The following is a 72,089-nucleotide window of genomic DNA, read 5'->3' as shown; positions in this document are numbered from 1 at the left end:
ATTTTGACTCTCAATTGAATAAACGTCGCAATATATATAAACGTTATTATATAACAATAGTAGATAAGGATTATGATATAGATATAGTTTTTGAAATTTTAGTATGCGATATAGTATAATATAAGGATTTTGAAAAAATTTTTATTGCGGGACGTAACACCTCCCCCCTTAAAGAATCAAAATCCGATAGTTTTCAGAGGATTTTGATTTAGGGAGATTGAGTGGAGTTATCTAAAGTATTTATATGCTCTCTCAAGTGAGAGTAGGTTATAGGCATATTTACTTGGTTGGCGTTTCCCTCGTGTTGTGACTTCTTTCTGGGAGGCTTAACGGGAATTGGCTCCTGGGTGACTACGTCTGGTAGTGCTGTGGCTTCCATATTTATAGTCTGGTTGGCCGGTCTCTCAGGGGATGATGTTCCTCCAGAGTTGTTATTTCGTTGTTTTCCAGAGTCCCGAGCCAAATGAAGCAACAAATTTGCGAGTGAGCTCCATAATGCTCCAAACAGGTGAATACTACATCCATAGACAGTATGTAGGGCATATCCGTGGATGATAGTGTCGATTGCAAGTTTCACTAGTCGGACGATCATAAATATGCCGACTATTCCGGCTGTTACAGAACCGAAATTTATAAATCCTTTCCATATTCTTGAGGCAGTACTTTCCACTATTTTATTCAAGGAATTTTCGTCTAACAAGTTGTAAACTGATATTCCTTCAGTATTCATAGAGTGTCCAGTCAATCCTCTGGCTATCGCATTAAGCAGCGCTGGTTTCTCTGCAGGAAACATAATATGACTCCGTAATTTTTCAAGATCTTCATCTGAGTATATTCCGCTCACTGCAAGGGGTCCGGGAGTTAGATATCTCCACGTTAGAGCGGCCATAGGCTTCAATTGGTCTGGAGGTAATTGCCTGATTTGGATTTCAGGTGTAATTTGGATCCAAGTATCCTCGATGCGGTACAAGTTGGGTAATTCGATACTACATTCGCGCTCATTGCCGATTTTAGTAACAATCCTTGAGGATTGATTTCGGTGAGATAAATAAAGATTCGTTACGTACGGTCACGGGTAATTCTATATAACATTTTCCCGTCTTTCTCACCTTTACCTCAACAGGTATGCATTTAATTATCTGTACGGCTTCTCCAGTGGTCACAGCCATGTATCCTGGTCCTTTCATAAGCCGATAGGCAAATTCGTCAGGTTGAAGTGTAGCGAACGACAGCGCGTTCATTATTACTTGCCTTTCCAATTCACATTTTTGTAAAATGACATTATTATACAGGGATGTCATTTGGTGTCTAACATGTTTCTCGATATACACGAATTTAGAATTCATGTAAGTGAATATATCGAGATTGTTCACAGGTATTGTTCCTCGAGTGGCAAATGTATTTCCCGGTTTCGCTTCCAGGATAAATAATTTTGGATGTTCGGTTCGTAAAAGAGTATAACCACACAGCGGCATCTCTGTGGTTGTCATGAGAGCGAAGGTGATTTCCTGGGTGACCAAACTATAGATAACAGGGGCTTCAGAAGTTTCCTCTGTAATTTTATTGGCGGGTCCTTCATACAGGACATCGTATTGATGGAAATTGCAGGTGGTAGTTGGTATAGATTTCCAGAAGGTATATCCATCATCCGCATCTAGGCAAAAGCCATCGATGAGGTCACAAGTTGTACCGGATTTTAGTTTAATTTTTCCGGTATTTAATTGAATAGGAACGAAGGAGGATTTTACAGAAATTTTCACAGCTGCTTGGACGACAACGTCATCCCATGTTCCGTATGGATCGTTATATTGAGCTCCTTTACAGTATCCGTCAACTTGCACACGACCAGCTATGGTAATACTTCGGTATGTCGTGTGGTTAGCCTTTATACCGGTGACAAGATTGCCATTGCCAAAAGAAAGTGTTCCATCTTGGAGCATTCTCAGGCATTGAGAGTATCCAGTTTCATGCACATAGTCGGCTCTCCCATTATGAACTGCAGAAATATGCGAATGCATGCCGCAATGGTAGATATTTCTGGATATTTCGACTTTACACTGTATGACTTCGGTGTAGCTATAATCGGATAGTTGGAGTAGTTGGATATGGACATCTATGGTATTAGGTTTTCGTATGTTTAAGTCACATTCGCCAACATCAAGTAAGGAGACAGCTGTTATATTAAGGTGTCGTCCACCGCAATCAAATCCAATTAATGCGACGGTTTCGCCTAAGAGGATTAGTAGGATTAGAGGCTTCATGGTAGTCTGAAATTATTACAGTTCCAATTTAATGAGTATGTAAATAGATATATTAACTTTTGCGTACATAATGTCGGATACAATTATAGATGAGCGCATGTGGTTAACAGATTTGGTAATCTTACAACTAAATGAGTACATATTCATAATAACAGGATATAGTTTGTAATTAAATATTTATATATACAGGGTCTACCAAAAGTGTGGAAACCCCTTAATATCTCGGAAAATATACGTTTTACAGAAAAGTGTTTCCAACAAAAGTTGTAGGGTTTAAGAAGATCTATATACTGATTCTATCAGTTTGACCTTGGATGGCGTCGTCAAGGTCAGGTCAAGGTCACATTGACTTTTTTAAATGACACCCCCTACATTTGATTGCATATTCTTATAGCTTAATTCAAGAGCTTTCCAAAACACTATAATAATGTTCATTTTTATTAAGTACTTTGCGAGTTATGAGGGTTGAATGATAGAGTAGCGCCGGTATTAACATTATCCAAGGTATACTACATGGAGGTTACTCGCTCGGATTTGCATCTGTTGTGTGTGTGATCCAGCTAACTAAGGCAAGATCGATTCCTCAACATATCCTCATATTTCGCTGAAGTCAAATTGCCAAAAAATTGCTCCATAAAACGTGTATGAAACGTCTCGTTAGTTCCTTCATTTACCGCTATGTAACGCACTACATGCAGTCTAACTCGCATTTAAAATTCAACTAAGAATGTATAAAGCTATCAAAGAACGAGCACCTTCTAACTTCAGCTTTGAGCAAGCAGAAATTAATTGTTATCGTCCAAATACAACGTACGATTAATTAAAATTAAACGTTTTAAAAATGGCTGGCGACTTGTCGGAACGTGAAAGAATCACTATCCTCATGATGCGTGGATGGGGTGATAACGAAAGATCGTTCTCTGATGTCGTTCGATTATTTAATGACACGTATCCGAACCGTCGAATTAATAAGTCCACTGTGTTAAAAACAATAGAACGTTTTAGACAAACTGGTAGCGTAAGAAATCGCTCTAAGTCAGGAAGACCATTGTCTGCAACCAACGAAGAAAAACAACTTGATGTTCTGCAGACATTTATTGAAGATCCCAATTCTAGTGTTCAGAGAGTCGCTCAAACTCACGATATTGCTCCCATGTCGGTTTGGAGAATTTTAAAGAAGAACAAGTTCCATCCATATAAATTGCAATACGTTCAAGAATTGCAAAACGGAGATGAGGAGCGTCGTATACATTTCTGTGAAAGAATGATGGCACTAATAGATGTCCGGCCCATCTTCCCTTATCAAATTGTTTTCACAGACGAGGCAACTTTTACCTTAACGGGAGAAGTTAATAATCAAAATTTTCGTTTCTGGTCAGATGAGAATCCGAATTGGGTGCGGGAAACTCACACACAACATCCACAAAAAATAAATGTATGGTGCGGAATAATAGATGGCTATTTAATAGGGCCGTTTTTTTTTGAAGAATATTTGAACGCTCAAAGGTATGAGAGATTACTTGTTGATCAAATAATTCCAGCCATACAGAATACTTTTCCAAATAATTTCCAAGAAATATGGTTTCAGCATGATGGAGCTCCTGCTCATTTTGGTGCAAGACCACGTCGTATTTTAAATGAGACTTTTCCGCTACGGTGGATAGGAAGAAGGAACGGAAATGAGGGAGGAGAGGATTGGCCACCTCGGTCACCAGATCTAACTCCTCTTGATTATTATCTATGGGGATATCTGAAGAGTAAGGTTTACAGAACAAAACCTAAAACCATTCACGAATTGATACAGCGAATAAGGGATGAAATGGCTTTGATACCTTTTGAAACGAATCGTAAAGTCATTTCTACATTCTACCAAAGATTAGCATATTGTCAGGAAGTAAATGGCAGCCACTTTCAGCATTTACTTTAACACATTGAAACACATTTGCAATCGTTTGGTGCAACCTAACCTGATCTCTGTATACACGCACCGCACGCACGCACACGCACACATTTCGAACAATTATTATGATAAATGAGCATCCACAAATTTATTTACTGTTTACTATGTCGATTGCTTTCCAGGTCTTTAAATGCTCGATTGTAATTTGGTTGGGTCTTTGCTTTTGCTGACTGGATCCACGACCGATCTTGCCTTAGTTAGCTGGATCACACACACAACAGATGCAAATCCGAGCGAGTAACCTCCATGTAGTACACCTTGGATAATGTTAATACCGGCGCTACTCTATCATTCAACCCTCATAACTCGCAAAGTACTTAATAAAAATAAACATTATTATAGTGTTTTGGAAAGCTCTTGAATTAAGCTATAAGAATATGCAATCAAATGTAGGGGGTGTCATTTAAAAAAGTCAATGTGACCTTGACCTGACCTTGACGACGCCATCCAAGGTCAAACTGATAGAATCAGTATATAGATCTTCTTAAACCCTACAACTTTTGTTGGAAACACTTTTCTGTAAAACGTATATTTTCCGAGATATTTAGGGGTTTCCACACTTTTGGTAGACCCTGTATGTATGTGTATATAAGGATTTTCGATTCTAATAAGAAAATCATATAGATATATATGTATATATATATTTTTTTTTATAATTAAGATTTTTTGTATTATATATATATTTTCCTTTTTTTTCTGAATATATTTATGCGTATATATGTGTATTTTTATGATTTTTAAATCATACATGTATATATATATTTATGTTTTCTTAACATAGTATATAAGCATGGATTATTTTGTTACGATATTGATTTATATAACTTATAATGGTTGAGTATAGATTTACGTCGGCAGGACAGTGAAATGAGGAGTGCATTTTAAAATTTTAATTTGACAAAGATTCTGCCAAAGTCTCTAAGTCATTGGGGTCACTCCTCCTTTCTGCTATTCCATATTCTAAATCTAAAGTACCAGAATTGACGGACAGTCCCACTAATCGTTTATAAGTGTCCTTCTGATTTGCTCTAATTACTTTTTCTACGAATATGTGGTAGGCTCGGAGGCACTTTGCGCACTCTTGGAGAGGGCGACTCTCGCGACACAGTTTTCGACAAAGTTTACATTCCTCAGGCGGTACTGTTCCGTACTGGAACGTGTGCGAATAACGAGTTAAGACTCTATTGTAGACCTCGGGTTTATAACAATTGGTACATATAATATACGTATTATTTGAATTTAACACATCATGTGTCATAATAGAGACGCATTTTACATATAGGCTGTTAAAGAACGAATCATCCAGTAGAGGATGTGTTGGTGTTTTTATTTTCAATAGTGGGCACATTTTGCACCTTGTCCTTTTTAAGCCCGTAAGCCCTGCCTGTGCGTTCTGCAAAAAGCGAAAGCTTCCAATGAGTTTATATTTCCTCCATGGTCTCTTTCATATAAAGCTCGTTCGAGATAGGAGAAAATACACTCGGTGCAGTGCAGGATGGGACGGACAGTTTCCAAGGTGGATTTACAGTATTCGCAGGTAGGAAAGTTTAGGTTACCGTAAGTTACCCAATGGCAGATTACTAAATCGGGTTTGATTCTAAGTTGTCTAAGTCTATAGCAAGGACAACACATGCGGGTAGGGGTGCGGGTTTTACCGACATATCTTCTATAGAATATGATCTTTCGACAATGCGCCTTATGAAAGTTTGGAAAGTGTGACGAAAATTGATGAATGGGGTGGTTACAAGAAGGATCGCCGGCATTACTCATTATGAACCGAGCTGTCAACAGTTTCGGTTCGTTATAAATTCTTGCATATGTTCTCCTTGTGAGTAATGCAGGGTACACCTTCTGCAGTCCCACAATGATGTGCACAAGGCTACTGGTTGAGCACATACGTAACATCTAAAGAGGGAGTAATACGCTGGGGAGAAAACGGATACATAATGGTAGCTAAGATATAAAAATTCTTCGATTTCGAAAGGGGCGCACGAGTAGCAATAAAGTTGGTCGGTGGAAAGGTTTCTATAAGCATTTAATTCCTCGTGTACCAACCGGGATAAGATACTATAGTCTTCGTCAGATATCAATTCCAATAGTAGATCCATCTAATTGGTTCCCCCAGAATGTTTCCCGTGTGCTAATTCTCTTTCTCTTTCTCCTTGTAAATAGCGCAAGAAACACCTTCGGCAATTGGTTATTGGTGTGATAGTTGATACATTATCATTGCACCGGCTGCATTTAGTCGTCTCTACGTGGGGGAAATTTTCGGTTAGGCTATGGTAGTTGATGCGATGTAGTGGAAAGTCAATATACTGTTGACATCTGTTACAGTAATGGTTTCCCGTTTCGCTACAGTAACCGTCAAATTCTTCGTGTATTACTAGATAAGGGGTGTCTGAAGATGAGTGAGACAACATGTTTATGAGGTGGACGAGGAAGATCCTTGCTCAATGGATGAGAGGTTGTTGGGGGCGGTGTCCCGAAGGATATGTATAAGGTTTCTGATACAGATGAGACAGGTGGAGAGGGGTCTTGCTATGGAGATTGGGCGTTGGCAATATATACACAGGGTTCGGTAGGGATGAGGGGCGAAGGAAATGATGTGCGAATCGATAGGAAGAAAGAATCGTTGGTTAGAAGGAGTATGTAAGAGGCAATAACATGCACAGCAATAATGATGTAAATTACTTAGATTTAGATAGCCGTGTAATTTAATGCATACAACACTAGAAAGTGATTGAGTCATTATAAAGAATCAATTGCGTACGGTGCGGACAGCGCAAGGATATTGTAGATACAATAGAGACATTGATTTAATGCTCTCAGAGTGACAAGTGAATGGAGGCAGAGGCTACAGTAAAGATTAATGTGGAGTGGTCCCAGAGAGATGAGATGGATAAGTACTAAAGGAAATTGTGTCGTAGGATGAGGGATTTGGGAGTAGCAAGATTCACATATAAGGATATTTAGAGCGGGGGCGCGGTATCCTTTTACTTTTAGGCAACACGCAGTGCCGGTGAGGGGCATACTCTAAGGCATAGGGGTTCGGTTATGGGTATCTAGGACGAGAGGGTAATCGTAATCGTCAAGCGAAAGTGTTTCGGCGTGAAGCGCGTCGAGAAACTCACGGCCGACCGTTACGCAGGACACGCACTCGTTAATTGGACTGATTTTTGTTACGACGGCACCGCACGAAGAGCAGTATTCGTTTGTGGCTGTATGACCATTGACGAAGAAGTTTCTGCATATATCGGTACGTCTGTATGATTATGGTCGTGCGAAGTCTAGAGTAGCACTTTGTGCATAAATTGGTCTCGTCGTCTAGGTTGAGTGCCCCTACGACATGTATGCAATGGGCATACAGGAAGGCCTGTTGCACACGCCTCAAGGAAGCGGCATCCGGCCTCGGCTGAATAGGCCGTCTATGCCAAAGCATCTGTAAGAATGAGAAGGTTAAATTATTATTTCACCCAGGTTGAAGATTTGACAACTTTATTTTGTTTACGTGAACTAGTCGGACTTGTCTACCGACTTTGAGTTTGACATTAGGGGGTAAAATTTCAAGCACTTCATGGGGGCCCGTGTATTGGTCGGAAAATTTCCCTTTCTGTGGTTCCTTTAATAAAAATACATACATTCCTCTTTCTAATTGTTGTGGGTTTTGATTACGATCGTAATACCTTTTACTTTTTTCCTTAGCTTGTATGAGGTTCAATCTGGCTTGCCTTTGTAAATCGTTGATTTTATTAAAGAGGTTGGTTATATATTCATGATACGTAGGTTCGATATTCTCTTCAATAATAGGATGAGCTGAGGGTAATCGGGCTATTCGTCCGAAAATTAACTCGTAAGGTGAGTATCTTGTGCCTTCGTGAACGCTGGTGTTATAAGAAAACATAGCAAGTCTGATATACTCATCCCAATTTGTTTCCTTGTCTATCTGGGTTTTTAGATATTCAGTCAGCACATGATGAGATCTCTCCAAGGATCCATTAGACTGTGGATAGTATGCGGTAGTTTTAAAATGTTGGATATGAAATCTCTTAGTTAATTGTCGTATTAAAGCAGACAGGAAGTTCGTCCCCTGATCGGTTAATATGGCACGGGGTGTACCATAAATACAGATAAAATCTTTCGTGAAAGCATCTGCAATTGTTAGAGATGTAGCTTCCTTTAATGGTACGGCGACGGAATATTTAGTTAATAAATCTTGCATCGTTAGTATGTATTGGTTACTTTTCGTGGTTATGGGTAGGGGTCCCATAATGTCTAAGGATAATTTGTCGAAAGCAGAACCGGGAGTATCCGTGATAACCATAGGTTGTTTAGTTTTTACTCTGGTTAACTTCTTTAGTTGGCAATCGCGGCAATTTCTAATAAATTCTTGAATGTCCTTTTTCATTGTTTTCCAATAATACTGAGGTCTAAGACGATTGTAAGTTTTTGTCACGCCTTTATGTCCACCAACAGCAGAGGCATGATTTTCTGAAATTAGGGATTGTCGATTGCTTATTTCGGGTGTTTGGATTAAATCCAAACATATCGTTATGTAAATTGGTAATTCTTGTAGATGTCTTTTAAGTTGGTTTAAGATGTATGACCATGGAAGGTCATCGAAACGTTCAGTCTTATTAATACTCAAGGAAGGAAGTTCGATTTCGGTAATGACGTCTACTAAAGAGCGCAAGCAATTTTTAAGGTTTTGAGCTTCTATGAGGGTTCGGTCGTTGTGCTTGATAGGGAGGGCAATCAGAGTGTTTCCCTTTACGGTACATACCTTTGCCCTTTCAAAGGTTAATCCCTCACATTTGGGAAGTAAATTAGCTTTTTGGTAGGCTTTCGCACCTTTGTCATAAGGGGCTCCATTTAAATAAATGAAAATAACGTGATTGTCTTTTTGCTGTAATAGGTTTCCTCTGGTCTCTCGTGCTAAAGCTCGGCTCCATGGCGGAGGGACTGGTGGAGCTGGTCGGTGTGGTACAATGTTAGAGTCTAGTATTTCTTCATAATTTTCGTCATCGCTTCCAGTGGAGTCGGTCACTTCTTCAATGCTGAGGGCGTAGTTATCATTATCTTCTTGTTCGGCGGGGTGATTTTGAAGATCTTCTGGGGTTGGAATTCTGGGAGAAAGGGGGTTTCGAGTAGGTGGTTGTGGGGGTTTTGATTTTTGTTGGCTAATTTCTTTGTTTTGTTTTTCAGGTTCATTGGGATTTCCTCGAGATTTTTGAGGTTTATACGAGAATATGGATTCATCAGAAGAATACTCAGCATCATCGATAAGGAACAACGGAGCAGCTGGATTAACAGGTGGGTTTCTAGATAGCGCATCAGCATTATTATTTAACGTTCCCTTCTTATATTGTATCTCATATTGATATTCTGATATTTTCGTTCTCCACTTCCATAATCTGGATGAAGGATCCTTAACAGAATGCAACCAAACTAATGGTTTATGATCGGTTACTATGGTGAATAATCTTCCGTACAGGTATGGTCGAAAGTGAGTTACACAGTAAATAATGGCTAAACATTCTTTTTCTATTGTTGAATAATTTTGCTCTGCAGGATTCAGAATGCGGGAAGTGTAGGCGACGGGGAGATCTTTCCCGATCAGCCCTTGGCTAAGGACCCCTCCTACTGCATATCCGGATGCGTCAGTGACCAATATAAATGGTTTGGTAAAGTCAGGATATTGTAAAATAGGTTCAGAACAAAGCGAATTCCTTAGGATGTCGAAGGCTTCTTCCTGTTTTATAGTCCATTCAAATTTTCGGTCTTTTTTCAAAAGATCCGTTAAATGTTTCGCGACCTTTGAAAAATTAGGTATAAATCTCCTGTAATATCCGGCTAATCCTAAAAATTGTTTGATGTTTTTTGGATTCTTTGGGGTCGGAAAATTCATAATTGCTTTTACTTTAGCGGGATCGGGTTTAACTCCACCTGATCCGATTATATGTCCCAGATACATCACTTCACGTCTTAAGAATTCGCACTTGTCTGGTTGTAATTTTAAATTTGCGGCTTTTAATCTTTGCATTAATCTTTCAAATTTAATTTCATGTTCTTTCAGGGATCTCGCATATATGACGATGTCATCCATATAGACGAACAACTCGTTTCCTTGGAGTCCAGAGAGGACATTATCCATCAACCTTTGAAAGGTCGCGGGAGCATTTTTCAATCCGAATGGCATTCTTTTAAACTGATAATGCCCGTATGGTGTAGAAAAAGCGGTTTTATGAGCGTCTTTAACTGCCATAGGTATTTGATGAAAACCAGAGGCTAAATCCAATATGGAAAAATATTTGGCGGATCCAAGTTGGTCTAATATATCAGTTATATTAGGTAAAGGATAAGCATCTCCTATTGTTTTTTCATTAAGATTTCGGTAGTCAATTACCATTCGCCATCTTTTATTTCCCAGTGAGTCTGGTTTCTTCGGAACTATCCACAATGGTGAGTTATAAGGAGATGTTGAGGGTTCGATTAAGCTTGAAGACAATAATTCGTTCACTTGTCTATTAATTTCTTCCTTATGTACGGGGGGAAATCTGTACTGTTTTGTGTGAACGGGTATGTCGTTAAGAGTAGGAATGAAATGTTGAGCAGCATTAGTTGCTTGAGGAATTTCACTAGGAAGGTGAAATCTCTCGGAATGTTTAAGGACTAATAATCGAATATTCTCTGATTCCTCGGAATTCAGATGCTCGAGGCGAAGGAGTTGTAAAATATCTGATGCTCTATCAGTATGTAAAAATTGTATTTGATTGAAATATAGAGGATTATCTATATTTTTAGGAGGATCCCCTAAGGGCTGACATAGAGAAGTAGAATTACTGAGATTAGGAGTTTGAATAAATCCTTCCGAAGGCCCTAAGGTTCCGGAGAAATTGTTATTTGTGTTGTAGATATCAAAATCTTGTAGTTCTACAGATGGAATGTTGAGAATTATTTCTTCCTCAGAAGTGTTAAAAACAGGCATATAAGCCTTTCCATTGTTATTAGTGACGATAGCTTCGCCAAAATATATGCCCTTGGCGGGGTCATGTCGGGGTACGTATCCATTTTGTTTTTCAGGATTTGAGATACAGAAGGAACAGGGGGTAACTGTTCTTTTCTTTAAGCATATGGTATTTATGTTGGAGAAAGGAACTCTTGCTTCTTCGTATTGTAGGTAATTGTCTTTATAATTCAATATAACAGATCGTTCCCTCAGGAATCTGTTACCTAAGATTCCATCCTGAGCAAATCCGATTAAATCGGATATGACATAAAATTCAGTTAGTTCTCCGAATATAATTATTGAAACTGCTCCCAGAGTAATAATGGTTTCAGATGCTATTCCTTGTAGGGCCAGAGAGTTGGTTTTATCAAGAATAACGTGCGGTCCCAAACATTTTTGTTTAATGAGATTAAGCCCTGATCCAGAGTCAACCATAAATTTACAATAATTCATTAGATCTGGAGAAGTTAAAGTGATTGTAGGTAATTCCATGGTTTGTCTTGTATCATTTATTTGGCAGATTCTGAGGTTTGTTCGGGTTCTTCCGGGGGAGTCGTTGTATTGATCTTTTTTTGAATAAGGTAGGCAGGACGTCCTTGTTGTAGGTCGTTCCGGCGGACGTCGATTTTCATCGGAACGCCCCGTTCGTTTCCCGATGTGCTAGGTTGATTCATTTCTTGAGCTCGTCTATAAGCAAGTTTGCGACATTCTTCTATAAGATGTCGGGGAGTTTTACAATATCGACAAATCTTAGTTTGATAATTATGTTGAGGTTGTGCAGTGACTATTGCCTTATTTGGTGTGGCGGGGTACGGGGGTTGGGAATTTGGTTGGCCGTTATTAGGACGATATGAGGATCGATATCCGCTGTTATTATTATTATTAATATTATTGTTTACAGGATTTCGTCGGGCAAGATTACTGGTATTGTTAGGAAGATCAGCGCGTGGTTGGAAGTTTGGACGGAAGAGGGTTCGTTTACGAATATTCTCCGCTTCGATAGTCTTAGATAATTGTATGGCTGTACTAATTCCTTCTTCGAAAGTTCTTGGGCGCTCTAGTTTTACTCGCACTAATATCTCGGAGGGAAGCCCGTTAATAAAACTGTTCATTGTTGTTGCTTCTATAGCGTCTTTATTTCGTTCGCCGATATTTCCGGATAGATCGGATTCTCCGTCTATAATAGCGGTGCGTAACTCCTGTACTCTCGCAATATAATCGAAAACATTTTCATTCTGTTTCATATAAATGTTAGCTAATTCTCCTCTATATTGGTCGACCGATTTGTTAGGTCCAAAAATGAGTTTTAATCGCTTGGTCAATTCTAGTACAGTGTAACATTCTACTCCTTCTATGGCGGAATAAGCGTGTCCCTGTAGTTTATTGATAATAAGTTGCACGAGATGGTATTCATGATATACCGGTATCAAGTCGAGGGCGCGTTCGCAAATTTTGCTAAAATGGAAAACTGACATTTTATGTCCGTCGAATTTTGGTACAGTGTCGATAGCGTCTTTGAGGCGTATCGGGGAGGGTTGGTCTACAGGGTCATGATGTTGGGAAGTTTGCTGAGAAAATGGTCGTTCTTCACGTGAGGTATATCTCTCTTCCCTTTGAGCAAGTTCTAAGTTTGCAAGCCTTGAATTAATTCTTTCGACACAGCTAGTTATTGTTTGCATTTGTTCGAAATTAAAATCAATCATTTCGAGTTCAGAAATCGCATAGCGGAACTCGCATATTCTCGCTAATAAATATTCGAATATTTATTATATTTAAAATTAACGAGCGTCGAGAAAGTTCTCGAAATCTTTGTTTATCGAGAAAAAACTCGAACACTCGAGCTAGCTCATTTTTTTTCCGCCAGAAAAAGACGCTCGTTATTGCCGCGGACAATAACATTGTCAACCGCCGTTAAGATTTGCGCCGCTCATGGGCATGCGCGCCCATGCGTCACGATCAGCTGATCACCAATCAGCTGATCTTAAAAGATTGCGCGCATGGAAAATAAAATGTTTATGACATGAGACGTCATTATCGGCCAATGACACACATCGCAATCGTGTCACCGCTAAAATCTTAAATTAATTGGTCCACGTCGACGCGGGCCAAAAATTCCGAGCGCCTTATAATGGGCGCCGCGCGTGGACCAGCCAAGTCTCGTACTTATCGCTGCTCGCAGTACTTTAACCGCTTTGAAAACCGCTTGTAAAACCACTAACATATCGACCGCTTTCTCATTTGGACTTTCTCTTTATCTCATCGGCTTCTGCAATTTTTGTTAATATATTTTATTGTATTAATCTGTTATATCGTGTGGTGTTTAAAATAAAAAGTCAAAATCAAAAAAAGGAATTACGTGTCGTGTGGAGTTTTTTGTGTCAAATACTCTGTTCGCGGCTATCCGTCTGCCGCGTCTTCAAACCTCGCGCTGTCGCAGCAATCCGCGCTCACTCGCGATCAGCATTGAAGCCATTAGTTGCTCTATGGCGGGTTGTTCGTGAGCTTCAGTTCTTTCTTTACGATTCATTTCTTCTTGCATCTTGGTTAAATGTTCGTTTCTGAGCTTGCAGAGATTCAGCTTGTTCTCTCATTTGTCTTTCTTTTTCATTTAATTTTTGCATTAAAATTTCGGTTTCTTCTGCCGTGTATTGTTTTCTAGTAACACCGGCGGCTACGGAGCTTGCTGAGCTTGATCGGGTCTGCATGACGTCTTCAAAATGCTTTAATTTATTTCTATTTGTCAACAACTCTCCACGAAGCTTAGATTCTTTAGGCAAATCCCATCGCTGCCACCAAAATTTTGTTACGTTTGAATTAGTTGTTACGTCTCGATCGTAACTTCTCACGTATTTATTTGTTACGCAATCGTAACTTCTCTCTATTTCTTTTTCAGGGCAACCTGCTAGGCCGGCTCTACCCTGGGACGCCGAGAGATTAAGAATCTTTTACGCTTCTTTTAGGAGTAGGATTGATGACGGAAATAAATTGTAGGTCCATAGAACCTGACCCAATTTGTCTTTTTGATCTGTTCTCTTTTATTATATCACCTCTGTTCAAAATGCATAAAGTCACGGAAACCGCATAATTAAAGCCGCATTTCCCACCTCATAATTTCGAGGATTTTGGAAAGTCAACGGCGGTCGAGAATCTTCTCGAGACCTCTATTCTTTAACAAAAACCCGACCGTTCGAGCAATCTCTGTTTGCGCCGCGTATAAAAAAACGCTCGATAACAACATTGTCAACTGCCGCCGGAATCCACGAGGCGAACGGGCATGCGCGCCCGTGCGTCACGATCAGCTGATGGCCAATCAGCTGATCCAAAGAGTTGCGCGCATGTCAACAGTGAAGAATATTAATTCTGACCTCATCGGCGGCCAATCATGTGCGGCGCCGTGGGGTCACCGCCACACTTTAAAATTAATTGGGCCACGTCGCAACGGAGCCCAAAATCCGCCCCAGTATATAACGGGCCCAGCGCGCGGGCCCGACCAAGTCTCGCACTTTACGCCTTTTCGCTCACCTATTTCTATTTCGACGCACCGCTAAAACATTACACGACCGCTCTTTTCTCACGGATCACCGCTTTCGATTTTCGGAAAATTCTCGAACCTAAACGCACGACGACAAAATTCTCGAACCTAAACGCACGACGACCGCTATCTCTTTGGACTTCGCTAAACCGCTCGCTCGCTTCACCGCACGCGATATCGCGCACGATAATCGCACCGCTTCACCGCACCGCTCGTTTCATTACAAATTACCGCGCACTGGACACTTGTAATTCTTTCACCCTTTTCTTTTACTGTGCACTGACTACATTAAACTTCTGTTATTTTTATTGAAAGTTCAAAGTTACTCTTTCACTACACGAATCCACTATCCACGATTCACTGCCGGACTTCCTCGCGAACATTTCTGGTCCTTCGAGCCGGATCCCAACATCCTCCGCGTCCGCTGTCTCGTGAGCGATCCTCCCAGTGCTGTGCAGTTTGTGGCGTGTAGTTACCTCTGAAACAGAAGGACAATGAGTGTTAGTTCCGAGACAAAGGTGCTGCTGGAGGCCCAGTATGACATCCACGGTCGGATCTCCCGCACCGTAGACAATCTGAGGAAGATGGGCGTGAGCAACATCACTCGTGATGCCATCCAAGCTCGTACCGGCATCCTGGACAGCCTCTGGCAAAAGATGGAGACTCAGCATGAGCTCATTCGAACAGCGCTGAAAGACAGATACAAGGAGAGTGAGTACGCTGTATCTAATTTCATTGAAGTCGCGGAGAATACGTACGTGACGCAACGTAGCACGTTGACTGGCTACGCTGAAAAGCTCAAGGGCGAGCCGTCCGCCGCGCCCAAAAGCGAGCCTAGCCAGGATCAGGCTCCTAGGACCTCGTTGCCGCGCATCAAACTCCCGATGTTTTCGGGATCCTACGAAGAGTGGCCCTCGTTCCGCGACCTCTTCCTGTCGGTCATCGGGGAGAATTCGTCCGTCTCCGACATCGAGCGCTTCCATTATCTCCGGTCTTGCGTCAAAGGGTCCGCTGAAAAATTAATCAAATCGTTGACTGTGACCGGCGACAATTATCAGCGCGCGTGGGTGATTCTGTGCAGACACTTTGAAAACAAGAGAGAGCTCATTCGCTCGAATTTCTTCGCGTTTACCTCGGTTTCCAAAATGAAGTGCGAGTCCGCGGAGGAACTCGGTCGCATTCACAACGCCGTTACGACCGCCGTAAACGCGCAGGAAAGTATAGGAAGGCCCATCGACACTCACGGTATGGACCTCCTTAACTTCCTGACGATCGAGCTCTTCGATTCGCGCACCCGGATGGAGTGAGAGTCCTCGATTAGCGACTCCACCGATCCGCCCGAGCACGACACTCTCACTAACTTCATCGCCAAGCGTATTCTCACGCTGAATGCCGCCAAGCCGAGAGTACCGACAAAGAGCTTTGAAAGTGCGTCGCGAACCGCGAAAGCTCAGCACGCAAGGACCGGTTCCGAACACTTAAAGTGCGCGCTGTGCCAAGGGAAGCACACGCTTATGCTGTGTGGTGACTTCAAGGCGAAGACCGCGAGCGACCGTAAGTCCTTCGTAGAACAGAACAGACTGTGCTACAACTGCCTCGGGAATCACTTGGTCTCAAAGTGTCAGTCTGTCAAAACCTGCCTAACGTGCAAAAACAAGCACCACACTACACTACACGACGCGTACACCCTGGCCACTTCCAACGAGGTTAGTGCCCTGTCTGCGACGCACTCCTCGTCCGAGCGCAAGGCGATCCTCCTCGCGACAGCCCGCCTGCACATAGCGGATCGCGCCGGGGATCTTCATCCCGTTCGAGCGATGCTCGATCAGGGCTCCGAAGTGTCCATCGTCTCCGAAGCACTGGTCCAACGTTTAAGGCTTCCCCGCACAAGCTCCTCGGTGTCCATCATCGGCATCGGCGGGGCTCGATCCGGGTCAACCCGCGGCAGAGTGGCGCTCAGCCTCTCCTCGACGACTACGGGGACCAAGCTCAAGGCCGTCGCTTTCGTGCTACCACGCCTGTCGGCGTATCAGGGGTCGTCTGTGAGGACCCTCGCCCCCTGGCCTCACATCCGCGGCCTCGAGCTCGCCGATCCGCAATACCAGGAGCACGATCCGGTCGAGCTGCTGTTGGGTGCGGAGGTCTGCGCCCACATCCTGGAGGCCGGCCTTCGAAAAGGTGGACCTCACGAGCCGGTCGCCCAGAAAACGGTCCTAGGATGGATCCTGTCGGGAGGATCCAGCTCGGCGCCCTTCCAAGGTCCCCGGAACTCCTTGCAGTGCTCTGTGGACAAAGAGTTGGATCAGCTCGTACACCGTTTTTGGGAGCAGGAAAGGGAGTCGCCAGCCCCCGTGGCGCTCACGCCGGAGGAAGAGGAGTGCGAGACTCTCTTCACAACCACTCACCGGCGAACGGCGTCCGGACGATACATCGTTCGTCTCCCCTTCTCGTCCTCGCCAACGCCGCTCAGCGATACCCGGAAGCCTGCCGAACGCCTCTTAGCCGCCATGGACCTCCGGGGCAGAAGAGACCCTGAGTTCGGTGCTCGATATCGGAAGTTTATGCAGGAGTACGAGAACCTGGAACACATGAGTCCTGTGGAAACAGTCAGCACGGCTGGCTGTTACCTACCTCACCACGGAGTCCTCCGTCAGACTAACTCCGGTACCAAGCTCCGCGTTGTATTCAACGGGTCGCAACGCACCGCCTCCGGGGACTCTCTCAACCAGCGCTTGATGGTCGGCGCCAACTTGTTATCGGCCTTAGCTGACGTCCTCCTTCGCTGGCGTCGGCACCGCTTCGTGTTCGTCACGGACATCGAAAAGATGTTCAGACAAATCCTCGTCCACCCAGAGGATCGCCGCTTCCAGCGGATACTCTGGCGCACCGAAGCATCTGAAAATACAAGAGAATACGAGCTTAATACTGTCACGTATGGGCTCGCCTGCGCTCCGTTCCTCGCCGTCCGCACGCTCCGCCAACTCGCCGTCGACGAGAAGGCACGGGGTCCGAGGGGAGCGCCCGCTCTACTCCATGACTGTTACATGGATGACATAATTACCGGGGCTGACTCGTTGCACCACGCCGTTGCACTGCAAACGGAGCTTCGAGAGCTTTGCACGGCGGGCGGGTTTCCACTTCGCAAGTGGGCCGCCAACTTTGAGGCCGTCCTAGAGGGTGTTCCCTCCGACCACCGGCTCCAGCAGGCGCACCACTCCTGGGAGAATGAAGTACACTCCACGTTGGGCCTGCGCTGGCATACCGCCTCCGACAACTTCTCTTTCGCGATCCAGCCCCCGGTCGCTAGCGAGTTCACCAAGAGGCGAGTATTGGCCGAGACAGCGCGGTTGTTCGACCCCTTAGGATGGCTCGCCCCTGTCGTTATCCGCGCCAAGATCCTCATCCAGTCGGCGTGGCTGAAGAGACTAGGTTGGGACACTCCGCTCCCAACCGAGGACGCTAAGTCTTGGCAGCGCCTCCTCTCCGAACTCCCTTTGCTGGAGAACCTCCGGATTAAGCGTTGGCTGGGCGTGGACCACCCGGCCCCGCGGATCGAGATCCACGGGTTCGCGGACGCGTCTGAGCGCGGTTTTGCGGCCGTCGTCTATCTCCGCGTAACCAGTGGCGACGAGACGGCCATCCACCTCCTAGCTGCAAAAAGCAAAGTTGCGCCTATTAAACCAGTGTCTCTGCCGCGCTTAGAATTGTGCGCCGCAGCCCTACTCACCAATCTGACGTTTCACCTTCGCAAGACCTTAGAATTGGTTTCAGCCCCGATAACTCTGTGGTCAGACTCCCGGGTGACGCTCCAGTGGATCCAGGGACACGCTTCCAGATGGAAGACCTTCGTCGCTAATAGGGTGTCCCACATCCAGGAGAAGCTTCCGGAAGCGCGATGGCGACACATCCCGGGACGAGACAACCCCGCCGACTGCGCGTCTCGGGGAGTAGAGCCCCGGGACCTGATCAGCCACTCCCTCTGGTGGACAGGACCGTCATGGCTCCCCAAGGACCCATTGCTCTGGCCACAGAGCGACCACGCCGAGCACGAGGTCGACGTGCCGGAGACGAGAGCCGTCGTCTCCAACCTGACGACCCAGGAGAAGACCGAACCTGAGATGCTTCTCAGGTTCTCCGACCTCCATCGCCTCCTAAGAGTTACTGCGTGGTGTTGCCGATGGCGAGGCAACCCACCGAGCTCCAGGGAGCACCTCCCCCTCGCGCCTGACGAGCTAGAGGCAGCCCTGCTCCGTTGGATCCGCCTGGTGCAGGCACATCACTTCCCCAAGGAGATCGCCGCTCTGAAAAGGGGCAACGCGTCAGTCAAGGGTCAACTGTCGAAACTGACCCCCTTCCTCGACAATCATGGCATTATTCGAGTCGGGGGCCGGCTGAAGCACGCTGTGCTCTCACCTGATGAGCGCCATCCGATCATCATGCCTCCAGAGTCATGGTTGACTCAGCTCCTCGTCCGGGCACACCACCGGCGAACGCTCCACGGCGGGGTCCAGCTCACTCTTGGACTGCTCCGCCTACGCTTCTGGATTCCTCGAGGCCGCTCCCTCGTCAAGGGCATAATCCACCGGTGTGTGACGTGCGCGAGATGGAAGGCTGCAGCACCGCAGCCTATAATGGGCAATCTCCCGACGGCACGAGTCACTCCAGCACGCCCGTTTCTGCGCACCGGGATCGATTACGCCGGACCGATCTTGATACGAACCGCAAAGGGGAGAGGTCACAAGGCGCACAAGGGGTTTATCGCCGTTTTCGTCTGTCTCGCTACCAAGGCCGTGCACCTGGAGGTCGCGTCAGACTACTCCACCGAAGCCTTTCTCGCTGCGTTCCGGCGATTCACTTCCCGTCGGGGCCTCTGCGAGGAAGTCTATTCGGATTGCGGCACAAATTTTGTCGGCGCCAATCGGGAGCTGCGCCTTTTGTTCCAGGCGTCGTCATCCGACGGCCGGCGCATCGCTCACAGTGCCGCATCCGACGGGATACAGTGGAAGTTCAATCCGCCGGCGGCACCTCACTTCGGCGGGCTTTGGGAGGCAGCGGTGAAATCAACCAAACACCATCTGCGGAGAGTCCTCGGAGACACGACCCTCACCTTCGAGGAAATGTCTACCTTCCTCGCGCAAGTGGAGGCGTGTCTCAACTCCCGTCCTCTTCAAGCCTTGTCCGACGACCACGACGACATCACGGCACTCACTCCCGGTCACCTTTTGATCGGGGCCCCGCTGCTGGCCGTGCCCGAGCCCTCGCTGTCAGACTGCAATCCAAACCTCTTGGCCCGCTGGAAACTCCTCCAACGGATGCGCGACCACTTTTGGGAGAGATGGTCTCGAGAATTCATTAACTCACTGGCTTCCCGGCCAAAGTGGCTGAAGGACACCGTCAGCCCCTCCGTAGGCGACCTGTGCCTACTGCGGTCGGACGTCACACCGCCGACCAGATGGCCACTCGCCCGGATCGTCCAGCTGCACCCTGGGGGTGACGGCGTGACACGAGTGGTGACAGTGCGCACCGCGTCCTCGGAACTCCTCCGGCCGCTTGCCAAAATCGTCCTCCTGCCCGGAGCCAACACCACAGCACCAACAACCCCGGTCTCGTGAGCGTGAAAGATCGCATTTTTTTTTTCATCCTCCTTTTTTTTCTATTCATTATAATCACTGGTACTTACCGCGACATCACCGATAAGAGTACCGCGCGTAATCACCGCTTTCTCACATGCGATAATCACACGCGAACCGCGCTACCACTCTTCATTCTTTTCTCACCGACACTTCACCTCACTTGAATCGTTCATCACCCGCTGTCACTCAAGCATCACTGCACTCGCGAGATCATCCGCTAAAACCCCTTGCAATCAGCTCACCGCATTCACTGTATATTCTTCATTACCGCACCACTTCATATTACGGAGGATTCTATCCGACTGCACAACACGTGCTCTCGCGTGACGTCACACATTCCATTGATTGATCGCGATCAATGGCTCGCCGATAGTATCAGTGCGACATCTGTCCGTACCCGCGCCCACCCAGGAATTTCGTCACGCACTGACGAGGCGGGCGGGATGTTCAAAATGCATAAAGTCACGGAAACCGCATAATTAAAGCCGCATTTCCCACCTCATAATTTCGAGGATTTTGGAAAGTCAACGGCGGTCGAGAATCTTCTCGAGACCTCTATTCTTTAACAAAAACCCGACCGTTCGAGCAATCTCTGTTTGCGCCGCGTATAAAAAAACGCTCGATAACAACATTGTCAACTGCCGCCGGAATCCACGAGGCGAACGGGCATGCGCGCCCGTGATGGCCAATCAGCTGATCCAAAGAGTTGCGCGCATGTCAACAGTGAAGAATATTAATTCTGACCTCATCGGCGGCCAATCATGTGCGGCGCCGTGGGGTCACCGCCACACTTTAAAATTAATTGGGCCACGTCGCAACGGAGCCCAAAATCCGCCCCAGTATATAACGGGCCCAGCGCGCGGGCCCGACCAAGTCTCGCACTTTACGCCTTTTCGCTCACCTATTTCTATTTCGACGCACCGCTAAAACATTACACGACCGCTCTTTTCTCACGGATCACCGCTTTCGATTTTCGGAAAATTCTCGAACCTAAACGCACGACGACAAAATTCTCGAACCTAAACGCACGACGACCGCTATCTCTTTGGACTTCGCTAAACCGCTCGCTCGCTTCACCGCACGCGATATCGCGCACGATAATCGCACCGCTTCACCGCACCGCTCGTTTCATTACAAATTACCGCGCACTGGACACTTGTAATTCTTTCACCTTTTCTTTTACTGTGCACTGACTACATTAAACTTCTGTTATTTTTATTGAAAGTTCAAAGTTACTCTTTCACTACACGAATCCACTATCCACGATTCACTGCCGGACTTCCTCGCGAACAACCTCCTTAAGGCTTTACAAATTTTTATTATAATAGGTATAGGTATATTTCAAAAGGGATATTTAAATGTGGCTTTTATTTGTTATAACATCGCAATATTGGTTCTTTCAGTGATTATTGAAGAAATTATCCCGCTGCAAGTATTCGTAAATTTCGATAAAATCTTCATCTGTTAATCCTGCGAGGGGTTGGACGTTGCTTGGTAAGACCAGGTCCTCTGGCTCTCTATCCGGGTAGAAATTTGGTTCAGGATGATCTTGAATTTGGCCCTGGTTGGATGGACCAACCTCCGGTTCTGTTCTTCGTTCTACGTGTGCTTGTTCCTCCGGTATGGGGGGCAGATCTTCCTGTGTCCGGACTGGCGAGTAACTAGGATTGGATGAATCCTGGATGGGAGAGTAGTTGGGCGATGCCGTCCTGGCTCTGGGCAGTTGTTCCTCGTGAATAACGCTGGAGGATTTCGGGGAGGACGATAAGGGTATGCGCGGGGGGCAGCGAAACTATGTACTGCTGAGTACCTAGTTACTCTGCTCACTAAATTGTTCTCGTCGGCAAACAATTGACGAGCTATAGGGAGCCTAGGTATAGACCGTGAGGCTCGACGGCGGCGTATACCCGCGGCGCGGAGGGGAATGTCACGTCTGACGGGAGAATTTCGGCGGGGGTTAACCATCTACCGAGGGAATATGACCATTTAGTATGTTTAATACGATTAATTTAACACTAAGAGGGGGTTTACTTACGATGATGCGTAGAAAGACACCTGTTAAAATGAATGGTTATATGAAGTAAATGTAATTACCACAAAGTGATTCATGGAATTAGGATCAATATTGCGGATTAATGGATTACTGTGAGATAAACGAATGTTGGTAATGATAGTATATCTCTACTTTGCACATATAATGACCGAAATGTTCAGCGAGATACAAGTCATTAGGGTACAACAAATAACAATTTATTTGATGTATTTTGAATTTCCAGGAGCATGCGGCTGCACCGAGAGGACTGGAGATTCAGGGATACAGACAAGGATACGAATAAGAGCGGCTGGCTTACTTAGGATAAGTATAAAATTCATGAAATGTTTTGGTAGTTAGCTTGTAAGTCAGTGCATAAATTTTATTATTTCGAGGTCTTCTAGGAGCGAGTCTTAGATTCTGGTCCTCTAGGAGCGAGTCTTAGATTCTGAGTCTAGTATCGATGTGCAAGACGTCACGTCACAGCGGCACAGGATCCACGGAGAAATTCTTCCAGAGAAGCTCTCCGTGAAAGCGGCAGAGGAGTAGAATTTGCTACCCAATGCACATCGAGTGACTAACTCGAACGACGCTACACTCTAGGATACGCTTAGAGCGTTCTCAGAGGATCGGTTGAAATTTAAATTATTCAACTCAAAAGAAAAAAATTTAGAGTCTGTATACGGACAGGTAAGATTCAAGGAAAATTGTCATACAACGAATGATAATTTATTTAGCATATTTTGAATTTCCAGGAGCATGTGGCTGCACCGAGAGGTCTGGAGATTCAAGGATACAGACAAGGGTACGAGTAAGAGCGGCTGGCTTACTTCAGATAAGTATAAAATTCATAAAATGTTTTGATAATTAACTTGTAAGCCAGTGCATAAATTCTATTATTTCGACAGATCCTCTAGGAGCGAGTCTTAAATTCTGAGTCTAGTATCGATGTGCAAGACGTCACGTCACAGTGGCACAGGATCCACGGAGAAATTCTTAAAGAGAAGCTCTCCGTGAAAGCGGCAGAGGAGTAGAATTTGCTACCCAATGCACATCGAGTGACTGACTCGAACGACGCTACACTCTAGGATACGCTTTGAGCGTTCTCAGAGGACCGGTTGAAATTTAAATTATTCAACTCAAAGAAAATTTAAAGTCTGTATACGGGCAAGTAAGATTCTGGGAAAATTGTCGATTTATCTAGAATAAATCGAACTAATATACAAAGTTATTATCAAGGTTGATTAAGAATGATTATTATTTTATTATTTCCTTACCGGATGACGGGATTCGTGGATGAATAAAGGCACCGCTGCTCCTTCCCTAGATTGCTCGACCTCGGTGAGAACCTGAAGAAGTGGCAAGGCAGCGCAGAGAATGGCCAAAGACTCAGAGGTTGCTGGATGATAGCACTTTATTAAAGTGTTGGTGTCGATACAGCTCTCTTAATAGAAATTGAGACTAAGTCTCGAAAGAAAAAAATCAAAATCGCGACTAAGTTATTTTTCGAATATGCTAAGGTGTCCGGTAGGCTTCTAGGTTTTTCTTCTTCGAGAGCTGGAGATCTAAGAGCTAAGAGCCGAGAGGACCGAGAGTTGGAGTTTTTATAGCGTAGAGGGGCGGAGACTTGACGATTGAATGGTGTAGAGGAGCGAGACTTGACGCCCGAGGTGCCTTAAGTCCCTTCCTCTGGTTCGATGATTAATGGTAGGGAGAAGAGGTGGGCCTCTTCGGTGATTGGTGGGTCGGCTGCTGGAGCTATCCCTTCCTGCTATGAGTTTGCGATGTGGTGGGTGAGAGTTTTGTGGTAGGGATTGCAAGTCTTGAGTCTTAGATTTACTAAATAATTTTAGAATAATTTTTAATAATGATTTTTAACAATCAGAATTTTTTTTACAATATCTTGTTTATGCTATTAGAAAATTTGAGTTTGATTTATAGCAGTTGTTTAAATTTTAAGTGATATTTTGGTAAATTCTGATGTATTAAACCATTATTATTACAATGATTTTTACAATGGTGCATATATAGTTAAAATTAATAATTAATAATTAATTAATAATTAGTAACTTAATAATTAGTAATAATTAGTAAAGAGAGGTTTAGCATTTGGATTGCTATAAGAGGTTTTTCTTTGCAAGTTCTAACGCAACGGATGCGAAGATGGCTTATCTCTTTTTCTAAAAATAGATATGCTGGGTGTCCTTCGAAGAATGCTCACCACATTCTTTCTCTTTATAAGACACGTTAGTAACAGTAATATTTTTTAAACGAATTACCTTTTAAAATTCGTTTACGTGGCTTAAACTGGCATATTACACGTAATATTCCCAGGTTTACTAATTATTGAGATTTATCATTTACAAGATATTTTTTTATTTATTTAATAAAGGCTTCAACAATTAGAATTTTTTTGTGGTTTTATATGTACATATTTTAAAATTTTCAAAGTCTACTTTTAGTGATTGCTCAAGTCTATGAATAATATTTTAATAAATTCTAATGCGTTAAGCCATTATTATTACAATAAATTTTACAAAGGAAATTAATTATCGCTTCGCTTAATAATTATTATGTCGCTAAAAGAAATTTTATTCTTACAATTCTCGGAACAACGTATGAAAAAGCGGCTCGTTTTACTTGTAAGAATGATCACGACGGATGTGCTCGAAGAATTCATTGCACGCTCTACCGTGATCTTTTATTCAAGAGGTCTTTTGATTTTGACAATATTTTATTCTTTGAAGATTTTCGTTTGGGCGACTTTTATATTAGCATATGTATATATATATATGTATATGTATTCGCATATTGCTTATGAAAATTGGTTTTGGCAAATTTTTACTGAATCGTATTTAATAATCATTGTATAAGATTAATAATTATTGTATAAGATCATGGGTTTATTAATATTAATTATTTGTTAACATTCGTAATATATATATATATATATTTTCTTGCGTGCTAATATATGTTAATTTGTCGCGGCGGCAGTCTATCATGTCTTTACTTTCGTTTTATTGCTAAATTTGTTACAAAAATATATGCATATAGTATGCATATATGTATGGGGATATTCTTGGACAAGTTAATATATATATGGGTAAATTTCTATCGCGACACTCATTTACTGTATTTATACCTTTATTTTATTGAGCTTCGTTATAAAGTATATATGCGTATATGCAAATTTATTCAATTTATATGTTACATATAGTATGCATATATATGGGGATATTGTTGGACAAGTTAATATATATTTGTTAATTTTTATCGCGACGCGTATTTATTGTATTTATACCTTTATTTTATTGAGTTTTGTTATAAGGTATATATGCGTATATGCAAATTTATTCAATTTATAGATTATATATAGTATGTATATATATATATAAAGGTGTATATTTTTATATATTAATACATGTTAATTTTTCGTCCTGACGATTGTTTATTACGTTTCTACTTTTATTTTATTGGATTTTGTTATAAAATATATATGTATATATGCGTACATGTAGTCAGTTCACATGTTACATATAGTATGCATACATATGTATATAGAGGTATATGGTACTGGATAATAGTGTAATATTAATAGAAAATGCTTTGTTAATGCTTAATTATAAAAGAGAAGTCGATGTATTAATTTGGTTTGCACTCATGCGAGCGTGAATTTAGATCTTCCCTCTGCCTTTAGGTCGGGCGAGGATGTTTAAAAATTCCAATGGAGATAACGCGACGTGCTGGACTTGGCCTTGCACGTTTGTTCGACTCGTAGAGTTATACGCATAATATTCTTCGTACGATATTATTCGTAAGTACACATATTATTTCTCTATTCTTCTCGTGTTTTCACGTTTTATTTTTCTTGACTTAATGATATATGTATATTATGCATGGTAGAGCTTGCTGCTATTATATTCATTATTATAAAATTTTTTATTTTTATTTAGTAAAGTTTTGAGTTTTGATTCTATGTTTTGAGTGTCATTTCACACGTTATGCAGCTGGGCCTTATTCATTTCTTGGAAGATTTTAGTCTTACATTATTAAATTTTGCATATGTTCATATGCACGTATGTGTATATATATATATATATATATATATATATATATATATATATATTTATGTAGAAAGGCAGGTTTCAGGACGTGTTTTAAAAACGTGATTTTTGTGTATAATGATGAAGTAAATTATGTTTGGAAGACTTTTTTGTTGATATAAATCAATATTTTTCGAAATATTTTGAAATATGTATGGATTGGCAGTTATCAGGTCAGTTATATTTTTAATTAAAACAGCAAGTATCTTTTTATTTAACGATTATATTCTATATATTTGATACCAATTAGTAGATTTTGATCAATTTTGTATAGTAAAATAAAAAAATTAATAAATTATATATGATTTTTTCATAAGTCCTTAAATCTGCCATTTTACCGAATTATTCTTTAGAGAAAAGGCAGTTTTCAGACCGTTCATTTTTTCAATAAAAAAAGCAAATAATTTATTTTATTTGAGTTTTTTGCAATTGAATATAACAAATTACATTAATTGATAATGTAATAAATTACTAAAATGCAATATTAAGTAAAAATTTCGTATAAAAGTGCAAGTTCTGAAATGTACCATTTTGTTAAAAATAAATTGTACGTTAGGGTAGTTTTCAGGTCTTATAATATAATACCTAATATAACATTTTACTCAAAATTTCGATGAATTTAACAACTGCCGTTTGAATACAGAAAAATAAATGATTAAAGGAAAATTACAGTTTTGGTTTATCTTACTTTAAACATTTTCCAATATTGAACAAAATAATCTGAAAATTGCCATTCCACTGCTATAAATAGACCTAAAAACTGCCATTTTGCTGCTACATACAGACCTGAAAACTGCATTCCATTATATGTAGACATAAATACTGCCAATTTGCTACTAAATGTATATAGATCTGAAAACTGCCAATTCGCTACTAAATATGTATAGATTTGAAAACTGCTATTTCGATACTACATATGGACCCGAAAACTGTCATTTCGCTACTACATATGGACCCAAAAACTGCCATTTCGCCATTACATATGGACCCGAAAACTGCCATTTGAGCAAGAACTTTTATACTTTCGATCTTCTACACATAATTTAAATATCTCATGGAGTTCTTTTTAAATATTTTGCATTAAATTTAATTATCGACATGTCGCACTATGAGTTTGACATGATCCACGACTTTAACTTTGAACATCAGTTTTTGGCAATCTGTGTAACGAAATCGGTTGTTTGAAGAAAAGGAATTTATTGAAACTGAATTTTATATCCAAATCCAGTTATAGAAAATAACGGAAATCATTGTTCGTCCTAAAGGATCAAATCTCATCATTTAAGAAGTATTAATAATTTTAGTCTTTTCTTGTCGAAAATTAGCGATCTGAAAATTGCCATTTCGCTGCAACATATGGTCCCGAAAGCTGCCATTTCGCTACAACATATGGACCCGAAAACTGCCATTTCGCTACTATGTATAAACCCGAAAACTGCCACTTGAGCAAGAACTTTTATACTTTCGATCTTCCACACATGATTTAAGTGTCTTATGGAGTCCTTTTTAAATGTTTTGCTCTATAGTGTATTATCAGCATGAAGCATTTTTAATTTAACATGATCCACTTTAACTTTGAATATCAGTGGTTGGCAATGTGGGTAACGAAATCGGTTGTTTGAATAAAAAGAATTTATGGAAACTGAATTTTATATCTAAATCCAGTTTTAGAGAATAACGGAAATCATTGTTCGTCCTATATGATCAAATCTCATCATTTAAGAAGCATTAATAATTTTAGTCTTTTCTTGTCGAAAATTAACGATCCGAAAATTGCCATTTCGCTGCAACATATGGACCCGAAAGCTGCCATTTCGCTACAACATATGGACCCGAAAACTGCCATTTCGCTACTATGTATAAACCCGAAAACTGCCACTTGAGCAAGAATTTTTATACTTTCGATCTTCTACACATGATTTAAGTGTCTTATGGAGTCCTTTTTAAATGTTTTGCTCTATAGTGTATTATCAGCATGAAGCATTTTTAATTTAACATGATCCACTTTAACTTTGAATATCAGTGGTTGGCAATCTGTATAACGAAATCGGTTGTTTGAATAAAAAGAATTTATGGAAACTGAATTTTATATCCAAATCCAGTTTTAGAGAACAACGGAAATCATTGTTCGTCCTAAATGATCAAATCTCATCATTTAAGAAGCATTAATAATTTTAGTCTTTTCTTGTCGAAAATTAACGATCCGAAAATTGCCATTTCGCTGCAACATATGGACCCGAAAGCTGCCATTTTACTACAACATATGGACCCGAAAACTGCTATTTCGCTACTATATATAAACCCGAAAACTGCCACTTGAGCAAGAACTTTTATACTTTCGATCTTCTACATATGATTTAAGTGTCTTATGGAGTCCTTTTTAAATGTTTTGCTCTATAGTGTATTATCAGCATGAAGCATTTTTGATTTAACATGATCCACTTTAACTTTGAATATCAGTGGTTGGCAATCTGTGTAACGAAATCGGTTGTTTGAATAAAAAGAATTTATGGAAACTGAATTTTATATCCAAATCCAGTTTTAGAGAACAACGGAAATCATTGTTCGTCCTAAATGATCAAATCTCATCATTTAAGAAGCATTAATAATTTTAGTCTTTTTTTGTCGAAAATTAACGATCCGAAAATTGCAATTTCGCTGCAACATATGGACCCGAAAGCTGCCATTTTGCTACAACATATGGACCCGAAAACTGCCATTTCGCTACTATATATAAACCCGAAAACTGCCACTTGAGCAAGAACTTTTATACTTTCGATCTTCTACATATGATTTAAGTGTCTTATGGAGTCCTTTTTAAATGTTTTGCTCTATAGTGTATTATCAGCATGACGCATTTTTAATTTAACATGATCCACTTTAACTTTGAATATCAGTGGTTGGCAATCTGTGTAACGAAATCGGTTGTTTGAAAAAAAGAATTTATGGAAACTGAATTTTATATCCAAATCCAGTTTTAGAGAATAACGGAAATCATTGTTCGTCCTAAATGATCAAATCTCATCATTTAAGAAGCATTAATAATTTTAGTCTTTTCTTGTCGAAAATTAACGATCCGAAAATTGCCATTTCGCTGCAACATATGGACCCGAAAGCTGCCATTTCGCTACAATATATGGACCCGAAAACTGCCATTTCGCTACTATATATAAACCCGAAAACTGCCACTTGAGCAAGAACTTTTATACTTTCGATCTTCTACACATGATTTAAGTGTCTTATGGAGTCTTCTTTAAATGTTTTGGTCTATACTGTATATCAGCATGACGCATTTTTAATTTAACATGATCCACTTTAACTTTGAATATCAGTGGTTGGCAATCTGGGTAACGAAATCGGTTGTTTGAACAAAAAGAATTTATGGAAACTGAATTTTATATCCAAATCCAGTTTTAGAGAATAACGGAAATCATTGTTCGTCCTAAATGATCAAATCTCATCATTTAAGAAGCATTAATAATTTTAGTCTTTTCTTGTCGAAAATTAACGATCCGAAAATTGCCATTTCGCTGCAACATATGGACCCGAAAGCTGCCATTTCGCTACAACATATGGACCCGAAAACTGCCATTTCGCTACTATATATAAACCCGAAAACTGCCACTTGAGCAAGAACTTTTATACTTTCGATCCTCTACACATGATTTAAGTGTCTTTTGGAGTCCTTTTTAAATGTTTTGCTCTATAGTGTATTATCAGCATGACCATTTTTAATTTAACATGATCCACTTTAACTTTGAATATCAGTGGTTGGCAATCTGTGTAACGAAATCGGTTGTTTGAACAAAAAGAATTTATGGAAACTGAATTTTATATCTAAATCCAGTTTTAGAGAATAACGGAAATCATTGTTCGTCCTATATGATCAAATCTCATCATTTAAGAAGTATTAATAATTTTAGTCTTTTCTTGTCGAAAATTAACGATCCGAAAATTGCCATTTCGCTGCAACATATGGTCCCGAAAGCTGCCATTTCGCTACAACATATGGACCCGAAAACTGTCATTTCGCTACTATATATAAACCCGAAAACTGCCACTTGAGCAAGAATTTTTATACTTTCGATCTTCCACACATGATTTAAGTGTCTTATGGAGTCCTTTTTAAATGTTTTGCTCTATAGTGTATTATCAGCATGACGCATTTTTAATTTAACATGATCCACTTTAACTTTGAATATCAGTGGTTGGCAATGTGGGTAACGAAATCGGTTGTTTGAATAAAAAGAATTTATGGAAACTGAATTTTATATCTAAATCCAGTTTTAGAGAATAACGGAAATCATTGTTCGTCCTATATGATCAAATCTCATCATTTAAGAAGCATTAATAATTTTAGTCTTTTCTTGTCGAAAATTAACGATCCGAAAATTGCCATTTCGCTGCAACATATGGACCCGAAAGCTGCCATTTCGCTACAACATATGGACCCGAAAACTGCCATTTCGCTACTATGTATAAACCCGAAAACTGCCACTTGAGCAAGAATTTTTATACTTTCGATCTTCTACACATGATTTAATTGTCTTATGGAGTCCTTTTTAAATGTTTTGCTCTATAGTGTATTATCAGCATGAGCATTTTTAATTTAACATGATCCACTTTAACTTTGAATATCAGTGGTTGGCAATCTGTGTAACGAAATCGGTTGTTTGAACAAAAAGAATTTATGGAAACTGAATTTTATATCCAAATCCAGTTTTAGAGAAAACGGAAATCATTGTTCGTCCTAAATGATCAAATCTCATCATTTAAGAAGCATTAATAATTTTAGTCTTTTCTTGTCGAAAATTAACGATCCGAAAATTGCCATTTCGCTGCAACATATGGACCCGAAAGCTGCCATTTCTACAACATATGGACCCGAAAACTGCATTTCGCTACTATATATAAACCCGAAAACTGCCACTTGAGCAAGAACTTTTATACTTTCGATCTTCTACACATGATTTAAGTGTCTTATGGAGTCCTTTTTAAATGTTTTGCTCTATAGTGTATTATCAGCATGACGCATTTTTAATTTAACATGATCCACTTTAACTATGAATATCAGTGGTTGGCAATCTGTGTAACGAAATCGGTTGTTTGAATAAAAAGAATTTATGGAAACTGAATTTTATATCCAAATTCAGTTTTAGAGAATAACGGAAATCATTGTTCGTCCTAAATGATCAAATCTCATCATTTAAGAAGCATTAATAATTTTAGTCTTTTCTTGTCGAAAATTAACGATCCGAAAATTGCCATTTCGCTGCAACATATGGACCCGAAAGCTGCCATTTGCTACAACATATGGACCCGAAAACTGCCATTTGCTACTATATATAAACCCGAAAACTGCCACTTGAGCAAGAACTTTTATACTTTCGATTTTCTACACATGATTTAAGTGTCTTATGGAGTCCTTTTTAAATGTTTTGCTCTATAGTGTATTATCAGCATGACGCATTTTTAATTTAACATGATCCACTTTAACTTTGAATATCAGTGGTTGGCAATCTGGGTAACGAAATCGGTTGTTTGAAAAAAAGAATTTATGGAAACTGAATTTTATATCCAAATCCAGTTTTAGAGAATAACGGAAATCATTGTTCGTCCTAAATGATCAAATCTCATCATTTAAGAAGCATTAATAATTTTAGTCTTTTCTTGTCGAAAATTAACGATCCGAAAATTGCCATTTCGCTGCAACATATGGACCCGAAAGCTGCCATTTTGCTACAACATATGGACCCGAAAACTGCCATTTCGCTACTATATATAAACCCGAAAACTGCCACTTGAGCAAGAACTTTTATACTTTCGATCTTCTACACATGATTTAAGTGTCTTATGGAGTCCTTTTTAAATGTTTTGCTCTATAGTGTATTATCAGCATGAAGCATTTTTAATTTAACATGATCCACTTTAACTTTGAATATCAGTGGTTGGCAATCTGTGTAACGAAATCGGTTGTTTGAAAAAAAGAATTTATGGAAACTGAATTTTATATCCAAATCCAGTTTTAGAGAATAACGGAAATCATTGTTCGTCCTAAATGATCAAATCTCATCATTTAAGAAGCATTAATAATTTTAGTCTTTTCTTGTCGAAAATTAACGATCCGAAAATTGCCATTTCGCTGCAACATATGGACCCGAAAGCTGCCATTTCGCTACAACATATGGACCCGAAAACTGCCATTTCGCTACTATATATAAACCCGAAAACTGCCACTTGAGCAAGAACTTTTATACTTTCGATCTTCTACACATGATTTAAGTGTCTTATGGAGTCCTTTTTAAATGTTTTGCTCTATAGTGTATTATCAGCATGACGCATTTTTAATTTAACATGATCCACTTTAACTTTGAATATCAGTGGTTGGCAATCTGGGTAACGAAATCGGTTGTTTGAACAAAAAGAATTTATGGAAACTGAATTTTATATCCAAATCCAGTTTTAGAGAATAACGGAAATCATTGTTCGTCCTAAATGATCAAATCTCATCATTTAAGAAGCATTAATAATTTTAGTCTTTTCTTGTCGAAAATTAACGATCCGAAAATTGCCATTTCGCTGCAACATATGGACCCGAAACTGCCATTCGCTACAACATATGGACCCGAAAACTGCCATTTCGCTACTATATATAAACCCGAAAACTGCCACTTGAGCAAGAATTTTTATACTTTCGATCTTCTACACATGATTTAAGTGTCTTATGGAGTCCTTTTTAAATGTTTTGCTCTATAGTGTATTATCAGCATGACGCATTTTTAATTTAACATGATCCACTTTAACTTTGAATATCAGTGGTTGGCAATCTGGGTAACGAAATCGGTTGTTTGAACAAAAAGAATTTATGGAAACTGAATTTTATATCCAAATCCAGTTTTAGAGAATAACGGAAATCATTGTTCGTCCTAAATGATCAAATCTCATCATTTAAGAAGCATTAATAATTTTAGTCTTTTCTTGTCGAAAATTAGCGATCCGAAAATTGCCATTTCGCTGCAACATATGACCCGAAAGCTGCCATTTGCTACAACATATGGACCCGAAAACTGCCATTTCGCTACTATATATAAACCCGAAAACTGCCACTTGAGCAAGAACTTTTATACTTTCGATCTTCTACACATGATTTAAGTGTCTTTGGAGTCCTTTTTAAATGTTTTGCTCTATAGTGTATTATCAGCATGACGCATTTTTAATTTAACATGATCCACTTTAACTTTGAATATCAGTGGTTGGCAATCTGGGTAACGAAATCGGTTGTTTGAACAAAAAGAATTTATGGAAACTGAATTTTATATCCAAATCCAGTTTTAGAGAATAACGGAAATCATTGTTCGTCCTAAATGATCAAATCTCATCATTTAAGAAGCATTAATAATTTTAGTCTTTTCTTATCGAAAATTAACGATCCGAAAATTGCCATTTCGCTGCAACATATGGACCCGAAGCTGCCATTTCGCTACAACATATGGACCCGAAAACTGCCATTTCGCTACTATATATAAACCCGAAAACTGCCACTTGAGCAAGAACTTTTATACTTTCGATCTTCTACACATGATTTAAGTGTCTTATGGAGTCCTTTTTAAATGTTTTGCTCTATAGTGTATTATCAGGATGACGCATTTTTAATTTAACATGATCCACTTTAACTTTGAATATCAGTGGTTGGCAATCTGGGTAACAAATCGGTTGTTTGAACAAAAAGAATTTATGGAAACTGAATTTTATATCCAAATCCAGTTTTAGAGAATAACGGAAATCATTGTTCTTATAACTTTGAGTTAAAAAACAATTATCAATTAGAAAAAGATAATAGCATTTAAATACATTTATTTACAAATTTTATGTCAAGTTATAAGTTTCTATTCTTTTTATATTAATATCTTGAGCTATAATTATTTTTTAAGAAAATAATTCTTTGCAGTATTTGTGAAATTGCAAAGAATTTTATAATAGAAGAGATTTTTTTTATTGTAATAGATTTGTATAAGATTGCAAAATATATTGTAGTTAATAGATCCAGAAAAAATATTTATACCGGATAAGATTTACTTTTTTAAAATTTTATTTTTTATTATATTAAATACAATATAATTTTTTCTGTCAGATCTACGAATTTACTGTTCTGCGAAACAAACTGTAAAATTTAAAAAAGATTTTTTTGTGATATATATAAGACTATGATAATATGATATGCAATAAGACTGTGCAAAGTATTACATATAATTGATTGATTCAGAAAAAATATGTAATGTATGTGATAAATAAATTTGGTTTGACATAAAGTATTAATATAAAACATTTTTTACAACATCTCTGTAATATATCCTGAAAAAAAGTAAAATGATATTTCTTTTATATTTCCTGAAAAAATAAAATTCTATCAATAATAATAACTTTTATGAAAAATATAATTATCATTAAATGATTATTTTTTTATTGTGACATGTAATAAGATGTAATATGTTACTTTATTAATATTTTTATTAAATTTATTGTATAAAATTTTAAAATCTCTAAAATATTTTCAAATCTGTAAGATTCATGTCCTTCATGGGATTTTAAATCAAGTTTTATATATTTCTTTGTATTTTCTATTGTCAAAAAAAATAAATAAATAAAAATATAAATACTAAAACAAGTAAATTCTATAAAAGTGCATAAAATAATAAAATTAATGTATAACAAAAAATCAATAAACCTTATATTATGCTGGCATCAGTGCATTGTGAAAAACCGGACACGAAAATAGAAGAGATAGTAGCAAGTTTTCTTCTTTATTCTATCTTATTTTTAATTAGTTATATATAACATGCTATATATAATACGCTTACGCTGTGTTAGAGAAAGATATAAATAGTTTTTTTTCTCTCTCTTAGTTTATATTTTTCTATTTAAAAATGAACATTCCAGTATAATATAGAATTTGCTGTAAAAAACTGATGCACCAAGGAGATACATAATTAAATTTTAAAAATATTTATTACTTTTATATGTATATTACACCATCTCAATATTATTAAAGTTTTTCATACAAATAGCAGTTTCCAGGTCTATATATAGTAACGGAATGGCAGTTTTCAGGTCTATATATAGTAACGGAATGGCAGTTTTCAGGTCTATATAGTAACGGAATGGCACTTTTCAGATCGTTTAGTTTTCGACAAGAAAAAACCAAAATTATTAATATTTCTTAAATGATCACTTTGACAGAGATCTGACCATTTTAGACAAATAGTGATTTGTTATTCTCAAGTTCTGAATTTAAATTCAGTTTCCTTCAGTAAATCCTTCAGTAAATCCTTCTTCTTCATTTAAATAACCGATTTCGTTCTACAGATTGCTAAAAACTGATATTTAAAGCTAAAGTTGTCACTAATATTAAACTGATAGTGCGTCATATTAATAATCATATATAAAGCAAAACATGTAATATAAGCTCATAATCAGTGGCATTTAATTAAATCACGTGTAGAAGATCGATAGTATTGAACTTGCACAAATGGCAATTTTCGGGTCTATATATAATAGCGGAATGGTAGTTTTCAGAATTATATATAATAGCAGAATGGCAGTTTTCAGATCATTTAATTTCTAACATAGGAATAATTACATGTCCTATATTAATCCCAATTTGGAGCATTCTTAATCATTTTCCTTCGAAAAAATGTAAACCAAAATTGTAATTTTACCTTAACCATTTATTTATATATTATATATATTGTAACGGTAGTTATAAGGACTTGATCAATGTTATGTATTAAGAGACTGTATATTTACTTTATATATGATTTTCTAAGTAGTTAGTATTGTAATTAAACTGTTCATAAATATATATAACTTATATAAAGCTTACCTTGTAAATAATAACAATTATTACATTTATAATATAAAAATTTTGTATGTTACGGTGGTTTTAAGGACTTTATATAAAAAACTGACTTAACGGTAGTTTTAAGGACAGTCCCCAAAACTGCCGATCAACATATATAGCTTTCAGGACCGACCTGAAAAGTGCCAAAAGACCTCAAAACTACCGATTCGTGACAGAAATCGTCCCGAAAACTGCCTCCCTACATAAATATATATATATATATATATATATATATATATAATATATATATATAAGAGTGCTCATATGTAAATGTTCGTGCATTTTGCAATTGTGTATATATATTTTATATTCATAGTAGCTATAGGTGTCCCATCCTTAATATTATTAATATTATTATTTTATTAATTCAGGTGATACTTTTGCCAGGGGGGTACCCGGTGAGTAGGAACACGAATATAGGGTGTCCATATATTTCCGTCATATGAAAACTTACTGGTAAGTAAATTCTGACATAATATATTTATAAGGTTTGATACTGTGAATTTTTGTTATTAAAGTACTTGAAAAAGGGGGGATTATTATAAATGAAAATTTTTTATTATGAAGTGTCAATGTTTTATAAGGCTTGGTACATGCATTTATATATAGAAGAGCATGATTGTAAATGTTCATGGTTGATTTTTGATGGTGTTCATTGGCCTTATTCTGGTTTTTAAATTATTTTAATCTAAATTGTTATGTTATTTTGGTTCATTTATGCTAGTTGGTTTTTCTTTCTTTCCATTGGCTCATGTGTATATGCCTTAAGCATATAGATGCTATCCATTTTTGTTGTACTTAATTGCTTTGCAATTTTTATAAAAATATTGGCAGTTTCCTGCTAGAATTTATTATTCTTATGACCAAATATTATTTTATATTACTTTTTCAGGCATTCAGGGGGGGATCACGTGACTTTGTCATATAAGGTATCCTTATATGATTTTCAAGTAAGATCGATTTAAATTATTATTCGTGTCATGGGCCATGGGTATTTGGTTAAATTTCGTTATTAGCTTATTATAAGTGAATGTTTTATTTGTTAAGGTTTTATTATTCATTTATTATTGGTTATATAAGAGTGATATATATATTAATATATACATATATATATATATATATATATATGTATAATTTATTTGGATTATTTTGTAGAATTGACGCTAGATTTTATTATTCAAAATTTTTTCTGAAATTTTTTATCATTAATATTTTATTAATTTCATGGTCTAAAAATATATTCATTTTTATTTGTTTTCAGGTGTTAGGTTGAATCTAACAAGAAGGACAAGCAATCTGAGATCTAAAATGTTGATGCATAACGAATTATTTATTAAAATGCTTTATGCGAATGACTATCTATATATTATTTATTATTGTATTAGTATTATTATTATTATTTATAGCACAATTTGCAAATTTTAAATCATAGTGAATTATTGGTGTCTCATATAATTTATTAGTTTTATCAATTGTTAAGTATTTTCTTATTATCTTACGCTTTAGTCTATACATTCTTATAGTTTGTCTTTATAAGTTTCATAGGATCATTTATTAAATATTCATTGTTAGTTGGGAATTAATATATATTTATTTCTTGTAGTTATTCAGTGGCACTTAAATTTATTATTGTGAAATATTTTTAACATTTATTATTTTCTTGTATAGGTTAGGTTTGTCCTTTGACGATATTAAGTCAGATACTAGTAATTTTGATTTTAGTTAATATTATTTTAGAGGAGAGAGTTCGTTTGATATATTATACGCATTTTGATTTTGTAATTTCGATTAATTAGTATCGTGCATTAAATTTTTACGCGATATTATTTTAATGCGTAGCTATTATTTTTGGTTTTATGATTTGCAGGTTACACTGGGAGCAGTATATCGACCAGTCAATGAAAAAAAATATTATTCGGTCGTGAGGGGTTAAAAACCANAATTTTCCACTTTTCTCTTCTTATGTATATATTTAAATCGAATATTATCTACGTTGTAAAATTTATAAGTGTACTTCTATTTTATATGTTCCATCAGTTAATGAGCCGTATCCAATAATTTTATTTAATTATTATTATACATTTCAAGCGAAATTAGATTTATATATGCTTTCAATACTGTAAGATAAAGTATAAAATTATCAAATTAATATTAGAAATATTATACATATATTACATATATATATATATAATATATATATATATATATATTATATAATGATATTGATATGTATAATATTGCCTTGTATATATATACATATATATATACAATATACAGGGTGAGGCATCTAAAAACAGGCCACCTGAATAACTCCGTTGGTAAGCCGAATACAAAAAAAATTGTTCAGACAAAAGTTGTATGTTTCAAGGGGGACATATGATGGTGTCATTAGTTTAATCTTGAAGAGCCCCAGCCGTAGGTCACGTGAAGGTCAGCTCCAACTTTTTAAATGGGACACCTATATGCTTTTGCATATTCTTGTAGCTCATCTCAAGAGCTTTCCAAAACACTACAATTATGTTAGTTTTCATTGAGTACTTTCCAAGTTATGAGGCTTGAAATCATTTTTAATTTTACATAAACCGTAAAATATCTTATAAAATATTCATTTTTCGATTATTTACCTTAATACTTTTATGTATCAAAATAATGAGAGGAATCAATTCGCGTGTAAAGAAAACATACAGTTGTTTTTAACAAAAAATATGGAATTGTTAATTGCAAATTCCATATTTTTTCTTAGAAACAACTATGTGTTTTCTTTACACCAATTGATTTCTCTCATTATTTTGTTACATAAAAGTATCAAGGTAAGATAATCGAAAAATGATATTTTACAAGATAATTTTTACGGTTTATGTAAAATTAAAAAATGATTTCAAGCCTCATAACTTGGAAAGTACTTAATGAAAACTAACTTAATTATAGTGTTTTGGAAAGCTCTTGAGATGAGCTACAAGAATATGCAAAAGCATATAAGGTGTCCCATTTAAAAAGTTGGAGCTGATCTTCACGTGACCTTCGGGTGGCTCTTCAAGATTAAACTAATGACACCATCTTATGTCCCCTTGAAACCATACAACTTTGTCTGAACAATTTTTTTGTATTCCGGCTTACCAACGGAGTTATTACAGGTGGCCTGTTTTAGATGCCTCACCCTGTATATATATATATATATATATATGTATATATATATATATATATATATTTATGTAGAAAGGCAGGTTTCAGACGTGTTTTAAAAACGTGATTTTTGTGTATAATAATGAAGTAAATTATGTTTGGAAGACTTTTTTGTTGATATAAATCAATATTTTTCGAAATATTTTGAAATATGTATGGATTGGCAGTTATCAGGTCAGTTATATTTTTAATTAAAACAGCAAGTATCTTTTTATTTAACGATTATATTCTATATATTTGATACTAATTAGTAGATTTTGATCAATTTTGTATAGTAAAATAAAAAAATTAATAAATTATATATGATTTTTTCATAAGTCCTTAAATCTGCCATTTTACCGAATTATTCTTTAGAGAAAAGGCAGTTTTCAGACCGTCCATTTTTTCAATAAAAAAAGCAAATAATTTTATTTTATTGAGTTTTTTTGCAATTGAATATAACAAATTACATTAATTGATAATGTAATAAATTACTAAAATGCAATATTAAGTAAAAATTTCGTATTAAAGTTGCAAGTCTGGGAAATGGTACCAATAATGTACCATTTTGTTAAAAATAAATTGTACGTTAGGGTAGTTTTCAGGTCTTATAATATAATACCTAATATAACATTTTACTCAAAATTTCGATGACTTTAACAACTGCCGTTTGAATACAGAAAAATAAATGATTAAAGGAAAATTACAGTTTTGGTTTATCTTACTTTAAACATTTTCCAATATTGAACAAAATAATCTGAAAATTACCATTCCACTGCTATAAATAGACCTAAAAACTGCCATTTTGCTGCTACATACAGACCTGAAAACTGCATCCCATTATATGTAGACATGAATACTGCCAATTTGCTACTAAATGTGTATAGATCTGAAAACTGCCAATTCGCTACTAAATATGTATAGATTTGAAAACTGCTATTTCGATACTACATATGGACCCGAAAACTGCCATTTCGCCATTACATATGGACCCGAAAACTGCCATTTGAGCAAGAACTTTTATACTTTCGATCTTCTACACATAATTTAAATATCTCATGGAGTTCTTTTTAAATATTTTGCATTAAATTTAATTATCGACATGTCGCACTATGAGTTAGACATGATCCACGACTTTAACTTTGAACATCAGTTTTTGGCAATCTGTGTAACGAAATCGGTTGTTTGGAGAAAAAGAATTTATTGAAACTGAATTTTATATCCAAATCCAGTTTTAGAAAATAACGGAAATCATTATTCGTCCTAAATGATCAAATCTCATCATTTAAGAAGCATTAATAATTTTAATCTTTTCCTATCGAAAATTAACGATCCGAAAATTGCCATTTCGCTAGAACATATGGACCTGAAAGCTGCCATTTCGCTACAAAATATGGACCCGAAAACTGCCATTCCGCTACTACATATAAACCCGAAAACTGCCACTTGAGCAAGAACTTTTATACTTTCGATCTTCTACACATGATTTACGTGTCTTATGGAGTCTTCTTTAAATGTTTTGCTCTATACTGTATATCAACATGACGCATTTTTAATTTAACATGATCCACTTTAACTTTGAATATCAGTGGTTGGCAATCTGGGTAACGAAATCGGTTGTTTGAACAAAAAGAATTTATGGAAACTGAATTTTATATCCAAATCCAGTTTTAGAGAATAACGGAAATCATTGTTCGTCCTAAATGATCAAATCTCATCATTTAAGAAGTATTAATAATTTTAGTATTTTCTTGTCGAAAATTAACGATCCGAAAATTGCCATTTCGCTGCAACATATGGACCCGAAAGCTGCCATTTCGCTACAACATATGGACCCGAAAACTGCCATTTCGCTACTATATATAAACCCGAAAACTGCCACTTGAGCAAGAACTTTTATACTTTTGATCTTCTACACATGATTTAAGTGTCTTATGGAGTCCTTTTTAAATGTTTTGCTCTATAGTGTATTATCAGCATGACGCATTTTTAATTTAACATGATCCACTTTAACTTTGAATATCAGTGGTTGGCAATCTATGTAACGAAATCGGTTGTTTGAAGAAAAAGAATTTATTGAAACTGAATTTTATATCCAAATCCAGTTTTAGAGAATAACGGAAATCATTGTTCGTTCTAAATGATCAAATCTCATCATTTAAGAAGTATTAATAATTTTAGTATTTTCTTGTCGAAAATTAACGATCCGAAAATTGCCATTTCGCTGCAACATATGGACCCGAAAGCTGCCATTTCGCTACAACATATGGACCCGAAAACTGCCATTTCGCTACTATATATAAACCCGAAAACTGCCACTTGAGCAAGAACTTTTATACTTTTGATCTTCTACACATGATTTAAGTGTCTTATGGAGTCCTTTTTAAATGTTTTGCTCTATAGTGTATTATCAGCATGACGCATTTTTAATTTAACATGATCCACTTTAACTTTGAATATCAGTGGTTGGCAATCTGTGTAACGAAATCGGTTGTTTGAACAAAAAGAATTTATGGAAACTGAATTTTATATCCAAATCCAGTTTTAGAGAATAACGGAAATCATTGTTCTTATAATTTTGAGTTAAAAAACAATTATCAATTAGAAAAAGATAATAGAATTTAAATACATTTATTTACAAATTTTATGTCAAGTTATAAATTTCTATTCTTTTTATATTAATATCTTGAGCAATAATTATTTTTTAAGAAAATAATTCTTTGCAGTATTTGTGAAATTGCAAAGAAGTTTATAATAGAAGAGATTTTTTTTCTTGTAATAGATTTGTATAAGATTGCAAAATATATTGTAGTTAATAGATCCAGAAAAAATATGTATACCGGATAAGATTTACTTTTTTAAAATTTTATTTTTTATTATATTAAATACAATATAATTTTTTTCTGTCAGATCTATGAATTAACTGTTCTGCGAAACAAACTGTAAAATTTAAAAAAGATTTTTTTTGTGATATATATAAGACTATGATAATATGATATGCAATAAGATTGTGCAAAGTATTACATATAATTGATTGATTCAGAAAAAATATGTAATGTATGTGATAAATAAACTTGGTTTGACATAAAGTATTAATATAAAACATTTTTGACATCTCTATAATATATCCTGAAAAAAAGTAAAATGATATTTCTTTTATATTTCCTGAAAAAAATAAAATTCTATCAATAATAATAACTTTTATGAAAAATATAATTATCATTAAATGATTATTTTTTTATTGTGACATGTAATAAGATGTAATATGTTACTTTATTAATATTTTTATTAAATTTATTGTATAAAATTTTAAAATCTCTAAAATATTTTCAAATCTGTAAGATTCATGTTCTTTATGGGATTTTAAATCAAGTTTTAAATATTTCTTTGTATTTTCTATTGTCAAAAAAAAATAAATAAATAAAAATGTAAATACTAAAACAAGTAAAAATTCTATAAAAGTGCATAAAATAATAAAATTAATGTATAACAAAAAATCAATAAACCTTATATTATGTTGGCATCAGTGCATTATGAAAAACCGGACACGAAAATAGAAGAGATAGTAGCAAGTTTTCTTTTTTATTCTATCTTATTTTTAATTAGTTATATATAACATGCTATATATAATACGCTTACGCTGTGTTAGAGAAAGATAGAAATAGTTTTTTTTCTCTCTCTTAGTTTATATTTTTCTATTTAAAAATGAACATTCCAGTATAATATAGAATTCGCTGTAAAAAACTGATGCACCAAGGAGATACATAATTAAATTTTAAAAATATTTAAATAAATTGGTATATAATTCGGCTCTATGTATTTTAAACAACATAATAATTTAGTATCGAGCACTAAGAGCCCATAAACGCGGTTGGCAATGCGTAAATTTTTACGAACATTAATTGTTGGCGAAAAATTTTATAAGACATATGCACATATGCCAGGTTATAACCTGGCATATGTGCATATGTCTTATAAAATTTTTCGCCAACAATTAATGTTCGTAAAAATTTACGCATTGCCAACCGCGTTTATGGGCTCTTAGTGCTCGATACTAAATTATTATGTTGTTTAAAAATATTTATTACTTTTATATGTATATTACACCATCTCAATATTATTAAAGTTTTTCATACAAGCAGTTTCCAGGTCTATATATAGTAACGGAATGGCAGTTTTCAGGTCTATATATAGTAACGGAATGGCAGTTTTCAGGTCTATATAGTAACGGAATGGCACTTTTCAGATCGTTTAGTTTTCGACAAGAAAAAACCAAAATTATTAATATTTCTTAAATGATCACTTTGACAGAGATCTGACCATTTTAGACAAATAGTGATTTGTTATTCTCAAGTTCTGAATTTAAATTCAGTTTCCTTCAGTAAATCCTTCAGTAAATCCTTCTTTTTCATTTAAATAACCGATTTCGTTCCACAGATTGCTAAAAACTGATATTTAAAGCTAAAGTTGTCACTAATATTAAACTGATAGTGCGACATATTAATAATCATATATAAAGCAAAACATGTAATATAAGCTCATAATCAGTGGCATTTAATTAAATCACGTGTAGAAGATCGATAGTATTGAACTTGCACAAATGGGAATTTTCGGGTCTATATATAATAGCGGAATGACAGTTTTCAGAATTATATATAGTAGCAGAATGGCAGTTTTCAGATCATTTAATTTCTAACATAGGAATAATTACATGTCCTATATTAATCCCAATTTGGAGCATTCTTAATCATTTTCCTTCGAAAAAATGTAAACCAAAATTGTAATTTTACCTTAACCATTTATTTATATATTATATATATTGTAACGGTAGTTATAAGGACTTGATCAATGTTATGTATTAAGAGACTGTATATTTACTTTATATATGATTTTCTAAGTAGTTAGTATTGTAATTAAACTGTTCATAAATATATATAACTTATATAAAGCTTACCTTGTAAATAATAACAATTATTACATTTATAGTATAAAAATTATATATGTTACGGTGGTTTTAAGGACTTTATATAAAAAATTTACTTAACGGTAGTTTCAAGGACAGTCCCCAAAACTGCCGATCAACATATATAGCTTTCAGGACCGACCTGAAAAGTGCCAAAAGACCTCAAAACTACCGATTCGTGACAGAAATCGTCCCGAAAACTGCCTCCCTACATAAATATATATATATATATATATACATATATATACATATACAGGGTGTTTCAGCTATCAATGTCTATTGTGCCAAAGAAAAATCATAAGTAGATCTCGCTGAACTGAACTAAATAGTCTTATATCATTTCACGAACAACCACGTAAACCGATTTATCATGATTTACAGATTTTAAAAACTTAGATCTTGAATTATATAGATTTGAAAGCCTTTCAAATTTGAACAGCTTTTCAATTTGAAGTTAGTTTCCAAATCTTGATTGCATAGATAGAGTAGAGAGTATAATAATTTTAAAATTTTAAATGAGAATTTCGACTTGCTATATATGAAAAAGTTGTGACTTAGCTATATATGAAAAAGTTGTGAATAATCACACGAAAGTCAAATTACAAGACTCTTCTATGATTTATTTAATTTAATAAATGATCAAAGTATCCATCATAAATTTGTAAACATTTATTTATTAGAATTAACAAATTATTTATAACGTTTGATAACATTTTCTAATTTTCAAAAGATTCCACTCAAATTTGAAAAACTCTTCAGATTCCATACAATTTAAAACCTAAACTTTAAAATCGATAACATAGATTCCAAGATATCAAGCAAATAGTGATTGCCTTATGTAAGATGTATCTTATATAATATTTATTATTGTTAAAATAGTAATGTAAAATAATAATGTAAAATTATATAATATTAAATGAGAAAAGTATATAGTAATCAATTATTATAATAATTTTATTATGTTTTTATTATTATTTAATTTTTATTATTATTTAATAGTAATGTAAAATTATCATATTGTAAAAATGTATAAATAATAACCCAGGCAACAGAAAGATGTCGAATAATATCTTAATAATATTTTAATAGCAATTAAGACATTTTAAACATCATCTTGCTACCTGTAAATGTAAATAATATAATAATTTTGTTATATAGGAAATTATAGAACTTACTTATAGTTTTTTGTGGGATATTTAAAATTTCAATCAAATCAATATATTCCGGATTAATATTTGATGTGTTTATAGGCTCATATCTCCCTAAGGTAGAAATTATGCTGTTGCTTTTTATATGCAGTTCAAACGGTACATTACCATTATTGAAAGCAGCAATTTTTGGTGCTCTTGCTTGCACACCATCTAGATGTATTATCTATTAAAATTATATATTTTTTTAATAAAATAATAATTATATATATTTATTTGGCATATTTATTTGTTAGATTTATATTTATATTTATATTAACATAAGAGGATATTTATATACATAGAGGATATCACATTTTAATTATCGTATTTAAATTCCTTCAAAAACATTCGAGATATTGAAATTCTGTTTTTACTGTTATGTAATATAAAAAGAGATATATTTTGATAAAGAAATTTGACTTTGATTATTGACGGTTAAATTTTTAAAAGATGTCTCATTTGTTTCAATATAACCTTGTGATATTATTGCATATTGCATTTGTAATAGCAAATATAATTTATACATTATATGTTACAAAAGAAAATATGAAAATAAAATAAAATATAAGATATTAGAAAAAAATAAAATAAATAACATAATAAAATAATCAGAAATAGAAAATAGAAAAAATAATAAAATAAAATAATGAATTAATAATAAAAAATACTAATAAAATTAATAAAATTAGGAAAATAATAAGAGTAAATTTTTTTTAATTCATGTACACATATATAAATTGTGCATATACTCATATATATGAACACATCAATTACAATATGTACATATCTTATAAATGAATGTAATATAATATATTTTAGTTAATATTAATAAATTATGTTTAGTATATTATTAATAAATGATATATTTATAAATAATGGCACTTACGCAATTAGTGCTTATTAGATGTTCTACATTTTCAATGTCGTCATTCCATGCCATAATTTGTACACGTCGTCCACTTCCGTTATTTATATAAAATTTAAATATTTTATATTGATTATTATTACCTACGTAACGCGATGAATCGATTCCATCGACATATCCGATTATTTCACTATAATGCATTTAATAAAAATAATTAAGAATTATGTATTAAATAAACAATATTATATTTTGAAAAAAATGAAGTTTAAATTTTGTGATAAATTTATTTTTAAAATAATTTCTAACAATTAAGACTTCTAAACTTTGAAAAATTTGACTTCGAAATTAGACTTCGAAACTGACATATAATATTAATTATACATAAATTATTATGTGTAAAAATGTCAGTAAATGCATTGCAAGAATATTATAAAGACATTAATGATTTTATTTCGAATGTCAAGATCAAGAACGTAATAAATTTAAATTTTAAATTAATTTTAAGTTAATTAATTTAAATAGACAATTGAGTTATTAGAAAAAATAAGAAAAAATAAGAAAAAAGAAATAAAATTTTAAAAAAGAATCAATAGAACAGATTATTTAATTATAATGCATTTAATAAAAATAAACAATGATTATATATCATATAAACAATATTATATTTTATGGAAAGTGTAATATAAATTTTCTCAGAAAATTAATTTTTAATATAATTTTTAATTTTTAATTAATAATTTCAAACTTTGCAAAGGTCGATTTTGACATTAAAACTACAAAAATGATACATAATATTAGTTTTTACATATAATATTATATTAATTATAAAAAATAATTATAAAAAATTTTTAGAAAAATCGAAAAATATTAAACTAAAACAGAAAAAATATTAAATACATGTCTATGAAAAGAAAATTAGAAGAGAATTTTATTATATATTATATATTATATTTTATTATAGTATATTTTATTATATTATATTTTATTATATATTTTATTATATATTATTTATTTATATAGTTTCTTATTTTTAAATTATTCATGATTTTATTTGAATTTAGTTTTTCGAAAAATACGAATAATGTATAATAATTTTTAAAATTGAAAATTAATTTCACAGTTATAAAAAATAAATATAAAAATTGTATTTTTTACAAATAACAAATTTAAAATGAAATTTAAAGAAAAGTTAAACTAGAAAACATAAATATAAAAAGGATTTGAAAATATTTCAGGAAAGGATTGTAAAAATATTTCAGACAACTAGACAATATACTCTAAAATATATTTGATAAATTGAAAATAATATATTCTTTTAATAAAATAGAAAAACTGTTTCTAAATCTGTTAAAAAGGTTATGATTTGTTAAATCTATATTTTATTTAAGTTATAATCTCTATATTATTGAAATTATTATGCATAAAAATGTCACTAAATGCAATGTAAAAATATTATAAAGACATTAATAATTTTCTTAAATTAATTTATTTAAATATTCAATTTATTTCTTAGAAAAGATAATAAGAAAAAGAAAAAAGAATTAAAATAAAATCTAAAAAAAAACCAATTATAGAGACATAACCGATTATTTCACTATACGTCTAATAAAATAATCAATGATTATGTATCAAATGAACAATATTATATATTAAAGAAAAATGAAATTTAAATTTTATCATAAATTTATTTTTAAAATAATTTTTTTAAATTATTAAAAAAATAATTTTGCCGGGAAGATTAAGATTTCGAAATGAAGACTGTAAAACTGACATATATTATGAAGTTTTACGTATAACTTTATATAATTTTTATTATAAAAATCGAAAAATATTAAACTAAAAAAACAAAAAATAATAAATAAATGCATATGAAAGTAAGAAAATTAAAAGATAATTTTACCATATATTTTAGTAAATTTTATTTTATTTATACAGGGTCTACCAAAAGTGTGGAAACCCCTAAATATCTCGGAAAATATACGTTTTACAGAAAAGTGTTTCCAACAAAAGTTGTAGGGTTTAAGAAGATCTATATACTGATTCTATCAGTTTGACCTTGGATGGCGTCGTCAAGGTCAGGTCAAGGTCACATTGACTTTTTTAAATGACACCCCCTACATTTGATTGCATATTCTTATAGCTTAATTCAAGAGCTTTCCAAAACACTATAATAATGTTCATTTTTATTAAGTACTTTGCGAGTTATGAGGGTTGAATGATAGAGTAGCGCCGGTATTAACATTATCCAAGGTGTACTACATGGAGGTTACTCGCTCGGATTTGCATCTGTTGTGTGTGTGATCCAGCTAACTAAGGCAAGATCGGTCGTGGATCCAGTCAGCAAAAGCAAAGACCCAACCAAATTACAATCGAGCATTTAAAGACCTGGAAAGCAATCGACATAGTAAACAGTAAATAAATTTGTGGATGCTCATTTATCATAATAATTGTTCGAAATGTGTGCGTGTGCGTGCGTGCGGTGCGTGTATACAGAGATCAGGTTAGGTTGCACCAAACGATTGCAAATGTGTTTCAATGTGTTAAAGTAAATGCTGAAAGTGGCTGCCATTTACTTCCTGACAATATGCTAATCTTTGGTAGAATGTAGAAATGACTTTACGATTCGTTTCAAAAGGTATCAAAGCCATTTCATCCCTTATTCGCTGTATCAATTCGTGAATGGTTTTAGGTTTTGTTCTGTAAACCTTACTCTTCAGATATCCCCATAGATAATAATCAAGAGGAGTTAGATCTGGTGACCGAGGTGGCCAATCCTCTCCTCCCTCATTTCCGTTCCTTCTTCCTATCCACCGTAGCGGAAAAGTCTCATTTAAAATACGACGTGGTCCTGCACCAAAATGAGCAGGAGCTCCATCATGCTGAAACCATATTTCTTGGAAATTATTTGGAAAAGTATTCTGTATGGCTGGAATTATTTGATCAACAAGTAATCTCTCATACCTTTGAGCGTTCAAATATTCTTCAAAAAAAAACGGCCCTATTAAATAGCCATCTATTATTCCGCACCATACATTTATTTTTTGTGGATGTTGTGTGTGAGTTTCCCGCACCCAATTCGGATTCTCATCTGACCAGAAACGAAAATTTTGATTATTAACTTCTCCCGTTAAGGTAAAAGTTGCCTCGTCTGTGAAAACAATTTGATAAGGGAAGATGGGCCGGACATCTATTAGTGCCATCATTCTTTCACAGAAATGTATACGACGCTCCTCATCTCCGTTTTGCAATTCTTGAACGTATTGCAATTTATATGGATGGAACTTGTTCTTCTTTAAAATTCTCCAAACCGACATGGGAGCAATATCGTGAGTTTGAGCGACTCTCTGAACACTAGAATTGGGATCTTCAATAAATGTCTGCAGAACATCAAGTTGTTTTTCTTCGTTGGTTGCAGACAATGGTCTTCCTGACTTAGAGCGATTTCTTACGCTACCAGTTTGTCTAAAACGTTCTATTGTTTTTAACACAGTGGACTTATTAATTCGACGGTTCGGATACGTGTCATTAAATAATCGAACGACATCAGAGAACGATCTTTCGTTATCACCCCATCCACGCATCATGAGGATAGTGATTCTTTCACGTTCCGACAAGTCGCCAGCCATTTTTAAAACGTTTAATTTTAATTAATCGTTCGTTGTATTTGGACGATAACAATTAATTTCTGCTTGCTCAAAGCTGAAGTTAGAAGGTGCTCGTTCTTTGATAGCTTTATACATTCTTAGTTGAATTTTAAATGCGAGTTAGACTGCATGTAGTGCGTCACATAGCGGTAAATGAAGGAACTAACGAGACGTTTCATACACGTTTTATGGAGCAATTTTTTGGCAATTTGACTTCAGCGAAATATGAGGATATGTTGAGGAATCGATCATGCCTTAGTTAGCTGGATCACACACACAACAGATGCAAATCCGAGCGAGTAACCTCCATGTAGTACACCTTGGATAATGTTAATACCGGCGCTACTCTATCATTCAACCCTCATAACTCGCAAAGTACTTAATAAAAATGAACATTATTATAGTGTTTTGGAAAGCTCTTGAATTAAGCTATAAGAATATGCAATCAAATGTAGGGGGTGTCATTTAAAAAAGTCAATGTGACCTTGACCTGACCTTGACGACGCCATCCAAGGTCAAACTGATAGAATCAGTATATAGATCTTCTTAAACCCTACAACTTTTGTTGGAAACACTTTTCTGTAAAACGTATATTTTCCGAGATATTTAGGGGTTTCCACACTTTTGGTAGACCCTGTATATACCGGGTGTTTCAGACCACCCGTACACCCCATTTTAAAGCAAAGGAAGTGGTTATTTTGAAAAATGTTTCAGACAAAAGTTGTTGAAGATAAAGTAATGCATTACATGGGTAAATTTGATTGACCTTGGGTGGCGTCGTGAAGGTCATGTCAAGGTCGACTTGAATTTTTTAAATGGGAACCCCTATTTTTCATTGCATATTCTTGTAGCTTATCTCGAGAGCTTTCCAAAACACTATAATTAAGTACCTTTTTATTAAGTACTTTTTGAGTTATAAGGCTTGAAATAATTTCTTAATTTTATATAAACCATAAAATATCTAGTAAACCATTCATTTTTCGATTATCTTACTTTCATACTTTTATGTACAAAATAATGAGAGGAATCAATTGGTGTAAAGAAAACACATAGTTGTTTCTAAGAAAAAATATGGAATTGTTAATTGCAAATTACATATTTTTTCTTAGAAACAACTATGTGTTTTCTTTACACCAATTGATTCCTCTCATTATTTTGTACATAAAAGTATGAAGGTAAGATAATCGAAAAATGAATGGTTTACTAGATATTTTATGGTTTATGTAAAATTAAGAAATTATTTCAAGCCTTATAACTCAAAAAGTACTTAATAAAAAGGTACTTAATTATAGTGTTTTGGAAAGCTCTCGAGATAAGCTACAAGAATATGCAATGAAAAATAGGGGTTCCCATTTAAAAAATTCAAGTCGACCTTGACATGACCTTCACGACGCCACCCAAGGTCAATCAAATTTACCCATGTAATGCATTACTTTATCTTCAACAACTTTTGTCTGAAACATTTTTCAAAATAACCACTTCCTTTGCTTTAAAATGGGGTGTACGGGTGGTCTGAAACACCCGGTATAATATATGTATACAGGGTGACCCATTTTAACTTAGGCAGCCAAATAACTCGAAAAATAAGCACACTACGAAAAAATGTTTCAGACAAAAGTTGTATGGTTTTTAGGGAGACATAAGATGGTGCCATTGATTTGACCTTGAAGAGTCACATGAAGGTTACGTGAAGGTCATTTTAAATTTCTTAAATGGAACACCCTATATATTTTTGTATATTCTTGTAGCTTATCTTGAGAGCTTTCCAAAACACTATAAATAAACATTTTTTCATCAAGTACTTTTCGAGTTATAAGGCTCAAAATCATTTCTTAATTTTACATAAACCGTAAAATATCTAGTAAAATATTCATTTTTCGATTATCTTACCTTAATGCTTTTATGTACAAAATAATGAGAGGAATCAATTGGTGTAAAGAAAACACATAATTGTTTGAAAGAAAAAATATGTAATTTGCAATTAACAATTCCATATCTTTTTTTAAAAGCAACTGTATGTTTTCTTTACACCAATTGATTCCTCTCATTATTTTGTACATAAAAGCATTAAGGTAAGATAATCGAAAAATGAATATTTTATTAGATATTTTATGGTTTATGTAAAATTAAAAAATGATTTCGAGCCTCATAACTCTAAAAATATTTGAGGAAAAAATGTTTATTTATAGTGTTTTGGAAAGCTCTCAAGATAAGCTATAAGAATATATAAAAATATATATGATGTTCCATTTAAGAAATTTAAAATGACCTTCACGTAACCTTCATGTGACTCTTCAAGATCAAACTAATGGTACCATCTTATGTCCTCCTCCGAACCCTACAACTTTTGTTTGAAACATTTTTCAAGAAAATTCATATTTTACGATATATTTGACCGTTGCCGAACTTTTGGGACACACTGTGTATATATATATATATATATATATATATATATATATATATATACTATATATATAATATATAATATATGTATATTATCATCACACAAGAAATGTATCTCGGCGAGCGAGCGAAAGAGAATAATAGAAGCGAGCGAGACAGTAATTGGAGCGAACGAGACAATAATAGGAGCGAGCGAGAGGGGCATAGCAGTTGGAAGAGAAAACTCGAGGATCGAGCCTTTCCTTGCACGCTGCTATTCCCCTCTCGCTCGCTCCTATTACTGTCTCGTTCGCTCCTATTATTGTCTTCCTCGCTCCTATTGCTGTCTCGCTCGCTCCTATCGCTGTCACGCTCGCTCCTATTGCTATCTCGCTCACTCTCATGCCGCTTGCGTCGGTAACATTTTTTTTAGTTGTTTTAAGGTGGCGCTCAAAATCGCGCATGAGTTCGTCGATGATTCCAGCATCCCCTTAATATAATTAATAAGGCATTTTCCACATTTTACTCTGAATTTTTTCACAAAGCCATATATTTATAGGAGTGTTTTCACTCATAATTTGTATACCCAATACTTCTGATGCACAAGGATATATAGAGTCTGAATATAAATTTTTTACTACTTTTAGTTTTTTTCCAATTATATATTTTTTGTTATCTTCACATTGGACTAAATTTAGAACAGATACTATAATTCCATTTTCAAATAGAATACAATTGTTATTTCTACTGTTAGCATGAATCGAATATGAACTATTGTGCAATACTTTATATTGAGAGTGAAAGTTATATCCAGTAATAAGAGGTCCATTCTTGTGGGGTTTCTCAAAATACATTTGATGATTATTTTGAAGTTTCTTAATAGGCAAATTGACGTTTTTAATTTTAGCATACCTTCTTGACAATTGTTGAAGAGGCTTTTCATTCTTTCGAATTAATTTTTTTATGTGTAACATGTAATTTTCGAATCTGAAAGCACTAAATTTATCAACAGGCCCGTATTTTTGTACATTTGAACAAATGTGTAATAAATTGTGTAAATTGTGAGACATATATTCAGCTCCATAAATTTTTTTAAAACATGTTAGAAAATACTCTAATAACTTTTGGGCCCAGATAACATTATCCTTTGAAAGAACGGGACTTGCAAGAATTGTAATAGCAATATGTAAAGTTATAAAGTTTACGTAAGTCTTTGGATACCACGTCTTTTAATACAACTGGGCCCGTATAAAGAAGGAACTGCCGAAATTCCGTGGCTTTCCACAACTTTACATCTTTTAATGATCTTGGACGTCGAACGAAATCATTAGGTACACTGATTTGTAAGTTTAATAAAGCTCCTGAAATCTGATTAAGTAATTGTTGAGATAATCGTATGGAACGAGGACCTTTTATCCAAAGTAATATTAATTTTTTCACAACGCCCAAACATACAAGATGCATATAGTCAAGCGGTACGCTTGACACTAACCCAAAATTCGGAATTTGCTTTAAAATCGTATCTCCGGTTTGATAATCATCGTACTTATTACTTTCAAAATCTTGATCAGTTCTTAAAGCATTGTTTAAATTTGTTGCTAGAAAACATACGCTTCCATTTATGTAATCGCCTCTAATTGTGCATTGCGTACAGCTATTATACCCAGTATGATTTTTTACAGCTAGAACAAATGCCTTGGCAGGAGCATCAAATTAAATCATGTAAATTGATGGCTACACGTATTTCATTATGTACAAGTCCATTATTTATTAATAAAATTGCTTCATCAACAAATCTTCTCAAAAAATTATTATGATTTTCTGGTTTTATTTGATCAAAATATGCTCCAACAATAAAAACCGACTTTAAAATAGTATCCGAACATAAAATTAGCCACAAAGAAGAATTACTTGATTTGAAAATTGGTAAATCGTCAATATTTATCAATATATTAAGACTATTAGGTTGGTATCTAACTTTATTCGCATATTCATCTAACATATCTTTTAAGGCATTTTCCAAACCAAAATGACAGTATTCTCCAGTACCCATTTTAAGAATTGCTGTATGCCTTGGTGTTTTCAGTAAGGTTCGAGGATCTTTAGGAATTGGATAATGAATATATTTTCGTAATATAAATAAAAGGGCTGGCAGTGAAGTGTGAAAGATATTAAATTTAATAGCCCAAGAAGATATATCTCGTAAAAATTGATTTTCTCCATGATTCTTTGCAATTTCATCGACTTCAATATTTTCTAAATTATATTTTATGTTTTCGTCAGCAGAATCTGTACTTTCTTCACTATCGCTTTCTTCTAATAATTCATCATGAGAATGTAAATCGATATTATTATCCATTAATTCATGTAATGATTCGATGCTACTGCTAGAACTTTTTTAAATTGTATCTATTGATTCTTCTAAGCTTTCATTTCGTTGGATTAATTCATCTGAACTTTTCATTTCTTTGGAATCTATATTGTTATCAATATTGTTATCAATAGAATCATTTGAACTATCACTGTTTATAAGATTAGATGTATTATCTAATGTATTTATAAGATCAAAAGCAGTATTGTTTGCAATTAACCTACGAAAATGCCTTTTGGAAAGTGACGAATACCTTTTGCGTTTTCTATCCATAATTATTTTATGAATTAATATCTTTTTTAATGTTTATTACAGAAATTGAAGATCTTTTGTTTTATATATTATAAATTATTATATATATATAGACATAAATGTTTTAAAGCGTTGAATCACACAAACACGTTGTTGAGGTTAAGTAAAGTTTTACAAATTATGTTTTGATAATATTTTTACTTACGTGATAAGTAAAAACAATATTATTTATTACCTTTTTATTTACTTCAATTCTAACTCTCCACGCGATGTCTTAATCTGAGGAAAAACGCAGAATATTTTTACTTACGTGATAAGTAAAAACACAGTATTATTACCTTTTTATTTACTTCAATTCTAACTCTCCACGCAATGTCTTAATCTGAAGAAAAACGCAGAATAATTGTTCTTTTCAGCCAAAAGCAGCGAAAGCAAACGATCCGCACGGAAGCATGATCCACATGATATCACGTGATATCAATATGGCTAGATTCGAGAGGCGAGCAACACGATACGACCGTATGGAGATGCGCAGTAAGCGAAAACGTTGCGCGTTCGTTTGAGCTCTGCACATCCCTTACGGTCGCGCGTGTTGTTCGCGTTTCGAATATGGCCACACTGCGTGATATATGAGCTACATTATTACCAGTGGCTGCGTCGCGTCGCTTTAGACGCTTACGCGCTTTACTTATTCTTCTTCTTCGTCTTCCTCCTTCTTTAAAAAAAAGAAATGCGTCCAAAGTAAATGCAGTCCTTGAAGCACATACATATTGAGTGCGTTAATAGAAAATGTATAAGTTGGTCGAAAATGATGGCTAATTGTGATTTATTATCATTATATCAGATTTATATGAATATTTCACATACCTTATTTTCTTTAATCAAATTATTCAATTTTTCATTTTACTCTCATAACTATTTTATAATAAATGTTATAAAATTTATCGTATCCCAATCTAACACATACACAGTATATAATATATAAATTATTATATATTATATATATAATTATATTAATATTTATGTATATAAAAATATACTTTTAATATACTTTTATATTTATAATATATAATTCATATTTACTCATTATAAATTGACATTAAAAATTAATTAAGCTGAATTCACATATATTGTAGTAGGATTCCTATTTCCAAGATTTTAACTAAAAAAGCATGTAAATAAAAAATTTCTAAATTATTTCATATGAAAGATTTCAGAGATAAATCAATTGACAGTTTTCAAAATTATTTCAGATGAAAAATTTCTGAAATAACTCAACTGAAAGTTTTCAAAATTGTTTCTTAAGAAAGGTTTCAGAGATAATTCTTTTTCAAACATTCAAAAGACATATTGCAGAAATCTTGCAAAATTATTGCAGAAGATAATGTTCAACACATGAAAGGTTGAAATATTTCTGAAACATTTCTGAAACAATTTTGAAACAGTTTGTGCTGTATGGGAATCATTAAGTTATTTCCATTTGTGTACTTTTTGAATGTTTGGATAAAGCACAGAATAGAGAATTGTTTATTCATATCATTTTAAATACTTTTGCAAATAATATATTTCTCAAGAAATTTTAATATTTTAATATTATGTAAAATATGCATTACAATGCTCAAAATCGGTATTTTTTACATAAAATATATATATTATTGCGCCGATTGGTCGTTCCTATGTGTTCATATAAAGGATTTAAAATTTATTATGCAGATTTTCAAACAGAAATACTTCGTAAACTGAACATTATTATTCATCAAGTAAAAATGGTGGACAAGAGACTGGAGATTCATGAAGAGCAATGTCGTTTCAGTCTTGACAGACGTGAAGATGATATTCTTCAAGATGAAGAAATAGGATTACCTTTGCATAATGAATTGGCATTGGATATTTTAGAAACAAAATTGAAGAACAAAGAATTTTTTGAAAGCATAGTATGTTATTTCTTACCTTTAAATATTTTTAAATATTTAAATTTGTATTTTTAAATATTTAAATATTTAAATATTGTTATTATATTTGCTCGCGATGCAAAGAACATTTTGAATATTTAGAAAGTTATATATTTTAAATAGAATATCTTTATATATATATATATATATATATATATATATATATACAAATTTAATATTTTATAAAGTGTACATGTTATTTATAAAATCATAAAATAAGTGCATTTAGCAGAACGTTTTTACAACTGTTGGAAATTTTCTGAATTGAGATTGGATTATTTTTTTAGACCTAGATAAATCTAATCTCAACACAGAAAACTTTCAACAGTTGTAAAAAAATGTTCTGCTAAATCACTGTTAAATTAATATTTATCAATATGTATTTTTTAAATTATTTATTTTATATCATAGGTATATACATTAAAAGGCTTGGGAGGTTTCGATGTGCATTCTTGCACGATTAATTTATTGAAAAAGTTGATAACTAATCCCTTGGCTGAAATGTACAGCATGGCTGGAGCAAAAAAGAAAAAGGCTTTTCAAGATTTGATTTTGTATAAAATCATACTTAGTAAGTGTTATACTATTACAGATTTTTAAGACTTAACTTCTCCTTGATTATGTGTCAGCATGTTATATTGATATTAATATGTTACTAATTTTATGGAACTACAATAGAAACTGTCCGCGTTCATTATAAAGATACGACTGAGACGGAGATTGCCCAAATCATCGCAAAATGGCTAGTACAAGCCAAAGCTCGTCGCGAGAGAAAATATGTACATAATTTTTTTTATATATAAATAAAATGTGTACATAATGTATAATTATACAATTCATTAATGTAATGTGTGTTTAGAAAATGTCGATATATTGAAGAAAACATAGATAAAGCGACCTCGTCATCATCACATAACTCATAATAATCTTTTATAATTATCAACTCATATATGTATGTAACTTTTTATTATAATAATTAATTAATAATGGAGAGTAATATATATATATGGGGCACTCCACGCCAAATCGGACGGTTTAAAAAATTTTTGTTTTTGATTTTCTTAATTTTTAGGTATTTTTTAGTACCCCTCAAAAGAGGCTTCCTGGTAACTTTTGAGATTTTTTTGATCACTGGTTCAAAAAATATCGAATTTTCAAAAAAACCATTCTTTTTTTGGCTTTTTGCTCATAACTTTCTTAATAATGGTCGAAATTCAATTTTTTTTTTTAAATTTTCGTTTTTAGATGGCCTTTACAGAAAAAAATACAAACAAAATATTTAAAGTGTTTTTAATCGAGATTTTTGAATTTTAAGTTTTCAATCGTGTTTTTAAAATTGTGTGTATCCTTCGATTTTCTTGAAGATTTTCTATTTTAAACTTCTATCCATCCTGCAACTTTTAAGCCCGGTCTGGTAGTGGGCCTTCCATAATTACTATTTTTTTTCGATTTTTAAAAATTAAAAAAATTTTTTTTTCGCTATAAATTATTATCAGTACCGATTTTTGACACTGTATACTTTGTTTTTACTTATTATAAATTAATTTCGATATTTTTTTGTTTTGAGTAGGGATTTAAAAGCAGTAAGTAAAAGTTAATTCTATTTATGAGCAATTATAACAAACGTTTTTATTTATTTTCGTGTTCTTTTAAAAATTTTACATAAACGATTGTTTTGTGAACTAGAGTACTCCTTAGTTAATATAGCTCCGTCGCTTTTTGGAATAATTGTATGAAATTTTTGAGTTCCTGTAATGGTCTTAGCTGTATTGTATCGCAAATAAATAAAAAAATACTTTACAACAAAAAAAAGCATTTATAATATAATTTTGAAACAATTTTTAAAGGAACACGAAAATAAATAAAAACGTTTGTTATAATTGCTCATAAATAGAATTAACTTTTACTTACTGCTTTTAAATCCCTACTAATCGAAGGATACACACAATTTTAAAAACACGATTGAAAACTTAAAATTCAAAAATCTCGATTAAAAACACTTTAAATATTTTGTTTGTATTTTTTTTCTGTAAAGGCCATCTAAAAACGAAAATTTTGAAAAAAAAATTGAATTTCGACCATTATTAAGTAAGTTATGAGCAAAAAGCCAAAAAAAGAGCGGTTTTTTTGAAAATTCGATATTTTTTGAACCAGTGATCAAAAAAATCTCAAAAGTTACCAGGAAGCCTCTTTTGAGGGATACTAAAAAATACCTAAAAATTAAGAAAATCAAAAACAAAAATTTTTTAAACCGTCCGATTTGGCGTGGAATGCCCCATATATATATATACAGGGTGACCCATTTTAACTTAGGCAGCCAAATAATTCGAAAACCAAACCCAGGAGAGAAAAATGTTTCAGACAAAAGTTATTTGGTTTCGAGGGGGCCATAAGATGGTACCATTGGTTTGACCTCGAAGAGTCATTTGAAGGTCACGTGAAGGTCACCTCAATTTTTTTAAATGGCACTCCCTATTTTTTATTAGATATTCTTGTAGCTGACCTCGAGAGCTTTCCAAAACACTATAATAAAATATTTTTTCATAGAGTACTTTTCGAGTTATGAGGCTGGAAATCATTTCTTAATTTTACATAAACCATAATATATCTAGTAAAATATTCATTTCACGATTATCTTGCCTTAATACTTTTATGTACAAAATAATGAGAGAAATCAATTGTTGTAAAAAAAACACATAGTTGTTTCAAAGAAAAAATATGTAATTGTTAATTGCTAATTACATATTTTTTCTTAAAAATAACTATGTGTTTTCTTTACACCAATCGATTTTTCACATTATTTTGTGCATAAAAGTATTAAGGTAAAATAATCGAAAAATGAATATTTCACTAGATATTTTATGATTTATGTAGAATTAAGAAATTATTCAAGCCTCATAACTTGAAAAATACTCAACAAAAAAATATTTTATTATAGTGTTTTGGAAAGCTCTCGAGGTCAGCTACAAGAATATGTAATAAAAAATAGGGGGTGCCATTTAAAAAAATTGAGGTGACCTTCACGTGACCTTCAAATGACTCTTCAAGGTCAAACCAATGATACCATCTTATGGCTCCCTCGAAACCAAACAACTTTTGTCTGAAACATTTTTCTCTCCTGGGTTTGGTTTTCGAGTTATTTGGCTGCCTAAGTTAAAATGGGTCACCCTGTATATATATATACAGGGTCTACCAAAAGTGTGGAAACCCCTAAATATCTCGGAAAATATACGTTTTACAGAAAAGTGTTTCCAACAAAAGTTGTAGGGTTTAAGAAGATCTATATACTGATTCTATCAGTTTGACCTTGGATGGCGTCGTCAAGGTCAGGTCAAGGTCACATTGACTTTTTTAAATGACACCCCCTACATTTGATTGCATATTCTTATAGCTTAATTCAAGAGCTTTCCAAAACACTATAATAATGTTCATTTTTATTAAGTACTTTGCGAGTTATGAGGGTTGAAATAATTTCTTAATTTTACATAAACCATAAAATATCTAGTAAACCATTCATTTTTCGATTATCTTACCTTCATACTTTTATGTACAAATTAATGAGAGGAATCAATTGGTGTAAAGAAAACACATAGTTGTTTTTAAGAAAAAATATGTAATTTGCAATTAACAATTCCATATTTTTTCTTAAAAACAACTGTATGTTTTCTTTACACCAATTGATTCCTTTCATTATTTTGTACATAAAAGTATGAAGGTAAGATAATCGAAAAATGAATGGTTTACTAGATATTTTATGGTTTATGTAAAATTAAGAAATTATTTCAACCCTCATAACTCGCAAAGTACTTAATAAAAATGAACATTATTATAGTGTTTTGGAAAGCTCTTGAATTAAGCTATAAGAATATGCAATCAAATGTAGGGGGTGTCATTTAAAAAAGTCAATGTGACCTTGACCTGACCTTGACGACGCCATCCAAGGTCAAACTGATAGAATCAGTATATAGATCTTCTTAAACCCTACAACTTTTGTTGGAAACACTTTTCTGTAAAACGTATATTTTCCGAGATATTTAGGGGTTTCCACACTTTTGGTAGACCCTGTATACAGGGTGTCAATTAAGTCCCGGGACGGCTGAATATTTTCTCATGTAAGGTATTTTTGAAAAAGGTCAAGGTCATTTCTGAAGTAATTTTCAACGAGGAATTCAACGGTGACCTTCAATTTGACCTTGAGCTTGACCTTCAAGGTTATTTGAAGGTCAAAGTGTTTTTTTTAAATAGGAACCCCTATTTTTGATTGTATATTCTTATAGCTGACCTCGAGAGCTTTCCAAAACACTATAATAAAATATTTTTCCCTCAAGCATTTATCGAGTTATGATGCTTCAAATCATTTCTTAATTTTACATAAACCGTAAAATATCTTGTAAAATATTCACTTTTCGATTGTTTTACCTTAATACTTTTATGTACAAAATAATGAGAGGAATCAATTGGCGTAAAGAAAACATATAGTTGTTTTTAAGAAAAAATATGGAATTTGCAATTAACAATTCCATATTTTTTCTTAAAAACAACTGTATGTTTTCTTTAAACCAATTGATTCCTCTCATTATTTTGTACATAAAAGTATTAAGGTAAAATAATCGAAAAGTGAATATTGGGTTGGGGGAGAGACAGGTCGGAAAAGAGTAGAGGAGTGAAAGTGGAGAGAGTGGAGGATGGAGGAGTAACGGAAGCGTGAGAGTTGAGGAGGGAGAGGGGAGAGAGCGAGGAGCAAGAGAGCATGCAGGTAGTGACGGGAGAAGGGTGGAGGAGAAGAACGAAGGAGTTGGAAAATGTGAGAAGAAAGTGCTGAGTAAGGAAGAGTGTGGAGAGGGGGAAAGAGTGGAAGATGAGGGGAGAGTGCGGTAGATGGGAGGAAATGATACGGTAGGACAGAGTTAAGAAAGTGGAGATTAGAGAGGGCGCTGGGGGTGGAAGAGTGGCGGACGAGGTAGAGAGAAGGAAAGAAAGTAGATGGCGCGTGAAGGCAGTAATATCGAAGGAAGGATCGACAAATAGGCAGATCGATAAAAGGACGGAAACTATGGATGACAGCACGTGGGGCGAGAAGGAAGGATCCGGGAAAATGGCTGAAAAGTGTGATGGTGTGGTGGAGGAGTTGAGGGAGATATGGAGGGTGATGGAGGAGATGGTGGGGCTAATGAAGGTAGTAGTGAGTGGGTTAGAGAGGATGGAGAAGTGTGGACAGAAAGAGAAGAATGAGGGGGTTAGGAAGGAGGAGTGCGGTGAGAAAAAGGAGGAGAGGCGGAGAGGAATGGAAAGGAAGGCGGAAAGGGAGGGAGACAAGAGGAATGAGGAGGTGAGGACGGAGGCGCAGCTTTTTCGGAAGGAGGAAGAGACAGGAACTCGGAAAGAAGAGAGAGGAGAGAAAGATGGCAAGAAGGACAGAGGGGAAGAGAACAGGAGGCATAGGTCGGACGGGAAGGAAGAGGTGGAGGGAGGTCGAAAGCAGGAAAGGAGGAGGCTGGAGCGGAAGGGAGGAAAGGAAGCTGAAGTGGAGGAAAGAATGCAGACAGAAGAGGACGGGGGAGGGAGGAACGATAAGAGGGGAGGGAAGATAGAGAATATGGAAGAGAGGAGGGGGAGGGGGCAAGTAGGAAAGTCGGAGAGGAAGTGGGAAGGAGAGAATTTAGAAGAGGAAAGTTGTAGGAAAGAATGGTGGGAGCTGGTGGTCGAGGAAGAGAAGAAAAAGAAGGAGAGGAGTGAAGATGGGAAGAAGGAGAGAAGAAGAGGGAAGAGAGGAAGGAAGAAGAAGAGGACAGGGCAAAAATGGAAGAAACATGGAGAAGATTTGAAGAAAGGAGAGACAGGAGGAGGAGGAGCAGGGAAAGGAGAGAGGCAGAGAGGAAGGAGAAGGAAAGAGAGGAGGAGAGGAGAAGGAGGAGAGAGAAGAGAATGAACTTAGTATGGAGAGGGATAGATGGAGGTAGTGCGGAAGAGAGGAGGAAGATAATGGAGAGAATAATGGAGGTGGAACTAGGAAGGAAGGTGGAGGTTGGAGAGGTAGTAGAAAGGAAAGGGACGGCGGGAACGGTAATAATAGTAAAGATGGCAAAGAAGAGGGAAAGGGAAGGGATTTTAGAGAGAGGTGAGAGGATAAACAGGGACTGGGGGATAGGGGTAGACGAAGATCCTGACAATGGAGGAGAGGAAGGTTAGGTGGAGGCTAGTGGAAAGGGCGAGGAAAGAGAAGGCAAGGGGGAACAAGGTAGTGGTAGGGAACAGGAAGATGTGGGTGAACGGGGAGGTTTGGCGGTGGGATGCAGAGGAGGACAGATGGACGGAGGGGTCAGGGGGTTCGGAGGAGGAAAGCGCGGAGGAGAGGTATGAGTGAGAAGGAGGAGTAGGGGGAATTGGAGGATAGGAGATGAAAGGGGGAGGAGCAGGGGGAAATGGAAAAGGGGGAATGGAAAGGGGAAGACGCAGGGATTGAGGTGAAAGGGGAAAGGAGGATGGTGAGAGAGGGGAAGGTCTGTGATAGGGGGACAGGGGGAAGGAAGGATGGGTGGGGGAATAGGTAGAGAGGAGGAAAGGTCAGGGTTTTGTAGCTAGATTTGTTTCAGAGAAGAAGTTGGAGGTAAGGCGGAAGGAGAGACAAAGGAGGAGAAGGGTAGTGAGGATTAGGGGAGAGGAAGAAGAGCAAAAGGAAAAGGAGAGAGCCCAGTGCGATGGAGAGGAGGAGGAAGGAGGTCGTGGCGGGGTGAAAGCGGAGGAAGGGAAGGAGAGGACAGGAGGCGAAATAGCAAGAAGAAAGGTGGAGGATTAGAGGAGGAGAGGTGTTGACAGGGGGGAAGGCAGAGGGAAATGGTGAAGGGTGGACGAGGGGAGGGAGGGGTGTTAGATTGTAATGGCTGCACAATGGTCAGGTCGGAGGGTATAGGGGGAGCAGGAGTTGTACAGGGTTCGGGAACGCTCCCTTGAAAAGCGCCATTGTATGCCGAAAAAGGGAAACAATAAACTTCTATTCTATTCTATTTAAGTGTTCGTCTCGCTTGGTTGTCGATCGTCGTTTTGGTCTGTCGTCCGTTAACTCCGCGAAGACTCGCATAATCAATTAACTTTCTCTAATAACCCCTCCCCTCTACCGTTAGGCGAGCTAGTCGGCCCGTGGCGAAGCAGGCTATCGTTTTCTTTCAACGTCTTTCGGCTTTTCGCGAAAACTGATGCGTGAAAGACCGCATCTGGCGCCCAGCTTTTCGATCTATCGATACGGTCTCCGCTCTGCCGCGGTTCGCGCGAGAACGTCCTCCATCCCTGTTCCTCCGAACGCGAGTATAATAATTTCGTTAATTTTTTTTGACGGCGTTTTCGCTCCCCCGCGCACGCTCCCATCCAACATCTCGAGGAGTGTCGCGATTCATTTTAGAATTTCAATTGAATAAACGTCGCAATATATATATATATTATTTATATATAATTTATTAAATATGTATTAATTATTTACCTTGCGCTCCAATTATCACGTCTTTCTGGCTCCTACTTGTCAATATTTAGTTAAATTCTTAAATTATTTATTATGTAACTTGCACTTTATTATTTAGGCTGCGATCAGGAAGACACTCTGAAGCGTCCAAAGCAGCTCCCCGATCGTAGCCTTAATCTGTCGCTATTCAAAATGCGGTTAATAATACATGTCACTAATGACACATGTCATTAATATCGCAGAGCATCGCTAGCGCAATTTTTTATCGAGAATAGGAAGAGTACGTTTTCTCTTTCTATGTGTTGTATACGTGTGAGCAGATGATGGAGACGTTTCTTAATCGAAAATTTTCATATTTCTGACTTTACGTTATAATATTTCCGTTTGTAGATCACGCAGCACAAAAATAAAAATACTTTTATAATTCAAACTCGTTCTATCGATTAAGCCTAATAAGAATTTGACTCGTTCAGCCGTTATTGAAATCCGACAATCTGAGTTACTCTCAAGTATCCCACTCGCGTATATGTATATACACGGAGTGCCTCGCTAATGCTTTGCATGAACTTGGCGCGAGACATTACCGTGTCTCTTGATAATTATTAAAATAATTATTAAAATAATTTTAAATTGCACATACACTTGCTTGTTGCAAAATTTATTGCAAAATTAAATTTCTATATATTGGATATATTTTAAGTGATATAACTTATGAATTGGATATTTAAAGTATTGATTAAACCTTCAACCGTTGCGCACGAACCTTAACAAAATACAATACTTAATTGTTTAATCTTTTCGATATCTTTCTGGCAAAAACTCAGTTTTTGCGAAACGAGAATGTACCGTTTAATTCATTAGGAGCTCTCAAAATTCCGCGCGATTCGTGAAAAATTGCACGATTGAAGGATTAAAAAGAGATATGTATTTTATTTTTATTAAGGAAGATGTTGAAAATGTGATATACTGTATAATACTGATATTTATACAGGGTGTTACGCAGTCTTTCACTTTTCTTCGTTGAGAATAGAGGTAAGTATAAAATTTTATTTTTTATTTCTTTTTTAATATAAGGCTGCTGTGCGCCTATAAAGAACGGCTGCTGTGCGGTATTATAGAGCTGCTGTGCGCTCATAATAAGTGGTTGCTGTGCGCCTGTAAACAACGACTGCTGTGCGCCGTTATAGAGCTGCTGTGCGCCAATAAAAGGCTGCTGTGCGCCTATAAACAACGGCTGCTGTGCGCCGTTATAGAGCTGCTGTGCGCTTATAAGAAGTGGCTGCTGTGCGCCAATAAAAGGCTGCTGTGCGCCTATAAACAACGGCTGCTGTGCGCCGTTATAGAGCTGCTGTGCGCTTATAAGAAGTAGCTGCTGTGCGCCAATAAAAGGCTGCTGTGCGCCGTTATAGAGTTGCTGTGTGCTCATAAAAAGGTGTTATACATAAATAAAACTAATATATATAAAGTTTTTATAAAGTCTATATAAAGTTGTTGTTTGTATAAAAAACGTTTATTTTATATATGCAAAATGTCTGTAAAGATAAACAAACAAATAGTCTTAATGCCTAGAGAAAAAGATATAATTATTCGAGGCAATTGGTTAATTGACATTCATATGGAACATTTTGGTCATCTTTTACAAAATTGTTCAGATTATACACCTGTCGAAGCCTGGCGAGTGCAGTGTCTTGATACTATTCAACCTATGCCAAAAGATAAAAATCATATTCAAATATTGCATAGTTCATCAGGTCCGTTTGACGGACACCGGGTATGTAGTTACTATAACACAAAATATATATTTATTTATGATTCGTTAAATTTGAAAAGACTGCATAAGCATCATGAACAATTTTTAAAAAGATTATTTCCAACATATGGCTTTGAGAAATGTCTTGTTAAATTTCCTACTGTGCAACAACAACCAAATGGTAACGATTGTGGTATTTTTGCAATAGCATTTGCGATTTCATTATTATTTAATATTAAACCTGAAAGAGTAAAATATAATCATAGTTTAATGCGTTCACATTTGATAAAAATTTTTGAATCAAATATAATTGAACATTTTCCTCAAGATCCACGATATGTTCCTCAAAAAGTGCTTCCATTAGCAATAATAAAATTCAGAGAAATAGAAGCTGCTCGTGCCCGTAGTATGCGGCAATATGAGACTGATCGACAAAAAGAAAATCGGTTAAAAAAACTTGCCGATATTCTTCGATCTAAGAAAGAATTAACCAATAATTGCATGAAAACACAATCCCTCTCAATCAAATGTACAGATTTGGAGAATAGCTGCGCTAAACAGCAACATCAATATACAAAGGATGAAACTAAGCAACAAAAAGAAAATCAGTTAAAAAAACTTGCTAATATTAATCAATCTAAGGAAGAAATAACCAATAGTTGCATGAAAATACAATTGCCTTCAATCCAATATACAAATTTAGAAAATAGTAGCGTTAAACAGCAACATCAATATATACAAGATTTAGAAAATAATCGTGCATTAAAGCGGCGTCAAAATCAACAGAATTTAGAAAATAATCGCCTTAAGAAACGATGTCGATATCAACAAGATTTAGAAAATAATCGTACTAAACAGCGACAGCAATATCAACAAAATTTAGAAAATAATCACCTTAAGAAACGATGTCGATATCAACAAAATTTAGAAAATAATCGCCTTAAGAAACGATGTCGATATCAACAAGATTTAGAAAATAATCGTACTAAACAACAACAGCGATATCAACAAGATGTAGAAAATAATCGCCGTAAGAAACGATGTCGATATCAACAGGATTCTGTAAGACAACGTGAACAAAAACGCATACGTTATTCTATAAACTTTCAGCGTGAACAGGACAGACGAAAAGCATTAGATTCTAATCGCAAATGGCTTTATAACAAACGATATTATCAGAAAAATAGAAAATCTGCAATAAAAAATAACAAAGTTGGAAAAAAAATTGTAAAAAAATATGAAAAGTTTTGGTCGAAAAACACCATAAAACTTCAGCATTCTTTAGAAACATTTACTAAAAATATTGTTGAGAAACTCGGTATTAAAAATCATATCGAAAAACGATTAAAAGCTGAAAAAATCGTACGTTGGTGTATGCATGTTAAAAGAAGTTATCTTCGTAATATTTACAAAATGTTATCTTTGATTAAAAAAAAAACAGAGGTAAGTTTGACTCAAGCCGTAAAATGTTCCACAGTTGAAGAAAAATTAGATGTGTTATGTGGCGAATCCAGCCATACAGCCTCATCTGAAAACTATTTTATTGATTCTACATATCGTCATGTAACTTCAAAGGAAACTTTGGTAATGAATGCAGAAGAGAAAGTAGCAAATCTACCGTTAATAAAAACTGCATTGGAACCTTTGGCAATGAATGCAGAAGGACAAGTAGTAAATATATTACCATTGATAGAAATAGAAGCGAAAAAATCGTGGTCGTGCAATACTTCATGTAAAACTGACAATCCGTTTTTAATTAATCGTTATCAGAAATTTCTCGAAACTATAAATACATGTACTTTAAAGAATGTACCCAAATTAATAGAAAATATTCATAAATGTACTATGAAAATTTCAAATGAAAAATTGGGCCATACGCGTAACTGCCATATTGATTTAACACTTTGCGAAGGAATGTTTCTTCCAATTCAACTATTATCGCCTCATTTTCCACGAGTAAGATATATTAAGCGTTTAATTTATCAGCTTACAGATTTTTATCGAAAGATGGATAATCTGGATGAAGCATTAACTCATACTGATTTAAACACATTAAATGAAATTGTAACTTCTGCACAAGAAAAAGCAGATATGTACAAACATCAACAGGCAGATACAATTCTGAGTGATGATGACTTTTAAAAAACAGGTAAAAAAAGGTGCTAAGTCCGCGTATAACAAAAAAACAGTATATGTATTTGCAAAATAGTGTATTATTAACTGTAAAAAACTACTGTATTGTATATCCTACAAAAATAATGATATCAAAAAAGTTGCGCTAAGTGAAAATAAAAGCTTATAAAAATACTTTAACCAAAAAAAGTTATACAAAATAGCTGATTTAATTTTCTACATTATATCCTAGAAAAATAATGATATCCAAAAATTACGCTAATTGAAAATAAAAACTTAAAATAATTTAACTAAAAAAAATTGTTTTAATTTCATACAAATAATATTAAAAAGTTGCGCCAATTGAATAAAAATTTTTACTATAAAATAGACATATTTCTTTTTTATTTCCAATATTAAAAGAAAAATAATATTAAATGAATTGTAATATATCTATTATAAAAAATCGAATTGAAAATATGAACAATCATATACATTGCAATAATCATATGCATATATCCTGAAAAGTTTAATTAAAAAAAAAAGAAAATGATAATACAAAATACAAAATTAAAAATTACGACTTATGTAAAATTAAGAAATGATTTCAAGTCTCATAACTTGAAAACTACTTAATGAAAATTAACTTAATTATAGTATTTCGGAAAACTCTCGAGATGAACTAAAAAAATATGCAAAAGCATATAGGAAGTCCCATTTAAAAAGTTGGATGTGATCTTCACGCAACCTTCAGGTGACTTTTCAATGCCAAACCAATGACACCACCTTATGTTCCCCTTCAAGCCATACAACTTTTGTCTGAAACATTTTTTTGTAGCTGATGTAGTTTAGGAGAAATTTGGATCCATTGATTAAAATGAGACACCCTGTATATAATAGTCTTAACATCACGGTGCGCCGCTAGCGCAATCTTACGTCGAATGCGGCAAACGTACAACTTTTTACGCTTGCGCATTGGGGACTTGGGCGACGATGACCAAGGAGACGTTTCTTAATGAAAATTTTTCATATTTCGACTTTGGATCATAATATCGCTGTTCACGATGCACGTAGAGCAAAAATAAAGACACTTTTCTTATATAAATCAACCTCAAGCTATCCATTAAGCCTAATAAGAATTCGATCCGTTCAGCGATTATTTCAATATGATAATCTCGAACATCTCCAACTATCCGACTCGCGTAATGATACACGGCGCGTCTTGTTGCTTACGCGGGACTTAGCACAAGACACTACCGTGTCTCTTGATATTATTTCTAAATATCATCAAGCGTTTAAGGCCTTGGTTAAGCAGCCTCGGTCAACAGACACACCACGGCATGCTTGCGTATCATGCGAAAAATTGTGTTATAAGATAAATGTTTCTGAAGTCAATATTCTTCGAGAACAAATAAATATTCAAAGTTGGAGAGGTTTAATGGCACATATACAACAACAAGAAAATAATGCGCAATATATACTTATTGTGCAGGTAAATTTCGTAAAGGCTTAATGCCTGCGTATTGCATCTTAAATAATCTCCTTACAAATGATGTGCCGAAAGTAATATCATCTCTTAATACATTTGAAAAAATGATTATACAGAGAGCTAAAGTATTTCAAACTGTCGTCAAAATGGGAACTGTTATTAATAAAAAGTTGCCTCAAAGGCAAATGGTACAAAAAGTTAAAGGTAGAACATTTCATTTACCACTTCCGTTACAGGAGACGTTGAATAAATTATGTTTGAATACTGACCCAATAAATATTAATAACGAATTATATATTTTAGTTAGAGGTATTCCGACCAAATCAAAGATTATTTGGGAAGAGATGGTTGATGTTAAAAAAATATTTGACACTTTAACGTGGTTAAAGCGCAACAATGCTTTATACTCCCAAATTATACTGCCAAATGATCATAATGAATTAAACATTTTAGAACAATTAAAAAGTTCAGAGTTTCAAATGGAAGAGACAGAAGCGACATTAGGTGACGAATCTGACAATGAGTCATTAAATAATCTAGTAGAAAAGACGAAAAATGATGTAGAAATTACATTAGACGATCAGCAGAAGGCAATGTTAACTCAAGTTACTGATGAAAATGACGGCTATTATGAACAATATACTATTTATCCCTTATATGAAAAGAAAGCAAATAAAACTTCGACAGACTTGTATCAAATGATAAAAATTCAGAATGCGCCTTTGGATAATCGTGAAAAAGATTTAGATTTAATGTGTTTTCCAGATTTATATCCTTTTTGGTATTAATGGACAACATGAGATTAGGGAAGTTAAACTTCATGATCATGAATTTATTAAATGTCGTTTGACATCTAAACATCCACAGTACAGATTAAATCAACAATACTTATTTTATTTGTTGAATAATGCGAATATGCGTCAGTTAAGCCGTGGAATTTATCATAAATTGAACGTAACTAATCCTCAAGTTCGTTATACGGCTGCAGAGTATTTAGAAGCAATGTCAAAAGAACAGTTGGAATCTGATCTAACAACAATATTTTCCACACTTCGAAATACGGAACAATATTGGCGTAAACCGAGAAGTAATTTAAGGTGTATGACGCAGCATTACGGACCTGCGACATGGTTTTTAACATTAAGTCCGAGTGAATGGTTATGGGAAGATTTAGGTGAATATATTCGTGAAGTAAATGGATGGCATGATGCTTACTTATCCGTTAGCGTACTTGTTGTTAAAGATCCTGTATCAAAGTCCAGGTTTCTCTAATAAATTTTGGGCAATGCTTGACTTCATTAGCTCCAAAGATTATCCAATTGGAGAAGTAACGCACTATTTTTGGCGACGAGAATACCAAGGTAGAGGTATACAACATTTCCACTTATTAATTTGGATTAAAAATGCACCGATTTTTGGTGAATCTACAATTGAAGAAGTTTCTAAATTTATTTTACAATATATAAGCTGCAAAATGCCAGATAAAAATATTTCACCATTATTGTATAAACGTGTTGATACGCATCAGCGACATAAACATAACGATTATTGTCTTCGCTCTAAAAAAGTAGGACGTAAAGTTATTCGTCGGTGTCGTTTTGGATTTCCTCGTCTCGTTTCTGAAACTTTCAATATGAGAGATGTGGCAACTTCGATAGCAGGTAGAAAACAATTGAAACATAAAAGTAGGCTTTATGATCTTCCTCGAACGGATAATGAAGTTAATATTAATGATTATAATCCTGTTCTTCTTATTGCATGGGAAGGTAATATGGATATACAATTTATTGGTGAAAAATCATCGCTTCTTATTTGGTACATTACTAAATATATAAATAAAGCGGGAAAATGTGAGTTGTCTGATTCTGTTCTTAATATTGAAAATAATAAGAACAAATTATTAGCAAATCGTCTTTGGAATATGGGTTTGCGATTTATGAATAATAGAGAATGTGGAGCTCTAGAAGCTGCTGATACATTGTTAAGTATTCCTTTGTATGGAACTGATCGAAATACAACTATCAAATGGTTAGATGTTAACCAAATACGACGTAAAAGAATAAAAAACTGCAAGGAAAT

At 35.0% G+C, this 72,089-nt stretch overlaps 2 protein-coding genes across 2 annotated transcripts; both read left to right on the top strand.

Annotated features, from left to right (window-relative positions):
- Positions 1-18,877: 18,877 nt before the first annotated feature.
- Positions 18,878-20,371, top strand: LOC105258043. Its single transcript, XM_011269097.3, has one exon. The coding sequence runs from the start codon at positions 18,878-18,880 to the stop codon at positions 20,369-20,371; it is 1,494 nt and encodes a 497-aa protein (XP_011267399.3).
- Positions 20,372-23,183: 2,812 nt separating this feature from the next.
- LOC112637507 lies at positions 23,184-58,129 on the top strand. Its single transcript, XM_025407382.1, has 5 exons — positions 23,184-23,235; positions 56,968-57,188; positions 57,618-57,777; positions 57,885-57,981; positions 58,066-58,129. Exons 1-5 carry the CDS (start codon positions 23,184-23,186, stop codon positions 58,127-58,129), a joined length of 594 nt encoding a protein of 197 aa, XP_025263167.1.
- The last annotated feature ends 13,960 nt before the right edge of the window (positions 58,130-72,089 follow it).

Source organism: Camponotus floridanus, unplaced genomic scaffold (genome assembly GCF_003227725.1).
Source record: "Camponotus floridanus strain SB8 unplaced genomic scaffold, Cflo_v7.5 scaffold171, whole genome shotgun sequence".
Classification (NCBI taxonomy): Eukaryota; Metazoa; Arthropoda; class Insecta; order Hymenoptera; family Formicidae; genus Camponotus; species Camponotus floridanus.
This window is presented reverse-complemented; position numbering and strand designations above follow the sequence as displayed.

Bases quoted from the DNA above. Each gene is read 5' to 3' on its own strand.
- LOC105258043 (XM_011269097.3), top strand. From the start codon at position 18,878: ATGCTTCTCAGGTTCTCCGACCTCCATCGCCTCCTAAGAGTTACTGCG.
- LOC112637507 (XM_025407382.1), top strand. From the start codon at position 23,184: ATGTGGCTGCACCGAGAGGTCTGGAGATTCAAGGATACAGACAAGGGT. The intron at 23,236-56,967 runs GTAAGAGCGGCT...TTTATTATGCAG, and splicing joins GGATACAGACAAGGGTACGA to ATTTTCAAACAGAAATACTT. The intron at 57,982-58,065 runs ATATGTACATAA...ATGTGTGTTTAG, and splicing joins AAAGCTCGTCGCGAGAGAAA to AAAATGTCGATATATTGAAG.